This window comes from Apium graveolens, chromosome 5, assembly GCF_009905375.1.
Source record: "Apium graveolens cultivar Ventura chromosome 5, ASM990537v1, whole genome shotgun sequence".
Lineage (NCBI taxonomy): Eukaryota > Viridiplantae > Streptophyta > Magnoliopsida > Apiales > Apiaceae > Apium > Apium graveolens.
The window spans coordinates 244,586,098-244,658,186 of record NC_133651.1 but is presented as its reverse complement, the minus strand read 5'-3'; the positions used below and the strand labels follow the sequence as shown (position 1 = coordinate 244,658,186).

At 36.3% G+C, this 72,089-nt stretch overlaps 2 protein-coding genes across 2 annotated transcripts; both read right to left on the bottom strand.

Moving 5' to 3' along the window:
- Positions 1-35,546: 35,546 nt before the first annotated feature.
- LOC141725015 (uncharacterized) lies at positions 35,547-37,162 on the bottom strand. The gene is made up of 2 exons (XM_074527373.1): positions 36,728-37,162; positions 35,547-36,635 (listed from the first exon to the last, which is right to left on the bottom strand). Exons 1-2 carry the CDS (start codon positions 37,042-37,044, stop codon positions 35,765-35,767), a joined length of 1,188 nt encoding a protein of 395 aa, XP_074383474.1. The 5' UTR covers positions 37,045-37,162; the 3' UTR covers positions 35,547-35,764.
- Positions 37,163-38,789: 1,627 nt separating this feature from the next.
- On the bottom strand, positions 38,790-40,428 carry LOC141661679 (uncharacterized). The gene is made up of 2 exons (XM_074468687.1): positions 40,017-40,428; positions 38,790-39,907 (listed from the first exon to the last, which is right to left on the bottom strand). The coding sequence occupies exons 1-2, from the start codon at positions 40,337-40,339 to the stop codon at positions 39,028-39,030; spliced, it is 1,203 nt and encodes a 400-aa protein (XP_074324788.1). The 5' UTR covers positions 40,340-40,428; the 3' UTR covers positions 38,790-39,027.
- Positions 40,429-72,089: the final 31,661 nt, after the last annotated feature.

Below are 72,089 nucleotides of genomic sequence, written 5' to 3'. Positions count from 1 at the left end.
CCTTTGCAGTTTGGAAATTGATGACATTGTCAAACATATCTTGATCTAAGCCATTAAATAAATTGTTCATGGCTCTCTTATCCTTGCGGATTTCTTCCATGTCTTCAATAGTCCATTCTGCTCATGGCTTGGGAATAGACTGTCCAACAACAACTGTTGCAGTAGCAGCTGTGGCTACCTTGTGAGGGATGTGAGGACCATTTTCAATACAGTTGATATAGCTTTCATCTTGAGAAAGAAGATGTAAATGCATCTTCACTTTCCAGTGATGATAATTATCCTTTTCCAGGACTGGAATCTTTACACCAATATCCTTCCTATTCATGATGGTAACAGGAGAGTTCTTCTGTGCACTCATGATGTTAGCAGAATAGATCTTTAAAACTCTTTATATGTTAAGAGCTTGCTCTGATACCAATTGTTATTCCCAGTGGACTAACAATGAGATTTACAGAAGGGGGGTTGAATGTAAATCTCAAAACTTTTTCAAGTTTTGAGCAGTTTGTAAGGCTAAGTGTTTGAGTGATCAAATGTGTGTGAATTGCTTGGAGCTGATGCAGACAGATATATATTCAAACACAAATGTAATGAACACAAAGAACTTAAAAACTTTTCTGGTGGATTTGTTGTTCCACCAGAGATGTGTTATTTCAGAAAATCTGTGATTCAAAATTAAATCACAGCTGCTTCCTAGTGCAAACTAAGATGATTTTTCTCTCTTGATATTTCTAAACAGCTCAGGGAAAATTCACATCTAATTACTAGCTACTACTTGGTTTATATATCACCAAGTTAACAAGTGAAGACAAAGATAAAGTACAATAAGAAAATAGTTCTCCACTTGTTTCTATTCCATTTTTATCCAGTGTAATATGGAATTATCTATTGACTTTCCATTTTGAACCAGACTAAAAACGGCTGCTTTTTCTGCTGTTCCTGAAATAGGGCTACCACATCTCTGTCAATCCATGTGCCTCTGTCAGCTTTGTTAACTGTCACTATCAACTGCTATGAGACTGAGCATCCGTTGAAGCTTTCATCCGTTGATGGCTTTATCCGTTGATGCTCTAGCAGTTGAAGCTTTATCCGTTGAAGCACTTATCTGTTGATGGATATTATCCGTTGAAGCATTAGAGACATCCGTTGAAGCTTTGTTTCTTATCCATTGAAGGTCTTCAATATCCGTTGACACTTCTTCACTTATACAAAATTACAAGGCATGAAATATTTACAATTAGCCCTCCTATTTGTACATCCATTAGTAGTCAACATGACTGATTATTTCCTAACAACATCTAAGAATTACAGCTTGAAACCAGAGAGTGAAGTGTGCTACAATACCAAACTTATTGCTAAGTAAGGCTACTCCTTCAACGGATAGCCAAGATGGTCTTATCCATTGAGGCTACAAACACTAGATTTCTACTTAAGTGTTTTGCTTAACTTATCATCAAACTAAAACACATATTCCTAACAATATATTTCTTAATGAGCTATATTAGAAATATTGTTTAATTTGGTAATGTCTTGTTGTGCAAGACATGCCTGTATTCATAACAAGACTAAGTCAAATTGACAGCCCTAAGAATTAGTTGTATGATAATCTAAATTTGTATTTTGAACTGTATTACTTGAGTCTGTAAAAATGTCAAAGATTAGACTGTAGTATTTTTTCTGTCAACAGTCTCAAGCCTAAGAATAAACTCTGAAAGAAGATCAAGAAGATCATGTCTCAGAGAAATTGTAAAGAAGTTTGGAGTTGAATAAATCTGTTTTAGAAAAAATGTTCTAAGTTAATATATCTACAAGTCACAGATCAAGGCATATAGAGAAGTCATTCGAGAACTCCAGAATGACTTATTGAGAAGTCCAAAATGACTTATAGAGAAGTCTCAGAGATATCGACAAGTCAGAATGAAGATGTGAAGATTGAAGATATCGACAAGTCAATTCTCTCAATACAGATCTCAAAGATGTCGACAAGTCAGAATGAAGATGTGAAGATTGGAGATATCGACAAGTCAATTCTCTCATTAGAGATCTCAAAGATATCGACAAGCCAAACTGGCTTATAGAGAAGTCTCAAAGTTATCGACAAGTCATTTCTACATGCAGAAGTTTGGAGGCTGTTAGGTAATGAATTACACACAGGGGGTGAATGTGTTTTTATGTTTTTCGGCTTTTGTTAAAATATTTATGGTTGTGACCAAAGTAAATCAAATCTTGTAGTAAAATATGTAAAGACTGTAATTAAACATACAACAGTGAATAACACAGATTTTTCAAAACTCGCTTAATTTTATATTAAAATTAAGAATGTTTTGCTACAAAATTTCTAGGCTCTATGTTGATAAAGAGCTTAGCTTCTATCTTGAGAGAATACAAGAATTTCCTGATCTAAATAGTTACTTCTAATAAAGGACCAGTGTTAACTTTATATGATAGTTAACTACTGGTTTACAAAGTGTATAATAAGAGATGATATTCACTTTAGTAAACTGTCACTAATCATTCTATTTTAGGAAAAGTATATCTTCCATTTCTGGCTTAGCATATCTTTACATACTGTGTTAACTTTGATCTTCCTTTGTCAGTTAGTCTTCATCCTTGATCTTGCACACTCTTCAAGCTGCTTTTTGTAGACTTGTCAATCCAACTGGTGGATTGTTTGTTGATTGTTAATCTTGGATATTGAACTGGTCTGCAATTTATACTTTAAGATTTTACCTCGAGATCTCCAGTTAGGCATGTAGAGAACTTGACATCTCGATAAGTATATTGGCTTATCGAGATCTCTCATTGCTCTATAGTTGATTTGACTTGTAGAGGTCTCTGAGTTCTCTATAAGAGAATTTAGCTTGTCGAGATCTCTCCACTTCATGTCTTCACTTTGGCGTATAGACATCTCTGAGTTCTCTAGTGACTAATTGACTGTCGATAACTCAGAGTTCTCTAGTGATATTTGACTTGTCGATATCTCGGAGTTCTCTAGTGATAATTGGCTTATCGATATCTCAGAGTTCTCTACTGATATTTGACTTGTCGATAACTCAGAGTTCTCTAGTGATATTTGACTTGTCGATAACTCTGAGTTCTTTAGTGAAGAAATGACTTGTCGATATCTCCAATCTTCATGTCTTCAATTTGGCTTGTCGAATCTCTGAGTTCTCTAGTAGCTTTCCTGACTTCTCTATAAATCATTCTGGAGTTCTCGAATGACTTCTCTATAACACTAAATCTATGACTTGTAGAGATCTTGACTTAGAACATTTTTCTCAAAATAGATTTATTGAACTCCAAGCTTCTTCATAATTCTTCTGAGGCATGATCTTCTTGATATTCTTCCAGATAGAATTATTAGGCTTGATACTCTTTAAAGAAAAAAAAAGACTTCAGTCTGCTCTTTGACATTTTTACAGACTTTAAATGTTACAAAACAAAATGCAAACTAAGATTACAATACAACTTACTTAGGGTTGTCAATTTGACTTAGTCTTGTTAAGGTATAGGCATGTTTTCCACAACAATCTCCCCCAATTTGTGAGAAGATTACTTAACACAAATTCATGCTTGTTAACAAGACTAACCCCAAGTTATAATGGAAAATAAAATTAATACATAAAAAATTGACAAAATTACAACTTTTATATATTAGGAGATTTACTGAGTTTAAATAGTTACAAGCATCAGGTAAAGACTGTTTTTGCTTCAGCTTCTTTTCTAATGAGATCCTTTAGGTAATCAAGAATTTCAAGTTCCTCTATAATAGGTGTCCCACTTAGAGTTTCTACAAGTTTGAGTCTGTTTTCCTTTGGATAACCACTGTATAGTAAATCAATCCTAAATCTTGAGAATTTGCAATCTTTAATGTTTAAAAACTTTCCATCCTTAGAGATTCTGCTCATTCCTTTTACCTTGAGTTCTTCTGATCTTTTAATGAACATCTCAATCTCCTCATCATACTTCCTTATCCTTTCTTCATATTCAGCCTCATTTTTTTTTCTTCTTTCTTCCCTTTCAATCAACCACTCAGGCAAAATTGATTTCCATGCTCTTGTAGAAGTATCCTTATCTTTTAGCAAGCTTATCACTCTCTTGATTTCTGTGGGAGAGAGAGAGTCCATTAAAGTACAACCAAGAAATGTGAAGGACCCATCTTCATAGTAAATTCTGACTTCTCTTAGAGATATAAGCCAGACTCTAACTATTTCCTCAGCTAGTTGTTAAAAATAATCTTCATCTGAGATGCACCAATTTAAAGGTAGAAAGTCACTTTGCTTGAAACAGTTCCAGATGGCCCTTTCAGTAACTTGTACTTTTTCAGCATCCTTAGCCTTCTTATATTTTCTCCCAACATTTTTGTAGTGTATATTGAGTGAAGGCTTGTCTAAAGGTAAGTTTGTGATTTTCTTGAGAGATGTTTGGTTTGAGGTGATTGGTTTTTTTAGGAAGGTGTTTTCAGTTTGTTTGTATAGAAACTTTGGCTTAGAGGTTAGAGGTGGTTTGATGAATGAGGTTGTTGGCTTTGAAGGTTGAGCTAGATTTGTTTGGATTTTTTAGGGTTTGTTGTGGTTCTGAGCCATCATGTCTTTGTTTGCTCCTCCTTTCTCCTCTCCTTTTACTTTCACCATCCTCCTTCTTCTCTCCTTGACTCTTGTCCTTGCTGCCAGTTGCTTTAGAAGCTTGACTTGGATTTGAGCTAGAAGGCTTTTGTTGGTCATCCTTCTTCTCATCATCATCCTTGTCTTTTCTTAAATTGTATTGAGTGTTTGGAAACATGGTATCAGCATTTACAAGATATCTGTCCAAAATCTTTATCATCTCAACATCCTCATGCTTCTTATTCCTTTTGTACTTTAAATCAGACTACAAGGTCATGATCAACCTCATGTTTGATCTGACACAATGTTTAGGAACAAGGAGATGTCTAGCTTGTTTGGTTGTTGGACAGATATAAACAACTCCTTGATTTGGATATAGACAGGTTTCTGGAAAAGCTGTTATCTGTGCCTTTTTGAGCTCTTGGAGAAGTTGAGTGTCTTCTGGAATAATTAGATTCATTCTGTCAATCATTACATCCAGTTCAGATGCTATTAGAGTTTGAAGAATTGTGAGAGTCACCTGAAGACACCTCTCCACACCACCATCATTGATGTTCATGACGATCCTTTTCTCCAAAAAGTTATCATTTTTCACCACCACTGCCCTTATGAAGTTAATGTTCTTGGCCAAAGCTTTCTTGCAGGTCACATAGTTGTTTTGAAGAGACACTTTTAGTGCTGCAAGAAGGTCATCGAATTCCTGATCTTGATTGGGTCCTTCTGCAACCCTTTGAAGTCTTTCTTTTCCAACATCAATTTGAGCACTTGAGCTTTGACCAACCTGAATAGGCTCTTTAGATTTTGCCTTAGCATCTCTAGATTGTTGAATCCTAGCCTCAATCTCCCCATTAGTCTTCGTGACAAGTATGAGTAGGGGAGTTGGAATTTCTGGCCTTATTTGTTCGGGTAGTGAGGGCAGTGGTATGTTTAGTTTCCCCATAATGGCTCCCAAAGCAACATAATTTTGCATTTGAAGATGCTTGTGAGAGTCCACCTGAGTTTTGATGTCTGATTGTTGACTCTTGACTAGAGAAGTCAAATCCTGAACTTGAGATGCATTTGAGGTCTGCAAGTCTGAGACTTGCTGTTGAAGAGATTGGATTTAAAGATTTGTAGATGTTACGCCAGGCTGATGAGAGCTTGTAGATGTTGAGGAGCCAAAAGTTGCTTCCACAGCCTGTTTGATGCCATCCATAAGAAAGGCGGAAGGCTCATATCTTGATTTGTGAAGCTGGTCAAGCTGAATCTTGGCATCATTTTAATTAGTGATTTGTTGTTGGACCACTTGATGAAGAGCAATGAAGGATTGTTCGAGATTTCTGACCTCCTTTTCAATAGTAGTCAGAATTCATTCATGTCATTTGATCAGCAAAATGTTAAAATTTAGAAGTGATCTTGACTTGGGAGGGTATGATCTCATCCATCTTTTCCTTCACCAGTTTTCTGATTTTGTCTACATGACCAACCATCTTGAGTTCTAGTGCTTTTCTAAAAAGATGGAAAGCTTTAAGTTGAGCCTTGGAAACCTCATTAATGGCATCATAAACTTCACCAGGAGTCAGTGCTATATCATTGCTGCCCAAAATTGTCAGATAATCTTCCCTGAACTTAGCTAAAACACCCTCCATCTCCAGATTGTAGTCCTTGTTCAGCCAAATATCACAGTTTCCATCATGTTCAGCTTAATAAACAATTTTATCTTATTGTTCTTGGACATCTATTTGATAGGAGAACATAATGGCTTGATAGTCCTGGTTAGACATATCAGATATCAACAACTGTTGAGAAATTTGAGCAAGTCCTGCAAGTTGATCCACCCCGAACTCTTCAAGATTTGATTTAGATGCAACTTTTGGAGCCAGTTGGAGACAAGATGTGGTTATTGAGGTTGTGAGGTTGATGGTTGTAGTGAAGGATCAGAACCACCTGTGACAGAAGTCACAGTTTGACTCACAGTAAGTACTGTGATTATGACAAGTTGTTGTTCCACACTAGTTGTGGGAACCTCTAATTGAATTGGAGGGGATTTGACTGGGTTACTGTCATGTGCACCAGCCTCAAACCCTTGTGCTTCTTGCAAAGCACTGTCACATGAATGTAAAAAACTTGCGTCTCCCATAGCAGGGTCATTGGCAATTGTACTCCTAGCATCAACAGCTAATGCAATTTTTTCTAGGGTTTTGAGGGGAGTTGTTCCTTGTACAGGAACCTCCAATTGAGTTGGAGAGGATTTAGATAGCCCCCCTCAGGAGTACTACCCTCAAACCTAACAGTTTGTGAAGACTGATTTACATATGAAGGTGCATTTGTAACATCCATGGGGTCTTTAGTAAAAACTGATGAATCCCCTATAGTTTTGATGGTGTCATCAAGGTCTACCCCAGCAAGTAGCCTCTCACCATCTCATTGTAGTGTCTGGGTGGTGAGCAAGGTTTCTTGAACCAAGTCACTTGATTTAGCTTACACTTTAGAAATAGATTCAAGTGCTGTAGGAGAGGAAGAAATTTGTGAGATTAAGATTTGTTGCTCAGAATTGAGTGTTGGCAGCTCCCCCTGAATGGATGAGGGAGCTTCAGTAGATGTGCTCTCACAGTGTTTGCCATCCTTATTTCTCCTACCATACACTTGAATTTCTTCAAATGTTGGCTGTGCAGACTCTATACAGGGTGCATTGGGGTGAATGCTCTTTTCAATAGACACATCCTATTGAGAATGTATCTAGAGTCTGTTTAGTCCCCAGTTTTACAACTGCATCCTTTTGGGAGGATATAGAGGTGGTTTGAGTGGTCAGCCCAGATTTCTTACTCTTCTTCGTTCTCTTGACCTAGGGTGACTCAGCTTATGCTTGGTCCTCACCACTCTCATGCATAACATTCAAGGTTATCTCCTTTCTCTTATTTTAAGTCACTTCACCCTTTTGAGAGGATGAAGTGGTTGGTTTCCTAGGTGCTATTGGTTGTGAAGGAATAGGCTCAACATGGGTAGGTTCCTGTGGGTGTGCCTGTGTTTGTGCTTCCACAGGCTCAGGAACCATTGTTGCACTAGGTTGACTTGCACTGGTTCTCATGTCTGGCATAGAATAAGGGTAGGTCTTAAATCTTTCAATCATGAAAGGTGTTAACTTAAGACCCACCGAAACCTTATTCTTAGTAAGAAGTGATCCAGATAGAATTTTGGATACCTGCTTATAGTTGCCAATTAATGACCTATTTACTCCTTCAAACATATGTATGTAATTGACTTTATGGTTTAAAGCTGACATAATGAATCTAGGTAGAAAAATTTCCTTATCTCTTGACTCCAATGGCATTGTTAGCCTGGTGCTCAATTCCTCCAGTATGTATTGTCCTGCATTTATCTGTTTGCTGTGGGCCATTGAGTAGACCATCTTCTGGACAATACTTGATATGTTGTCAAATCCTGACTTCCTGCAGGTGAATGCCCTTATCACTGAATCAAACAGAAAGGACCATTCCCTCCTTAGATGCTTCTTGTTTATATTGGCCAGGTTGATCTTCTCAGAGTAATTGATGAAGTCCATGAATTCATACAGCTCATCCTGAGTTGGAGCCTCCACCAGCTTGTCAGTAGGGATTCCCAATGCCATATTTATATCATTCTCAGATATCTCCACCTGTTGGCCCTTAATTGTACAGTTTATCACAATTGTTGTAGCTTGGTTCTCATGCACAATTGTCCTTGTTGTACTTATGTTCCAAAAGTCCCATAACACATCCAAGTACAACACATGATTAGTAGTAAGAGCCCCTACAAAGTAGGTGTTGGTGAGACTGCGTAGCTGTATGAACAGTTACGTGATAACTCAACACGAGAACAACACTAGAACATGACAGGTTAATAATACGAAGATAACGCAAATACAAAGAATCATAAGATTAGAAGAATGCTTGAAGTCTGTTTACATGTCACTGAAAGAAGCTCATTAATATGATCATGCCTCAGTGAAGACTAAAGGTTAAAGACTTTCAGGGTTTCAGAAATGATGAAGATTCAGTGTATAAGTGCTACGAGAAGATTTTAGTGTATTGGCATTGATTGAAGATAGACAGTGTTTGAAGCATAGAAATCTGAAGAATTGGAGACATGAGAGGTTAAAGAAGACAGCTGCAGTCTTGAAACTATACTCACTAATAGGAATCTGGGTATTATTTTTAGAAGAATTGTTAAGTTGAGGAACATACTTGGATTGAACGTTTATCTGTTAAAGTACGAGAAGAGGTGCGCGGGGTATACAGCTGAACTGCTTGAGGGATTGGCGAAGCTCAAAGTTTAATTGTTAAATTAAATAAATTTATTTAATCAACTTTAATATAATTTATTTAATAAACTTAAAATAATTTATTATATAAACTTTAAATAAGTTTGTTAGGTCACACTTTCACTGTAGAGGGGGTGAATACAGTGTTTATTACAATCAAATCAAACTTCAAGAACTTATGTAACAGAAAACAAACTTTATTGAAACAATAAACTCTGTTACAATCTGGAACTGTTATCTCTCAGTGATGAACAAAATATCACGAGAGCTGCTAGGGTTACAGTAAATAATATTCTCGATAATGATAACACTTATAGTGTAAACCCTATGTCTGTGTTTATATATTACACAGTTACAAGATAATCGCTAATTGATATGGAATATAATTCTGCTTCCTAATATATATCAATCAGATATCTTTTCTTCCAAGTATTCCATTCTTTACGGAATTCCTTCTTCATGCATATCTCTTCTTATGTTTATCTTGATCTTCTTAACTTTAATCAGCTACTGTCCTTATCTGATCGTCCTTCAGCACTTAAGTTCTGATATCTATCTCCTGATGCTTATCTCCTGATAACATAAGTACTGATATCCCTTAAGTTCTGACGTCCAGTATAAGTACTGATCAGTTAAGTACTGATTTGTTCTGTTCAAATAAGATCTGAAATCTAAACATAAAACATATTAGCCATGACATTATCAAATATATCTAACAATCTCCCCCAACTTGTAAATTAGCAAAATATACAAGTTTAACAGATATTTGATGATGTCAAAAACATTAAGTACAAATGCATGAGAAATAGACAAGATAACTACAACTTACAGTCCTTAAAGCTTTTACCAATTCAACTTCTGATAACAACTTTAGTCTGTATACACATCAGAATTTAAGTAGTTGTAGATCTTTGACTTGGCTTCATCATTTTCTGATCTCTCTGATGTCAGGAGTTGTTCTGAGATAATTCTTCAACAAACATTTCTCAGCATATCTGAGTTCATCAATCATTCTCCGTTTGACATCTTTAAGCTCTGCAGTATCTTCACCAGTTTGAAATATTGCAGCTCTGAGATCATTAATCTTTGCTTTTCTCAACTCCCGATCTAGTCTTATGACATAAGCTTTGTTAGACTCTAGATTGAATTCAATCCCCTTAATACCAAGATATGTTCTGATCTGTGCAGTATTAGGCTTCATATCAACAATATCACCATTGTGATTTCTGTACTTTGGAACATATATGCTGTTAGACTTAACAGAATAAAGTCTTTTCTGTCTCTGAATCTGTTCTTTCAAATAATTTGCAGCAGTCCCTGTCAATCTGTCATCCACTTGAAGTAAGAATAATACATGCTCCAATTCTTCAAAATACTTCAATGGAATGGCATTTTGTCTTATATGATAAACCCTACCATCTGTCATGAAATACAACAAGATGTGTTTCTTCAAGTAGGTATGGTAAACCATTTGTACAGATTCCAATTGATTCAATCTTTCAGGAGTTGCTCCAATTCCTGGTTCACACAATGAAGTTGGATCATTGGTAGTGTTGTGTACTCTTCTTTCATCAGCACTTCCCAATCCAGTTTTATCTCTTGCTTCCTTTCCAGTAACTACTCTAGCTTCAAAACGACTTGCAGTAGTCTTCAAAGGTTGAGTTTGTTTTGCTTTAGTGAATCCTGGTAGGAGTGTTTTTGATCTTCCTTCTGATATCAAGTTAACTTGAGCTGTGTCAGAGGTTACTTGCTTCTTTTGAATATCAGAACTTTTAATTTCTTGACTCTGAACAACTTGAGCTGTGTCAGAGGTTGTTTTAAGAACTTTTCTTGAAGTCAGAGCAAGATTATCTTTGTCATCAGTAATTTCTTCATCTTCAGGAGGTACATAAACTTTAACAGGTTCACCAACCTTTTCTTTACCCTTGGATCTTGGATCTATCTTTGGTTGTGATTTAGCAAATGTTGCTTCAGTTTGTGCCTTTTCTTTAATCACAATACCTTTCAGTTTTGGAAGTGACTTTTTACCAGAAGCTTCGGATTTAGATGTGACTTTCTCTGATTTAAGTCTAGCTTCTTCTTCCTTTAAACTTTCCAAGTCCATTCCTGGATTTTCTTGAAGAAATAACTGTCTTGACATTTCTTCATCAAGATCTAGAAGTTCATCAGAATTTATTCTTTTACCAGTATCAGAACTTAATCTCTTCCCAGTATCAGAACTTATCCCGTGACTTGCAATTTCAGCATTTCTTGATGAGAATCTTTTACTTTGACTATGACCTCCACCCATTCCAGAGTTTCCTTGGTCATCTTTTTCATCATCCTTTCCTTGCAGTGTCTTGTCATCCTTGCATTTGGACTTAATCACTTTCTCCCCCTTTTTGGCATCAGCAGGAAGTAGAAGAGAGATAAGCAATTCCACTGAAGATTGGATTTCTGTCAGTTGTGATTGCTGAGAAGCTTGATTTTGCAGAATTTTATCAATCTGTGCTTGTTGGCGATCTTGAGTCTTCTCAATATAAGCAATCCTGTCCATAGATGGTTGAAAGAACTTTTTCTTATCAACTTTCCAAACTTGTTCTTGTTTGGTAAAGTTCTCCTGAATCTTGTGTATTTCGGCATGAGTAGTTGAATGAAGACCTTGTAGATTTTTAGTACTCAATGCAGTGACACGAAGCTGAGCTTTGAAATCATCAGAATTTAACATTTCATCAGCTTTAGTAAAGTGCTCAGTAAGATGTAACGCAGATGGAATACATGAGACTGAGTTCCATTCCTTAGTCCACTCCTGTCCTGCAGGAGTTTCACTCCAAGGCACTGGTGGTTCCTCTGTAACATACTTCTTTACTAGTTCAGACTTAGAAAGAGGAATGTGTCCTGAAGGACCTGCTGCATCAGTATTTGCAGTTGGAGCAGCATCACCAGTATCTCCAGCATGTGCAGCATCAGAACTTATAGAATCAGCATCATCTGATATAATAGCAGTGTGAGAAGCAATGGAGGCGTCAGCATCCTCTAATTGCTGATCTGATGCTAAGTTCTGATCAACAGCCAAATCCTGATGCTCACCTAAAGTCTGATCATCAGTGTCTAGATGCAGAGAAGGTGACTTAGATAATTCCGGAGTTTTAATAGCATCAGTAACAGTTGTTGGCAAAAGATTTGTTGTTGTTGGAGCTTCTAAGAAAATTACTCCAGGCACAACTAAGTGTTGATCAGCATTATCAGCACTTGTGAGTTGATGACCAAGAGACACAGATGGGAAATTAGCCTTGTTAGATACAGTTTCCTGAGATGGAGTGGATGGAGAAGAAGCAACATTTCGAAATTAAACTGAGACTGTTACCAAATTTTACTCACAGATAAGTCAAGTAAAGGGTTAGACTGAAAAATCAGAACTTAGACCTATACCAGAACTTAACAGTCATCAGAACATAATGTCTTAACTCGAACAAGGAATATCTATCTTAGTAAGTTTTCATACAAGTTCTGAGTTATAGTCTTCAGGACTTAATCATCAGAGCATATAACTAGAACGTGTCCTCAGAATTTGTGCAAAAGGGACACAGTGACTGTTTATCTAAAAGAACATAGACCACCACAGAAATTTCATCATTCATATGGAGTGATGTGTGTGTGCATTAAGCTAAATAACTAATAAAGAGTAAAGTCTGATCTACTTCAGTACATCTTAGAAATAAGTCATAATTAAAATTTTGCTAAAGAGCTGTCATTATCCTGAAACCTACTGATAAATGAGTTCATGCATGAGTCCACCTCAACTGTTTTTGTGCTAATTTTATGCATCTTTGAAATTCTATTTTACAGTGGCTTCTCAGTGTAAGTGAGTCACGACTGCTTTATCAAAATTTATGCTATTATCAGAGTATTTCTCCAGTAATCATAGAGTGTGAACAGTCACCAAGAAAAAATATTTTGCTTTTCTAATGCATATTTACTTAATACCAGCTATGCACTTGGGTCGTCCCATTCACATTTTTACTCTAGATCTCAAAGGAGTACCTGATATTATTCTTTGATTTTTTGATTTTTTTTTTTTTGATAAGTGAGGTTTATCAGCATTTAGTACATTCATCAGTTTTACTAGAAACAGAACTTAAACAGATGAGTAGCATTATTCTAATTTGGGACTTAGTAGTAAGATGAATAAAGTAAACTAAACTAAGCTCAAGTATCAGAATTTGCTTGTGTCATAAGATTTCCACAGAAATAATTACTTCTTTCATGAGATCATTTGTTTATTGAAGACTAGTAGGTCAGTATCTAGCACAATTATCCTCATAGGATAGAATGATTACTTAAACAGATATATCACTTATGAGAGTTAAGAGATATGTATCAGACAACAGTCAGTACTTAAAAACATTTATCAATTAATGCACAGAATATACAAAGAGATTAATTCTGTAAATACTGATCATAAAGTCTGATAACATAGAACAAGTTTAAGCAGATTTAGAGAAAGAACCTGAAATCATTCCAAGTTCATTTACCAATTTTGTAAAGGTAGCTTCACATAGTGGTTTTGTGAAGATATCTGCTACTTGTTGATCTGTGGGAACAAAATGCAATTCCACTGTACCTTCATCCACATGTTCCCTGATGAAATGGTACCTGATGCTGATGTGCTTTGTCATAGAGTGTTGAACTGGATTACCTGTCATAGCAATAGCACTTTGATTATCACAGTAAATAGGGATTTTGAAATATGTTAACCCATAATCCAGTAACTGATTCTTCATCCAGAGAATCTGTGCACAGCAGCTTCCTGCAGCAATATACTCTGCTTCTGCAGTTGATGTGGAAATTGACTTTTGTTTCTTGTTATACCAAGAAACCAACCTGCCTCCAAGAAATTGGTAGCTACCACTTGTGCTTTTCCTGTCAATTTTGCAACCTGCAAAATCTGCATCTGAGTAACCTATTAATTTAAAATCTGATTCTCTAGGATACCATAATCCTAGATCAGCTGTTCCTTTAAGATACTTAAAGATTCTTTTTACAGCTGTTAAGTGAGGTTCTCTTGGATCTGCTTGAAATCTTGCACAAAGATAGGTAGCAAACATGATATCTGGTCTACTAGCAGTTAGATAGAGAAGTGAGCCAATCATACCTCTGTAATCAGTAATATCTACTGAATTACCAGTATCCTTATCCAGTTTTGTTGCAGTGGCCATGGGAGTGGATGCACTTGAACAGTCTTGCATTCCAAATTTCTTCAGCAAGTTTCTGGTGTACTTAGATTGACAAATAAAAGTTCCTTCTTCACTCTGCTTGACTTGAAGGCCCAGAAAATAACTGAGTTCTCCCATCATACTCATCTGATATCTTGACTGCATTAGTTTGGCAAACTTTTTGCAAAGTTTGTCATTTGGAGACCCAAAAATAATATCATCAACATAAATCTGGATCAAAAGTAAGTCTTTGCCATGGTTGAGATAGAACAGTGTTTTGTCAATAGTTCCTCTGTTGAATCCACTTTCCAGAAGAAACTGAGCTAAAGTCTCATACCATGCTCTAGGAGCTTGCTTAAGTCCATAAAGTGCTTTATCAAGCCTGTAGACATAATCTGGATGTTTGGAATCTACAAAGCCTGGAGGTTGTTCAACATATACTTCCTCTTCCAATTCTCCATTGAGAAAAGCACTTTTCACATCCATTTGAAAGACAGTAAACTTTTTGTGAGCAGCATAAGCCATGAATATCCTTATGGCTTCTAACCTAGCAACTGGCGCAAATGTTTCATCATAGTCAATTCCCTCCTGTTGAGAATATCCTTTTGCAACCAGCCTTGCCTTGTTCCTTACAATTATGCCATCACTGTCAGTTTTGTTTCTGAATACCCACTTTGTACCAACAACCGATCTATTCTTAGGTCTTGGCACTAAGGTCCAGACTTTGTTTCTTTCAAATTCATTCAACTCTTCCTGCATTGCTTGCACCCAATCAGCATCTTGAAGAGCTTCTTCCATTTTCTTTGGCTCAGACTGAGAGAGAAAAGAATTGTAAAGACATTCATTCGAAGTACCTGTTCTAGTTCTGACACCTGCCTCAGGATTTCCAATTATCAAATCAGGTGTATGTGATTTTGTCCACTTCCTTGCAGATGGAAGATTTTCTCTAGAACTGGATGCTCCCCCATGATTCATGATGTCTTCGGTTTCATTTTCTGATGCTCCCCCTGAAACTATGCTCTCTGAGTTGGATCCTTCAGTATTTAGATTTTCAGTACTGTCAGTACTTGGCTTATCAGAACTTGACGAATCAGAATTTGAAGAGCCAGATGTATGTTCTGATGCTTCTTGAGATGTGATAATATCTTGAGTATGCTCCCCCTGCATTGGTGCATCTTCCTTTGACGTAGTCACCACAGTTTCAATAACATCAGAGTTTAATCCATCAGAATTTACAGTATCAGGACTTAGACTGTCAGGACTTGAGGTATCAGAATATGAATCTTCATTTTCAAATCTCAGCTGATCATGATCAATGCAATCTTCAAGTCCAGTGATCTTCTTGTCATCAAAAGAGACATTGATAGATTCCATGACCACTTTTGTTCTCAAATTATAGACTCTGAAGGCTTTTATAGAAAGTGGATATCCAACAAAGATTCCTTCATCAGCTTTTAGATCAAACTTGGATAGCTGTTCAGGATGAGTCTTGAGAACAAAACACTTACATCCAAATACATGAAAGTATTTGAGATTTGGCTTCTTGTTCTTCACCATCTCATATGGTGTTTTTCCATGCTTGTTAATGAGTGTTGCATTTTGAGTAAAACAAGCAGTCTGCACAGCTTCAGCCCAGAAATAGGTTGGAAGCTTTGCTTCTTCAAGCATTGTTCGTGCAGCTTCAATGAGAGTTCTATTCTTCCTTTCAACAACTCCATTTTGCTGTGGAGTTCCAGGAGCAGAAAATTCCTGCTTTATTCCATGATTTTTGCAGAACTCTTCCATTATCAGATTCTTGAATTCAGTGCCATTATCACTACTCAAAATTTTCACAGAATCTTTGATCAATTTATCCAGATGTTTGACATGATCAATCAGGATAGATGCAGTTTCACTTTTTGTGTGCAAGAAATACACCCATGTGTATCTGGTGAACTCATCTACTATGACCAACGCATATTTCTTCTTTGCAATAGACATGACATTCACTGGACCAAATAGATCAACATGAAGCAGATAATAAGGCTCAAGAATTGATGATTCAGTCTTGCTCTTGAACGAAGATTTTCTTTGTTTAGCCTTCTGACATGAGTCACAAAGACCATCAGGAACAAACACTGATTTTGGCAGTCCTCTCACAAGATCTTTCTTGATCAGTTCATTTATCTTGTTGAAGTTTAAATGAGAGAGTTTCTTGTGCCAATTCCAGCTTTCTTCAGTTGAAGCTCTACTTACTAAACAGATTGCAGAACCATCAGAACTTGTTGAAAGCTTAGCTTCATAAATGTTACCACGCCTGAATCCCTTCAGAACAATTTTTCCTTTAGATTTACTAACTATTTCACAATGTTCTGCAAAGAAATCAACATGATAACCTCTGTCACAGATTTGACTTATACTCAGTAAGTTGTGTTTAAGTCCTGAGACCAGAGCTACATCTTTAATGATGACATTCCCAAGATTGATATTGCCATATCCCAAAGTTTTTCCAATGTTGCCATCTCCATAAGAAACACTTGGGCCAGCTTTCTCCACAAAGTCTGATAGCAGGGCCTTATTTCCAGTCATATGTCCTGAACATCCACTGTCCAGAACTAAAATATTTTTCCTGTTGCCCTGCAATCAAAAAGACCACTAATTATTAGTTTTAAGGACCCAGACTTGCTTGGATCCTTTGGCCTTTTTAGGTTTGTTAACATTTGCAGCGGATTTAGCATCAGATTTTATGTTAACAGTTTTCTTATCAGAACTTATACTACCAGACTTTGAATCAGAACTTACACTAGAAGGAACAACAGAAACTTTCTTTAAAGAAGGTTTTATTTGATAATAATCATAGTACAAACTATGATATTCCTTACAAGTATAAATGGAATGCCATAAACTACCACAATGAAAATAAGGATTTTGTGGTTTGTATCTAACAGACTGACTCTTAACTCCTGATTTTGAAGATAAGGAGTTAATATTCTTATTCTTCCTGCAAAAAGAAGCCAGATGGTTAGAACTTCCACAGTTATGACATGCTTTCCTAGGAGCATCAGGAACAGATTTATAGTTATTGCTTTTATTCACACCTTCCTTTCCATTCCTGTTTTTCCTAGGTGATTTTACCTTGTTTGCATTCTTAACATCTTTCAGCTTATGCTTAAGCTGCTTCTTTGTCATTAAGCCTATGTTAACTTCAGCTGTCTTTTCCTATTTTAGTTTGTCAGAAGCTAATTCCTTTTTAACTTCTGATTTCTCATTTTCAGATTTTTCAGTTACAAACTTAACAGGTTTTAACTTCGGCTTTTGCTTATCAACAGGCTTAATTTCTACAGTTCCTTTTTCATTTTTATTTTCTCCATAGCCTAAGCCCTCTTTCCAGTTTCCACTGCTTAGCAAATTTTGAGTTGTTTTGCCAGAGTTAGTCCAAGTTCTGATAATCTCTCTCTCCTTTTCTAACTCAGTTTTTAGAGATTCATTCATTTTTAGCACTTCATCCCTAACATAAAAAGCATCATCTCTATCCTGCTGAGTTTGATGGAACATGACTAACTCTTTTTCTAAGAAATCATTTCTTTTCCTAAAAGCAAGATTTTCAGAAGTTAATCTTTCACATGTTAAAGTTTGATCTCTATAACTAACAAACATGGTTTTAAGATATCTTCTCAACTCATTAATATCATCAGTATGAAAAGCATAAGTAGTCTGAGGTACCTTTGTTTCAGCAGCTTCAGAACTGCTCTCAGAACTTGATTTATCAGCATTTGCCATCAATGCATAGTTCTCCTCACTTTCAGAGTCTGAGGTGTCTGTCCAGCTTTTCTGCTTTGTGACAAGAGCTTTGCCTTTGTCACTCTTGGTCTTCTTGCAATCAGGAGATATGTGGCCTTTCTCACCACAATTATAACATTTAACATTAGCGTAATCTCCTCTGTCAGACTTTCCTCCTCTTCCTTCAGATCTTCTGAAATTCTTCTTATCAGAACTTATGCCTTTTCTGGAAAACTTCTTTCCCTTCCTGAACTTCCTGTATGCAATCTTTGTGATTCCTTTCACCATAAGAGCACACAGCTTCATCATCTCCTCATCAGCATCAGTTTCAGGCAAGCTTTCAGAATCTGAGTCATCATCACTCTCAGAACTTGATGACTCAGTATCAGACTTTATGATAAGAGCTTTACCCTTGTCTTTCTTTGAGGAAGGTGGTTTGGGGGATTCCTCTTCAGCCTTGAGAGCAACTGTCCTTGACTTTCCTCCTTTCCTCTTGCTTCTTTGTTCCATCTCAAGTTCATGAGTCTTGAGCATTCCATAGATTTCATCAAAAGTTGTTTCATCAAGATTGTAGTTGTCTCTTATTGTTGTTGCCTTCAAATCCCAACATTCAGGAAGAGCTAACAGGAATTTAAGGTTTGTATCTTCAAGATCATACTCCTTATTTACTAATGACAAGTCATTCAGGAGTTTGACAAATCTATCATATACATCAGTCAATGACTCATTAGTCCTAGAGTCAAAGTGTTCATACTCTTGAGTGAGTATTGTCTTCCTGTTCTTCTTAACTATTTCAGTTCCTTGACACCTTGTCTCCAGTGCATCCCATATCTCCTTAGCAGTCTTGCAGTTGATTACCCTGTTTGACATTACATTATCAATGGCACTATGCAATAAGTGTCGTACCTTGGCATCCTTAGCAATAGATGCTATATCTTCAGCAGTGTAATCACTCTTTTCCTTTGGTACGGTCATTGCTGCTTCACCTGCAACTACAACAGCGAGCTTGGTAGGTTTGTGAGGCCCTTCCTTGATTCTATCAAGGTATTCTGGATCTGTTGCTTCCAGAAACATGGTCATCCTTACCTTCCATATGGGATATTCAGATGGTCTCAATATGGGAACTCTGATAGTCTCATATCGACTCTGAGTTGATGTCTTTGATGATTCCTCAGTTTTGGTAGGCTTAGTTGGAGTTTCTGTGTCAGACATGATTGTGTTTGGATCTTTAACTGTATGTGTGTTAACAGAAGGCTCTGATACCACTTGTTAGGTCACACTTTCACTGTAGAGGGGGTGAATACAGTGTTTATTACAATCAAATCAAACTTCAAGAACTTATGTAACAGAAAACAAACTTTATTGAAATAATAAACTCTGTTACAATCTGGAACTGTTATCTCTCAGTGATGAACAAAATATCACGAGAGCTGCTAGGGTTACAGTAAATAATATTCTCGATAATGATAACACTTATAGTGTAAACCCTATGTCTGTGTTTATATACTACACAGTTACAAGATAATCGCTAATTGATATGGAATATAATTCTGCTTCCTAAAATATATCAATCAGATATCTTTTCTTCCAAGTATTCCATTCTTCACGGAATTCCTTCTTCATGCATATCTCTTCTTATGTTTATCTTGATCTTCTTAACTTTAATCAGCTACTGTCCTTATCTGATCGTCCTTCAGCACTTAAGTTCTGATATCTATCTCCTGATGCTTATCTCCTGATAACATAAGTACTGATATCCCTTAAGTTCTGCCGTCCAGTATAAGTACTGATCAATTAAGTACTGGTTTGTTCTGTTCAAATAAGATCTGAAATCTAAACATAAAACATATTAGCCATGACATTATCAAATATATCTAACAGACTGGGTTAAAATTTCAGGTCTATTTTCAATTCCAATGTCTGGGGCTGTGAATTTTGGAATCATTTGTCAGAGGTCATGAACTTGGGGTATTTCATTTGTGAAAGCATCTTCATCTGAGTCATGATGTATGACATTTAGTTGTTTAGATGAAACACTGTCAGCAGCTATTTGGGTTGTGGAAGAGGAGGCTTCAAGTCTGCTAAGATGGTCTTTGATGGCTTTAACGAATTCTGGTCTATTTGTTTGAATTTGTTGTTGGCTTTGTCTAGAAACTTGGTATGGATTAAAGATGGGTTCTTGGTTATTAATACTTTTGGGGAAATCTATGTTTTTTGAATTCGGTCTTCTATTCGGTTTAGTTGACTTCCTATGCTATTTAGGTGGGGTTTGTGTAATTAACAGCAAGGATTGTATTCCTAGTATTTTTTAGTATGTCATCATCTGGTCTCTTGATGGGGTGTGCCTCAATTTTTTCACTATGAATTGTTAGTGTGACATTTCTAAAAGGTGGGTGGTGTGATTCTATAGTTCCACTACTTGTTTCCCATTGTTTCTGTTTTTGGCTCATGCTTCGAGTGATGGGGTTTAGGTAATTTGTGAATGGGAAGAATAAGTTTTGGTCAGAGGAGTAAATTTCCAACCAATCAAAGAATAATATTTGGATTTTGTTTTGGTTGAGAAATTCATAATAAATTTCTTGAAGTTGTGTCTTTTGTTCTTTGAAGTTGGTAAAAAACCAATTTCTTTTTTCAGTATTTTGGGGAGAGTAGAACTCTTCACGAAGACAAGTTTTATTGATTTGAAATTTTAGCAAAAAATTTTGGACGGTGGAGTTCTTGGCCCCATTGACTTGGGTGGATGACCTTTTGTATTTGACATGTTGTGTATGAAGGCGATATGAACTGTGTGAAGAGTGGTGAAGTCTGACGTACTAGTGGAAGAGTTTGAAAGAGATGTAGTCCTTTTATATTAACCGATATATATATCCGGTGGATACATTCAAATCCACCAGAAAGTTTTAAAGACTTGTGTTTTTATAACTTTGTGTTTGATTTACTTAATTCCTTATTCTGCACTTTGCAAATCAAAACACTCATATATATATATATATATTGAGTTAGAACATTTTTATAAATCTCGAAAAGAAGCCAGAATTACATTCAACCCCCTTGGTAATTCTTGTTGTATTGTTAGGGAATAACATATCCATATGTATCTATTCTCTAAATATGACTTCTCGATAAGCAAATTCCAAACGTCCATTTTTAGTTCTCGATAAGTCATTTACCTTTTACTATAAATACCCAGACATCTCGACATACACCTCTTTACGCTTTCGAGATCTCTAAGTGACCTAATTTTTCCAATTCTCAACCGCTCTATGTCATTTCAAACTCTTTCTCTCTACTTTTTCTTACCTACTAAAATTCAGACTATTTCAATGGCATCAAACACAGTTACACCTTTCATCCTAAAGGAGGGCACCAATTACCTTGCTTTTACTGATGCAAATCAGGCTCCTGAATCTTTCAAGAGTTTTGTGAAGTTTCTTTCTGAAACTTAATTTGCAGGTGCTTTGACAACAAATCCAGTTTTGTACTTGGATGTTGTGGGGGATTTTTGGAACACGGTTGTGGTAAGAACTATGGTGCATAAAAACCAGGATATATCTATTGTGGTCAGTTGCTCCATTAGAAGCCAGCAAGTGTAATTTTCTGAAGATGATGTCAATGTAGCTTTGGGCATCCCAACTGAAAATTTGGTGGAGGTTCCAACCCAGGATGAGCTAGCTGAGTTTATGGACTTCATCAATTATAATGAAAAAATCAACCTGGCTAGCCTGAACAAAAGGTTTCTCAGGAGAGAATGGTCTTTCTTGTTTGAATCTATTGTGAGGGCCTTCACATGCAGAATGACAGGGTATGACAACATCTCTAGTATTTTCCAGAAGCTGGTGTTCTCAATGGCCCACAACAGACGCCTCAATGTAGGTCATCTTATCATGGAGGAGCTAAGCACCAGGCTCATAATGCCTTTGACAGCAAGAGGTAAATAAATTTTTCTGCCTAGATTCATAATGTCTGCTTTAAATCATAAAGTGCATGACATTCATATGCTTAATGGTATAGATAGGACTAAAATAGGCAATTATAAGCAAGTGTCCAAAGTTCTGTTTGGTTCAGTTACTACTAAAAATAAGGTACCTATAAGTCTTAAACTCACTCCATTTATGATTGAGAGATTTAAGACTTACCCTTACCCTATGCCTGACATGAGGTCTAATATTGAATCTAGTACAGTAATGGTCCCTGTACCCGTGGAAGCACAAACACAGGACAACCAACAGGGGTCTTCCCAAGCTGAGACCATTCCTTCTGTAGCAATAGAAGCTAGGAAGCCAACCATTTCATCCTCTCAAAAGGGTGAAGTGAGTAAAAAGAAGAGAAAGCAGGCCTCTTTAACAATAATAAATGAGAGTGGTGAGGACCAAACTGAACAAGAGTTACCCTTGGTCAAGAAAACAAAGAAGGTGAAATAAACTGAGCTGACCACTCAAGCCACCTCTGCATCCTCCCAAAAGAATGTAGTTGTAAAACAGGGACTTAAACAGACTCTAGAGACATCCTCTCAACAGGGTGTCTCTATTGAACAAAACATCCACCCTAATGCATCTTGTACAGAGTCTGCACCATCACTTGAACAAATTCAAGTGTATGAAAGGAGAAATAAGGAAGGCACACACAAAGAGAGCACATCTCTTGAAGCTCCCTCATTCATTCAGGGGGAGCTGCCAAAACTCAACTCTGAAATTCAAACTCTAATTTCCCAAATTTCTTCTTCATTTAATCAAACTCTTGAATATGATTCTCAAGAGTTGCCCACATCAAGTGACATAGTTCAAGAAACGGTGCTCACCACCCAGGACCCAAATTTAGTTGGTGAGAGGCTACATGCTGGGGTAGACCTTGATGACACCAACACAAACATAAGGGTTTCATCAATTTTCACTGAAGACCCTATGGTGGTTACTAATGCACCTTCATGTGCAAATCAACCTTCACAGGTTATAAGGTTTGAGGGTAGTACTCCTGAGGGGGAGCTATCTAAATTCTCCCCAATTCAATTGGAGGTTCCTCTTGTGCGAACAACTCCCCTCAAAACCCTAGCTGAGATTGCACTCACAATTGAAGCTAGGAGTTCAATTGCCAATGATCTTGCTATGGGGGAGGAAAGTACATCACTTTCAAGTGACAGTGTTTTGAAAGAAACACAAGGGTTTGAGACTAGAGTACATGACAGTAACCTAGTTAACTCCCCTCCAATTCCAATGGAGTTTCCCACCACAAGTGGAGAACAACAAACTGTCATAACCACAGCTCAGCCTATAAATCAAACTGTGACATCTACCACAAGTGGTTCTGTTGCAGATCTTCCCTCTAGCTCAAATCCAAATGACCAACCATCAACATTCAATCCCACACAACAACTTTCTCACCCAACCCAACAGTGGTTATAAAATACTCAAACCCAACCAAACACTATTGATGATCTTCTGGTTGATCAACTTTCAGGCCTTGCAAATATCACTCAACATCTACTCACTTCAGATATGTCAAATCAAGACTATCAGGAAATTCTGCTTATCTACAATGAAGAAGTTAAAAAACAGAAGCAGCAGATAGTCAATGTAGCTGAGCAAGATTGAAATGTAGATGCTTGGCTCTCTAAATACTTCACATTGGAGATGGATCAGGTCTTGGAAAGATTCAGGGAGAAATATGTCACAATTTTGGGGAGTAATTCCAAGGTCCTGACTCCACAAGAAGTGTATGATGCAGTCAATAAAATCTACAAGGCTCGAATCAAAGCTTTTCACCTATTTGGTAAAGCACTAGAAATGACTTTGACTGGTCATCAAGACAAGATCATAAAGATTGTAAGGGAGAAGATGGATGAAATTATACCTTCACAAGTCAAGATCCAATCAAAATTCCAACAGTTTGCTGACCAGATGGCAAGATTTGATCTGACTTCAGTAGATACGAATGTCAAAAATCTAAGGCAATCCTTTGTGACTTTGCATGAGGTGGTTCAACAACACATTGCAAATTCAAATGATACCAAACTCAAGTTGAATCAACTTCATCAAAGCAGATATGAGGCATCAAGGAAGTTGTGTAAGCCACATTTGGTACCTCAGTTTCTTGAAGCTCTCAACAACCCATCTCTACATCAACAAACTTGCAGATCTAAGATCTCCAACATCAAGTATCCACTCTGCAATCAGTAAATGAGTCTCTAACATCTCAAGTCTCCCAACTCACAGCCATGGTTTAAAGTCAGCAGGCTGATATTCAAACCTTGGTGGACTCCCATAAGCATCTATAAATGTAAAGTTATGTGTTTTTGGGGGCCATCATAATTGCACTCAACATTCAACTACCCGCACTTTCAGAAGTTGTGAGGCATGAAATCCCTACACCTCTTATCATTCCTGCCAACAAGACTAAGGGGAGATGGAGGCTAGAGATTCCACAGTGGAAATGGGAAGAGATCCCGACGGAGTTTGTAGTGGGATTACCAAGGACAAAATTGGATCATGATGATGTTTGGGTAATTATTGATAGGTTAACTAAGTCTGTACATTTTCCTCCCGATCAGCGAAAAATAATCTTTGGGTAAACTAGTCAAACGGTATTTGAATGAAATTGTGACCAAGCATGGAGTCCCTGTTTCAATTATGTCTGATCAAGATCTGAGGGTTAACTCGAGGTTTTGGGTGAAATTCCAGGAATGTTTAGGAACTAAGTTGAAGATAAGTATCGCCTATCATCCTCAAACGGATGGTCAAAGTGGAAGAATAATTTAAACAATGGTAGATATGTTGAGAGTATGTGCTTTGGATTTTAAAGGAAATTGGGATGATCCCCTACCGTTGATTGAGTTTTTCTATAATAATAGTTATCATGTCAGTATAGGAATGCCATCCTACGAGGCCTTGTATGGACGTAAATGTATATCCCTACTTTATTGGAATGAAGTGGGAGAAAAACAGTTGTTAGGTCCTGAATTAGAAGCAACTCAGGATGGACAGAGAAAGAACGAACTTATATCGAAAGTATATAGATATAGAATTAGGATCGTTGGTATTGTTGAAAGTCTCATCTTAGAAAGGATTGGTTCGGTTTGAGCAGAAGGGCAAGCTGAGTCCTAGTTATATCAGACCATTCGAGGTATTGAGAAAGGCGGGTAAAGTTTCCTATGAGTTGGCGCTGCCGCCGCAGCTGCAGCATATCCGTTGAAGCGCTATATCCCTGATTCGAACTAAGTTATTGAGTATAAGCCAATCGAGCTTCAACCAGATTTGTCCTACGTCGAACGACCAATCCAGATCCTAGATCGTAAAGAGCGAGTCCTTAGGAATAAGTCTATTTCTATGGTTAAAGTACTTTAGAGGAGTCCTCGAGTAGAAGAGTCTACTTGGGAGTTAGAGTCAAATATGCTTGACAAATATCCTCACTGGTTTAATTAGCTAAGATTCTGAGGGCAAAATCTTTTTAAAGGGGAAGGATATAACGACTCGTATTTTCGTATTTTTAAAAGAGTGATTATCGAATAATTAAATAAATAAAGTATGTTATGGTTCCATCAGCAGTGTGTGATATTTATTATTAATTGTGTGTGACTTATTTGTGTTCGAGAATTATTTATATGGTTAATTGTTGAGCTGCATGGTTTTGTTTTCACTTTTAAAAGTGATTTTATTGAAGGTTTATTTTCATAAATATTAGGACTGTCTCTAAAATTATTTTTATGGTTTTATAATTTCAATAATTATTTTTGGAAATTTATAAAATTTAGAGAGTAATATTTCGTCAATTATATATCCCTAAATGATTTTCTCATTATATTTAAGTGTAAATTCCGTATTAAATTCCAGTATATTTCAAAATTTGTGAAACTTATATTTTATTAAGTTTGAAATATTTCGAGAATTTTAAAATTATTTCGAAAAAATTTCGGATTAAATTCACCCGCACGTTTGTTCGTTAAATCATTAAATGCGGGTATGTCGTGCATTTCAGAAATGCTTTAAAAATTGTGAAAATTTTATTTTACTAGTTTTCAAATATTCTGGGAATTTTAAATTATTTTGGAATCTATCCAACTTATTTTCATCTGCAAATTTTAGCGTTATTTGTGTAATTGTGAGTTAAATTCAGGATTTCAGTCAGAGAGGGAGAATACGTGTCCATTTATTGGACACGTGTTAAGCCGAATTGTATTACACGAGTCATGGTTTTTAATAAAGAAAAGGAAATGGAGAATAACAGCTCAATCTCTCTCTCACTCTCAATCTCTTTCTCGGTCTCCTTCTCAATTTCTCTCCCTCGATTTCTCTCATCTCCCTTTTCCCTCTTCTCTTCACTCTCACTTTCACTCTCTCTTTTCTCCCTGTTCTTTCTCGTGTTGATTCTCTGGTTCGAGTTCTCCGCCGGTGGGTTCTTTTTTTCCGGTTGGTTGCTCTGTGTCCGGTTGCCTAGCTTTGGGTCAGCCGTAGTCTTTGAAATATATATACACATGCATACGCGTGTGTATATTTCAGTCGAGCTTGCTATTGTGCATGGTTGCTGTGTTCATTTTTAAACCCATCTCGAATTTAGCCTGAACCATGAATTTTGTTTATTTTTGATTATTTACTGATGGGGGTGCTATTTGGTAATCAATTGCGATCCTGTAATTGCAATTATCGGTGGTTTACGGTCGGAAACCCCGAACTGGGGCACCACCGTGTAACTGCCATAGCCGACAATGAATTTTAATGAGTCGGTGGTGGACAATGATGTTCGACTGAGTCCTACAAAAATTTTAAATATTATTTTGCTAATTATTTTTGGAAAAAGATTGATTTTTTTTGAAAATTTAGTTCTTAAGTTTTACTCGAGTTTTGGCGTGTAAAATCGTATAGTAATTGTTCTGGACATAATTGTTTGGATTGAAGTTGCGAATTGTGGTTTGGTTGATTGAGATTATGACGTCGATTATGTTTTGACGGGTAGGCCGATAAACAGAGGAGACGCTGCTTGATTTTTAGGAAATTAAATTCGAAAATACGGGGACATATCATGTGATTATCGGGATTACTAGTCGAACGTATATACCTATATAATTATAAATATTTTACGGAAAGTACTTGCGTGTTGTGATAAAATATTTTGTAAAATAGCTGACAACCCTATTTTCCGAAGCGACGGTATATGTGTTTTTTGAAAACAGATATCAAACCAAGTTTTGAGTACGTGAACCCTGATTGCTATGTGTATTACAATAATACGTATAGTTACAAGTTGGGTTATGATATCATTCGGGTAGAATTGATAGCGAGGATATGTCAAGCATAACTGGTCATCTAACATAAGGTATTTCGACTCTGTAGGTTCTAGTAAGAGGACCCGAGAGTTGGCGTTGGACTATAAATAGCCTAGCGGTCATTCGGCAAGCTCATCAAGGTTCCAATCGAAGGACCTAAGTGTTGAATTCGGATCCAGGATAGTCAAATAGTTGGACGATAAAGCCCGAGTGTTCAAGTCGGTCCAAAGTCAGCCAGTAATAGTTGTAAAGCTCTGCGAGGCAAGTACCCCTGACCATACTCTTATGGTTCAGTATATAGGAATAAATTGTTGTTTTATTCTCGAACAGGATTATAAATGTTATAAGTTACGTATCCCCTGTAGCTATAAATTATTTGTTTAAAATCTATTTTGGGGAAAAGTAACTTTTAAAATGTACTTATCTCCGAATAAAAATAATGTTGTGAACAAATTTTTTGTGTGCTATTAAATGAATTGTTTTTAAACTGAGATAGGTACAAGTGATTTGAAAATTGGATAAAAACGATCGGATATTGGATACATAGGGGCCAGAGAGGCCTGTTGAGGTTGCGTAAGCGGCTAACTCGGTTCCGCGCACTACTTAACCGATTAGTCCAGCAGGTCAGAGACCTAACTAGTCTCTAAGTTCCGGAATAGGTTTATGGGATGGAAGATGGAGCCGTCTGGTGTTGATAGCCTGATCAGTTGTCTTCACATATCCACTACATATCTGATTTGGTTTTGTGATTCCCGTATCGGAACAAATGGTTTTGTGGATCCTGTAATGGAACAGTGGATTTGGAAATGAAAATAGCATGCTAAAATTGGACTATGGTATTTACTCATAGCACACGACTGATGTTATTATTTTACAGAGCATGCTAGTTGATATCCAGTTTATACCTGTTTTACTTGTGAACGAGTTATAATTTCTGTTCCTATAACTATTTTATCATAAATTGTTCTACTTGTTATTCATATAGTGGCACTGTTGAGCAATTGATTGCTCACTCTTGCAGAACGTTTTGTAAATATTTTTCAGATACTAGGAGACTCTTCCGTCATAGTCAGGTCAGAGTTTCAGTTCCTCCCGTGCCAGGCTCCTCTGGGGTAGTTTTGTCAGACCAAATGTGATCTGTTGAGTTGTTGTGTTAAGTTAGTTGTGTCAGGATTGTTTGAAATAAGTTGGTTTGTAATAGTTGTGTAACTTAAATCATACTTAAACCTGGAAAATATTTTGGGAACAGAGGGGTCGTGTTTATGAGTTTGATTGTATTATATTGTGGTTGTTGTTCGTGACGTCAACTCCTGACCCCTGGGTTGAGGCCGTCACAAAAGGGATTGAGCAGACTTTCAAAGGATGGACATTTTTTGAATATAAGGGTTGGCAAATTTTCAAGATTTAGAGTTGGTTACCTGAATGGTTATTCATTAGATGAGTGGCTCAATCTTGTGGAATCTCTAAGAGGTACTGAAATCATAGATGAACTTCAAGTGTTAGTAAATCTTAAAGACCTCATTAGAAAGGAACCAGGCTATGAGGATTTCATGTAATGAATGTACCTGTCAAACTCATGTAATCAATTTATGTATAAAAATCTATATTTGTATTTCTGTCAATTTTTATGTAATATATATATATATATATATATTATTTCATTGTAACTTGGGGTTAGTCTTGCTACCAGGCATAAATTTGTGATAAGCAATCTTCTCACAAATTGGGAGAGATTGTTGTGTAAGACATGCCTGTATCATGAAAAGACCAAGTCAAATTGAGTCAAATTGACAACCCTAAGAATTAGTTGTATGATAATCTAAATTTGTATATTGTATTGTATCGAGCATCTCCAACCATGATAGCTAAAATGGTTATCCAAATCATGATTATCTAAAATTTTATTGAACCTGTAAAACCATGCACTCCAGTGGTATTAGCTATAATCATTAGCTATATTCAAAAATATTATTTTATTCCTATTTTTCATTTTTATATATGTATATATATAGACTTTAAGTAATAAAATAAATTTAGTTAATACTTAATTCAATACATGAAAAAATATATAATTGTAATTTAATAATTATTACAACTGAAAATATAATAACATATAAATATAACAAAAATATATTTAATAAAAAGTTACTAATATATATTGTATTATATATATATATATATTGTTTGTTAAAAATAATTAATAAATTTTGTTAATAAGATAACAATATTTTCACGCTTTATATTTTATAAATTAAAAATATTATATATAAAATAATAATTTTAATATTTATGTATTAAATATTATATAAATATATGTATGTATTAATGTGTATGTGTATGTATTAATGTGTAGATTTAGGTTTCAACATGAACTAAATATGACGTGGAAGATATAGCTAACGTCTACAGATTCAACAAATATAGAAGATCAGATGAATGATATCTAAATTTTTTGCTAACAGGTGATGTGGTTGGAGTGCTGTTTCTTTTACCTAATATCTATATTTGAGTGCCACATAGGATTTTTAGCTAACAGGAGGTCATGGTTGGAGATGCTCTTACTTGAGTCTACAAAAATGTCAAAGATTAGACTGGAGTATTTTTCTGTAAACAGCCTCAAGCCTAAGAATAAACTCTGAAAGAAGATCAAGAAGATCATGCCTCAAAGAAAGTGTGAAGCTTGAAGTTGAATAAATCTGTTTAGTAAGTTAGAGATATCTACAAGTCACAGATCAAGTCATATAGAGAAGTCATTCGAGAACTCCAGAATGACTTATCGAGAAGTCCAAATTGGCCTATCGAGAAGTCCCAGAGATATCGACAAGTCAAATGAATATATGAAGATTGAAGATATCGACAAGTCACCATGCATATAGAGATCTCAGAGATATCGATAAGTCAATATGCCTATAGAGATCTCAGAAATATCGATAAGTTATTTCTACATGCAGAGTTTTGGAGACCTCGACAAGTCAAAGTTACCTCGAGAACTTAGAGACCTCGACAAGTCAAAGTTACCTCGAGAACTCAGAGACCTCGACAAGTTAAAACACTTATGGAGAACTAAGAGATCTCGATAAGCCATTATACTTATCGAGATGTCAATTCTATAGATCAAACTGGAGATCTCGATATGAAGCTCAAGTGTAGAATGCAGACAAGTTAAATATTCAAGATTATCAATCAATAAACGATCTAATCACTTAGATTGAAAAGTCTACAAAAGCAGCTTCAAGAGTTCAAGATCAAAGATTAAGATTAACTGACAAAGAAAAGTCACAGATTCACAGGATTTGCAAAGATACACTAAGCCAAAAATGGAAAGCTTTAGAGATAATTTAAAGTAGGGTTTGGTACATTCTATTGCATGTTGTGTAAACCTGTGTTTACTAATCTATAAAGTAAACACTGGTCCTTTGCTTTTAATTGTATCAAACAGATCTAAAATTTCTTGTAACTCTCTCAAGTAAGAAGCTAAGTTCTTTACTTAAAAAGAACTCAGGATTTGTAGCAAAACATTAGCTTGATTTTAATACAAAATTAAGTGAGTTTTGAAATATTGTGTGCACTGTTTATTTTCAGTTAACATGTTGTTAACGAAGTAATTAACATTCAAAAAGCCTTAAAAATATCCAAAATACATTCACTCCTTGTGTTGTATTCATTATCTAACAGAAAAGGTGCACTGATTTAGTGAGTTCGTAAATTATTTTCAATCTTGATGATATCATAGCTAAAAGTGTTTTGTTCTTGAAAACTACTCGAAAAATATGGACTGATTTCAATGAACGTTTTGGATATACTTCAATGACTCAGGTGTATTCTTTGGAACAACAACTCTCTGAATTGAAGCAAGGATCTGACAATATATCTGAGTTTTTTACTAAGATCAAAACTCATTGGGAAGCTATTTCTGATGCATATCCCTTATCACAGTGTAATTTCTTGAAATGTACTTGCAATCTGGAGAAAAGAGTGTTCCAGATGCAACAGGATCAAAGAATGCTTCATTTTATGATGAAAATTAATGAAGAATTCTCTAATATCAGGGGACATGTTCTTATGTAGCATCCAATGCCTAATATTTCTAATGCTTTTAGACTGTTTGCACAAGAAGAAAATCATAAGGAGGTTTCAAAGATGACAACCCAAGTTGAGTCATTGGCTTTCTTTTCTCATACAAAAAATTATTCTGACAACAAGTCTAAGATGAACTTTCAATCTTACAATGGAAATTCCAAGTTTCAGAATACTGGAAATGCTGGCCAAGGTTCAGGTAATTTCAGACCTGGAAATCAAACTGAAAGGCCTCAGTATTTCTGCACACATTGCAAAATACCATGTCACAGTCTAGAGAGATACTTCAAAATACATAATTATCTAGCTGGTTTCAAACGGTTCAAAGACAAAAAGGTGGTTGTTGTTTCTTTTTAATCAGAAAATTCCAGTGCAGAAGACAAAGCTTATATCTCTGTCACTCAATACAATCAAGTGATGGATATGTTAAACAAGCATCGGGCTCTTGCAAGTTCAAATGGTTCAGATTCTAACAATAGCAATTCTGGTCTTAATACAAGCTGGATATTAGATAGTGGTGCCACTGGCCATATCCATTCTAACCTAGATTGGTTCACTAATTACAAGACAATTGAAGGATATGATAAGTTTATAACAGTTCCTGATGGTAGGAAAAGCAAAATCTTACATATTGGGAATGTTGCTTTAAGTGCAGTTATTGTACTTCAAGATGTTTTACACATACCAGAGTTTCACTTTAATCTGAATTCTGTTCAGAAATTATGTAAGGACCTTTAGTGTAAATTGATCTTTACTCATGAGAAATGCTTTGTTCAAGACCTTTCTTTGAAGACCTCTCCAATGCTTCTTGGTGATAAAAAAGGTGGTTTGTATAATATCCATTCACAAAGTCTATTGGCATCAGATATTTCAACAAAATTGTGACTTTTTGCTGCATTGGAGGAAGCTAAATTGTGGCATTTAAGACTTGGGCATATTCATTTTTCTCAGTTGAAGATTCTAAAACCAAATTGTGATGTTAAGTCTTGTATTATTGATGTAATTTGTCAGATTTTTCCAGCAGATAGACAAGCTAGGAAATCTTTTCCTCGTAGTACTATTAAATCCGTTTCTAGCTTTGAACTATTATACATAGATATTTGGGGTCCATATCAGACTTTAACTACTTCCCATTGTAATCAGTTTTTGACCATTGTTGATGATTTCAGCAGATTTACCTGGGTGCATTTACTAAAGAAGAAATCTGATGTTGTGAATGTGTTAATCAAGTTCTCTGCTTATGTTTTTCCTCAGTAAAAGACTACGATCAAAAGTTTTAGATCAGATAATACAAAGGAATTCTGTGAAGGTCCATTGCAGAAATTCTTTCAACATCAAGGTATTGTTCACCAAAGGAGCCGTGTATACACTCCACAACAAAATGGTGTAGTTGAATGAAAGCACAGGCACCTCCTTGAGACAGCTAAGGCTCTATCTTTCTAATCTAAGGTACCTTTAAAATTTTGGGGTGATTGTATTTTGTGTGCTACTTATATAATCAATAGAATGCCTCTAAAGGTCCTTGATGATCAGTCTCCTTATTTCAAATTGTACAAATAGACACCTAATCTAGATCATCTGAAAACCTTTGATTGTCTATGTTATATAGCTACTAACAAGGTTCATAGAACCAAATTTGATGAAAGAGCTAAGCCTGGTGTCTTCTTGGGATACGATATTCACCATAAAGGGTATAAAGTGCTAGATATAGCCACACAGGTTATCACCATGTCAAGGGATGTTGTGTTTCATGAAAAAAACTTCCCTCATCTTTTTAATTCTCATTCTTACTTAGATACCTTTCCATCAGCCATTTATTTGCCACATGTTACCCCTTTACCAGCACAGGTTTTCTCTGATAGTCTTTCATATGATAGTAATGATTCTGTTCTAATTCCTGACTTTATTTCTTCCTCAAATCATAGTGACATATCTGATTCTAATTCTCCTCCAAATGTTCACACTGCAAATTCTGATACTTCAACTTTAGTTGAAGATATTAATGACATCATACCTTATGCGCCTTTTAGAAAATCTTCCAGAAACAGTAAAACTCCATCATATTTAAATGATTACTATTGTCATACAACTCAGTTTTCTGATCAGTCATCATTTAGTACTACTAATTCTTTTTCCGACTCTCCTCATACTGGTCACTGGTGTAATTTAGTCAAATTTGAGTCTTTACATGCACCACACGAATGTTTTATTTCTCAAATGTGTGATATTCAAGAACCACACTCTTACGAGGAGGCATCTCAAAATTTCTTATGGACCGAGGCCATAAATAAAGAAATCCAGGCCCTTCATAATAATGACACTTGGGATTTAGTTGATTTACCTAAGAGCAAGAAATCTATTGATTCTAAATGGGTCTACAAGGGTAAACTTAAGTCAGATGGTTCTTTAGAGCGGTGTAAGGCACGCCTAGTTGCTAAAGGATATAATCAAAAGTTTGAAGTCGATTATGAAGAAACTTTCTCCCCTGTGATTAAAATGTCTACAATTAGATGTATTCTAGCTGTTGTTGCTAACAACAAGTGGCCATGGCATCAACAAGATGTCAATAATGCCTTCTTACACGAGGATTTAACTGAGGAGGTTTACATGCAAGTACCACAAGGTATTAATAATCCTGGTAATAGTAAACTCAAGAAATCCATTTATGAATTGAAAGACGCTAGTCGCCAATGGTTTGCTAAATTGGTCTCTGCTTTATTAGCTCAGGGGTTTGTACAATCTAAAAATGATTACATCATGTTTATTAAAAGATCAGATGGAGGTTATTTTGACGATGCTATTTTGACTGGTACCGATTTTTTAGCTATTGATCACCTTAAACACTTTCTTCATCAAGAGTTTAGTATCAAGGATTTGGGCAAACTTAATTTTTTCTTAGGAATTGAAGTTTGTCATCTTCCTGATGGGTTATTTCTCAGTTAGAGAAAATTCACCTATGAGTTACTTCATGATTGTCCTTTTCCTTTGACAAAGAAGGCTACAACTCCTTTACCATTGAATATAAAATTGCAGGTTGGTGAAGGTGATCTCTTATCTGATCCTGAAACTTATAGGTCATTGGTTGGTAAATTGATTTTTTTAACCAACACAAGGCCTGATTTGGCGTTTGCAGTTCAATCACTCAGTCAATTTATGCAACAACATAGATCTTCGTATTTGCATGCTTTATTACATACTTTACCGTATGTTGCACATTCTGCTGAGCAGGGTATTCTACTCAATGTTGCTTCTGATATTAAGTTGTAAGCATTTACTGATTCTGATTGGACCTCTTGTCCTGACACTAGGAAGTCTGTCACTGGTTACATACTGTTGCTTGGTCAATCTCCCATTACTTGGAAGTCTAAAAAATAGTCCACGATTTCTCGATCTTCCTCTGAAGCTGAATATAGGTCTATGGCCTCTGCTGCAGCAGAAGTCACTTGGTTGGTTCGTTGGCTGAATAGGGCTTTTTCTCCTTAACTCATGTTACTTTACATTATGACAATCAATCAGCCATTTACATTGCGAAAAATCTTATTTTTCACGAACTTACCAAATATATCGAGATCGATTGTCATTTCACTCGAAATAAGGTTCTTGAAATCCTTATTCAACTTACATACTTGCCTACTCAGTCCTAACTTGTTGACTTGTTTACGAAATGTCTTCTTTCTCCACAATTTCAGCTGTTATTGTCCAAGTTAGGCTTCCATGCTCTTCCTCCGTCACATGCTAAGCCTAACTTGAGGGGGATGTTGGTGTCATGGATTCCAGCGTGTCATGACACATCAGCATATTTGCTGGCTCACTAGTTTATTATAACAGAACTGTAGGAGTAGTCTTGTATATAAGGGTTTACAATCTGTAATCTTTACTAGTTAATTAGTTGGTCAATTTCTCTCCACATTGCAATAATCTGAGAGTTAGTAATGTAAAGATGAATGATGGTTAAACAGCTTGATCTCCCATTAATGGTGATTACTTAACTTCTTTTACATTAAATCTTTACTGCAAATTATGAATGTTAACAATGGGATCCCAATGGTCCACCTATCCACTGAAATAAGATAACTCGCCAGTCACCTACCATTCATTCTACCAAGTAGGGATGTATACCAAACAAGACTTGTATCTTTAAATGAATTAAAGGAAGCCACCTTAAAAAAAATTTAGTTTGGCTTATAAATCAAACGTTTAAACTCACAGTTATATGTTGCGGCCTGCTAAGTTTGTAATATTCTAGTTTATTAAATCAAGTGGAGCCGAATGCAGGTCTGAGATCGCTTTCCAACTCAAAATAGTTGGACCATGCATTCAGCAGCATCATTCGAGGCTCAACACTGTTTGCAAATAACTCGATTACCATTGTCTGGATATCGTCAGATTTTTACCCTATCTAGCATTTTTGAACTCAATAAGTTCTTGTAGTGAAAATGATTCATATCAAAGAATCAATTATTAAGAAAATTACAACAACAATAACAAACAATTATCTGGTCAACTGGATCTATAACAAGCATAATCTAATGCCTAAACAAGAACAGATCAAACTTTAACTCTTGATGTATTATAAAGGAAATCAAGAAACTGACATAATTCACTCCCACTTGCACTTGAGTTGATGAGTATGCTTGTAATCATAAGTCATTACCACACTTTCATCCATTCTTTTCAATACAAACCTCTCCACTAAAACATAGCATCCAAACTTGCTCCATCCTTGGGCACCTCCTCCAAACTCCTCCACTCTATGAACCCTCACTTCCCTTCCATCACCACCAATCCAACCAGCTCTTTCTTCCTCCCATTTCATTCTTTTCACAATCTCCACACTCAATCCTACACTTACTTCTTCTCCTTTACTCCGGAAACTCTTAATCCATATCGTGTTATTCACCATATTTTTCTCATCCCACACAGCCTCCCTTCCTCCAACCAATACAACTTCTCGTTGAACAATTGCATCAACATTTACAACATTTTGATGATCAATATTGGCATGTTCGAAGATCTGCTCCCATCTTTGCTCAAGTGTCATCTCATAAAACATTGAATTCTTCATCTGATCCCTTGACGTCAACATTCCATCTTTAATAAACATGAAAGGGCTATACCATTTCCCTACCACAACAGCTTGTGAACTCTTGTGTGACATAGGAAAGTTCAAGCCAGGAAGGCGTGCACGAAGAGTAGAGTCAATCCCTAGTGCCTCACCTAGTGCGTAGTTTCTTGGAGTTTTGGTTTTAATTTGCCATCCTTTTCTCCTTAAAAAGTGAGGAGGGAAAGCATCATGAGCTACTGATTTCGCATAGAAACTACCCCTTTGATTGCATGCAGTTTCATAATTAGCAATCTCAAATTGCTGATGTGTGTCATGAGGGTCGAATGGTCTTGGCTTTACATCTTTAACACATCTGCAGAAACAGCAAGTAGTCATATCTTCTTCCTTTGAACAAGCATGTGCCATCCTGAAAATCGAAGCAAATGGACTAATACATGAGAAAATATTTGATCTCCAACTAAATAAATAGAGAACAATTTATCTCACTTGAACACTTACCCTTTATGTTTTCCATGTGGCTCAATCACGTAGTACTGGTTACTGGACAAAGGCTTATTAAGAACTGGAAAAAAGGTAACGTCATGGTAAGAAGTATGTTGGTGTTCTTGAGAGCCTGATGAGTATCTTGTAGTGAGGTTCTTGTTCTGAGGAAAAGGCAGATCAATAAGGTCCCGGTTTTTGCACAATCCGAAGCAACAATAAATCTCAGATTCCTCATCTTGGATAACCAGATAACCTGAATTTGGACCCTCAGGAGGTAATGACAGAGATTCTGGATTATTTATGTAATGGGAGAGAGGCCTCGTCACGTACATGCTTTCTCTATTCTTGTAATATTAATAAGTTGAGTTGAGTTATACCTGATATAACACATATCTCTATATATAGTCTGTACAGGAAGATTATTCAATTCAAATTGCTTGGACAAGTAGAACAAGTTAATCATTTTTTATGTTGAATTGCTGACTTCCTGATTAGTTTTGACTAATCTGATATGCATAAGGCTATCATTCTGACCAAAGTATGTCCCAAATTGGATCCAAACACGATAGCACAAATATACAAAACATTTGGGCGCATTTACACGCAAGTAAAAATAATAACAAGAGAGACTTAAAAAATTTCCTCAGACTTTTTAAAGAGTGTTAAAATATAATAAAATTTCAAGATATTGTTTGATAGTACTTAAGCTAGAAGCTTTCTTGGAAATTTCCATCAGGCTGACTAATCTAAAATGCTCAAATGAATGTCACATCAGTTTATCACACAACAGACCGATGATGATGTCAATTTTGGCCCAAGATCTTGGAAAGGGTCTTACTTGAGGTTTTAGAGCGACTGGTTCCTCACTGACAGATGATCATTACATTGTTGTTGTCAGTGTGATCACATTCGCACATAAATATCTGCTCCCATCTTTGCTCGAGTGTCATCTCAAAATAGATTGAGTTTTCCATTTCATACATCAATGTTCCGTCCTTGATGACCATGAAAGGGCAGTACCACACCAACCCTGCAAAAATTAAATGAGTAGAGCTCAAAAGCTTCGAAATAAGTTACCTAAGGGTTGAGAATAGATGCTAAAAGAGAGATTCTTGAGTGCACACCAATCCTAAAAAGTTGTAATAAAAAACAAAACAGAGTTGCCAGTAGATTTTAGAAAAGCAAAATAGAGATAAAATTACTTGCATTCTCTAGAACTTGTAGAAGCACGTTAAGAATTAAGAAAGTAGTATTATTAACATAAAGTGAAGGATTCTTCTAGTTTTTCCCCCTTTCTCTAGATAATGGCTGGTTTGCCAACCTTAACCAATGATCTCATACCCTTCTAATGCTCGAGTTTCTTAATATTAAAAAAAAATATGGCTTGATTCGTTAAATTATCCGAGTTAAGCAGAATGATATGATATGTACAATATGACAAAGTTATCAGAGCGAAAATGATCACTTATCGCCACTTGTGTTAATTCCTTAACGAAAACTTTATCATAATATATAAGAAGTAAGAGGACCTGTGGTTTGTGCAGCTTACTGAATCTACCTCGAACAGTAATAGCCTCTTATCAAGGAACAAGAAGAATAAAAACAGGATCTGTAACCACAAAACAAGTGCTGTGATCAACAAAGGGAACACAAAATTTCTGTTTTCTGCAGTATGCAAAGTCATTCCCAAATCTGTCCAAAGTAGAGGTGCTCGAGATCATAGATCATGACTAATGACAGAGCTTCTTAACATCCTGTTCGATACAAAATTCTCTAAGTAAAAATAGCACCCCAAACTCCTCCATCCTTCAGCTATATACATCGTTGTTTTGTTTTCTCGCACATTAGGAGCAATCTGAAGTTTTCCTATCTAAACATATGTCTATCAGATTAATATCCTTAAAAAAATTAGAAAATTACGACTTCTCAGATCTTTGATCACGAAAGTGATGTACTTTTAGGAAATTGTCATCACATTACAAATGTATACACTAGGAAAAAGGACAGATATCTAAAGAGAAGAAATTTCTAAACAAGATAGCATCGCATTACTCTATACACATATACACAGATGACCAATGTAAATTTTAAGTATATATATAACTTTAGGGTTCTACAACATTATCAGGACACTGAATTTTTCAAATCAAGGAGCAAGACAAAAAAACCGAAGGCCTTGATCAGCCAATGAGTACAATAATCACAAGGCAAACTCACGAGAAATTATTAACTAACCAACAAACCATATTAACAGATGACCAATGTCTTGTAAGAAGCACGCACGATATCTGATTCTTTGTGGAGCGCATGCAGTCTCATTCCCATATGCACCTAACCTTATGAGTGTGCTTGAAATCATAAGTCATGACCAAGCTTCCATCCATTCTTTTCAACGCAAATCTCTCCACCAAAATATAGCATCCAAACTTGCTCCATCCTTGAGCACCTCCTCCAAAATCCTCCACTCTATTGAACGTCACTGATTGTTTTCCTCCAACATATCCAACTCTCTCTTCCTCCCATTTCATCCTTTCAACAATCTCTAAGCTCAATCCTACGCTTACTTCTTTTCCTTTTGTCTCAATGCCCTTAAACCATATTGCCCTATCAACCACATCCTTCTCGTCCCAAATAGCTACCCTACCAGCAACCATTACAACTTCTGTCTCAACAGGTGCATTAATCCTCACAACATTGTTGTTAGTGTGTTCATTTTTGCACTCGAATATCTGCTCCCATCGTTGCTCAAGCGTCATCTCATAATACATAGTGTTTTTCATCTGATAACCCAATGTTCGGTCCTTGATGAACATGAAAGGACAGTACCACTTCCCCACCTTGACAGCCTCGGAACTCGTTTCAGAAATTTGAATTTTTATGTCTACGATGCGTGCTCGGAGGGATGAATTGAGACCTAATGCCTCAGCTAACTTGTAGTTTGTAGGCCTTTTCGTACGAATGTCCCAACATATCTTCCTCAAATAATCTGGAGGATACCCATCATGTGCCACTGATTCAGCAAAAAAGTAAATGTGGGCACCATTTTGAGTTCCATTACGAACTATCTTAAACTGTTGATAGATGTCTTGTGGGTCTATTGGTTTTGTTTCCAAATCTTTAATTATGTTTTCGGGTTTTCTGGTTTTGCAGTGGAGGCACATTACTTGTTCATCCTTTAAACAAGTAAATCCTTCCCTGAAAAGATAGATTATAGAATTTAGACAAAATCAAGACTCTTAAACTTCGATACAATGAGTAAAGCAATCTAGTTTATCTTTGTAATTGTAACACACTTCACATTTACCCTTTACTTTTTGCTAGACCTCCACCTGCCGCAACTGCATAGTACCTGTTACAAGATAATGGTTGGTTTATAACAGGAATAAAAACAACATCCCGTGTATAAGGGCCGAGATTGTATGAATAGTGAGTACAAATAGTCGAAATATTGTTATAAGGAAAAGGCAAGCTTTTAAGGTAGCGGTTCTTGGATGATCGAAACCAACTAGATGTCTCAGCTTCTTCTTCATCTTGGATTACCAAGTAACCGGAATTTGGACCTTCGGGTGGTACTGAAAGAGATTCAGGATTGTTTTGATAATGAGAGAGTAACCTGGTCACATACATGGTTCAGCTTGCTTTTTCAGAGTTGTTATGTGGACTATTTGATGTATATATGAAAGACATCTGCAACTAGTTAAAGATTATCCTGTTATATTCAGGTAAATTCACAAATTGAGGATAATTTTAACTGACTTTCTTTCATTAGGAGAGCAACATTAAAAAAAGAAGTCGTATATTAAAATTAGGTTGACATTTAGAGGCTATCTTTCTGGGATGATTCATCAGCATTGACATCGAAACAGTGACTGCTTGTTTTTATTCACAAGTACAGAATATTAACAAAACAATTACTTTGAAACTTCACTGGCGACTACATACATTGTAAATTTTATCCCTTGGCATTCTAAAAGGAAAATACATAAGACATCAATATAACCAGGTAGCTTTCAAATAATTCGTTTTATATATCTAGAATTAAGAAATAGTCGAAATATTGTTATAAGGAAAAGGCAGGCTTCTTTGACCAAGTAACCGGAATTTGGACCTTTCGGAGGTACTGAAATAGATTCAGGATTTTCTTTTCATAGTGAGAGAGGAACCTCATCACATACATAATTCAGCTTTCTACTTTAGAGTTGTTGTTTGTACTGTAAAAATGTGTATATGAAAGACATATGCTGATTTGGTATTTCTCAGACATTTCTTACAAGTAATTCTTACAGTATCTTATACTTCTTGACTGGTTCAGGAATACTTAACAAACTACCTTCACAAATTGATCAACTACTTAATAATTTGCTTCTAGTTGAAGATTATCCAGTTATGTAATGGCAAGTTCTGTCGTTGAGGATTATCTCAACTTCAGACTTTCTTTCATTCATTATCGGGTTGACATTTATAAGCTATCTTTCTGGGATGATTCATCAGCATTAACACCAAAACGGCTAATTGCATGTTTTTATATAATAAATTGCAGAATATGACAGAGCAATTACTTGGAAGCTTCACTGCCAACTACATGCCTTGGCGTCTTTAAAAGAAAAAAAAAACATCTGGCAATGTCAGAGTCTTTATCAAGATCAAGTAGATAATACCAAAAAAATTATTAAACTTCTAATTAATGAAGTGATTCTTGAGTTCCTTGTTCATCAGTTTGATACCAGCTCAAACTTATATTGTTTGAGCAGCTTCTTATATCCACCTCGAACAGTAACAGCCTCTTATTAAGGAACGAGAAGACAAAAAAAACTGAATCCTTAACGAGAAAACAAGTGCAGTAATCAACAAAGGGAAAACAAAATTTTTGTTTTCTGCAGTATTCAAACTCATTCCCAAGTCCGTCCTAACTAGAGGTACGCAAGATCATAGATCATGACAGCTTCCATCCATCTTTTTCAACACAAAATTCTCTACCAGAACATAGCATCACAATTCCTCCATCCTTCAGTTATTTACATCTTAAGCAAGTTATTTTCTAAAATTTGACATTTTCACTCGGCATTTACATCAAAAAGTACTTTTTATATTGATCAATGTAAGTGTTATAAGTATTAGCAACAAATTATTTATTTGATATTTCTTGCTTCACGTTGTTTTCTGGCACTTTAGGAGCAATGTTTTCCTATTTAAAACAATAATTTTTTTTAAAAAAATAATTACAACTCAAGGCAACTTCTCAGATCTTTGATTATGAAAGTGTTGTACGTCTAGGAAATTCTTATCAGATTACGAATGTATTCACTAGGAAAAAAACAGATATCTAAACAAAAGAAATTTCTAAACAAGATAGCATCACATAACTCTATACAGAAAAGACAGATGACCATTGTAAATTTTAAGTATACACACAACTTTAGGGTGCTACAACATTATCAGGACAGTGAATTTTTCAAAATGAGGAACAAGATGAAAGAAACCAAAGGCCTTATTCAGCCAATGAGTACAATAATCACAAGGAAAAACTTATGTGAAACCAGTAAATATTTGAACACAATATTTGATTCTTTGTTAAGAGCAAAGCAATCTCATTCCCATATACACCTAACCAGATGAATGTGCTTGACATCATAAGTCATAACCAAACTTCCATCCATTCTTTTCAACACAAATCTCTCCACCAAAACATTCTTTTCCAAAGTTCCTCCATCCTTGAGCACCTCCTCCAAACTCCTCCACTCTATTCAAAGTCACTAATCTTTTTCCTCCAACATATCCAACTCTCTATTCCTCCCATTGTATCCTCTCAACAATCTCTAAGCTCAATCCTACTGTTGCCTCTTCTCCTTTGGTCTCTATGTCTGTCAACCACATTCTTTTCATCCCAAACAGCTACCCTGCCTGCAATGAATACAACTTCTTGCTGAACAGGTGCATTGATCCTTACAGCATTGCAGCTCATGTACTCATTTTTGCATTCAAATATCTGCTCCCATTTTTGCATTTTGAGTGTCAGCTCTTAATACATCGAGTTATTCATCTGGTAACCTAATGTTCGGTCCTTGATGAACATGCACATCCCCACTTTGACAGCCACCGAACTCTAACTAGAAATTTGAATGTTTGTGTCTGTGCTGCACGTAGGTCTGAGTCAAGACCTAGAGCCTCGGCTAACTTGTACTTTCTAGGCCTTGTCGTTCTAATGCATCAACGACTTGTCCTGAAGAAATCTGGAGGGAGCCCATCATGTGTAAATTATATTGTTGCACTTGCCATTCTCTGCAGTTCCAACAAGATATATCTGAAATTGTTGGTAGATGTCTTGTGGGTCTACTTTTTTTTTTTTGTCAAATCTTCAACTTTTTTCCAGGGTGTTGTCGTTTTTGGGGCACGTTACATGTTCTTCCTTCAAACAAGTAAAACTTTCCCCGAAAAGACAGCAAGATAAACAAGTCTCGAGCATCAGATTTCTGACAAAATCAAGACATTTAAACTTCAGTAGTTCAGCAAAAGAAGTAAAACAAGCAAAATTTTCTTTGTAATTGCACATTTTACATATACCCTTTACGTCTTCCTAAATAATCGCCTGCCTTAATTGCATTTGCATAGTTCCTGTTATTTATAACAGAAATAAAAAGAACTTTGTGTGGTCGAGTGTTAAAGATTATAAGACCATTTTCGGACGTTTCTCTAGCATGTTAAGATTTTAGAGTGATTTGTTACTTAACATATATCAGAACTCGGTTCAGTGAGTACTCGGGTTCGAGTACTCCCACCCCATTTATTTAATTTAATATTTATTGTTTAAACTGATATTGGTATTGGTTATATTTGTTGTAGTCAATTGATATAAAAGTATAGTACGATAAGTATTGTATGATTGTGCTCGGTTTGATGAGGGAATCGGATTCGAGTCCTCCCACCCCCATTTATTTAATTTAATTAAATATTTGTTGTTTAAATTGATATTGGTATTGATTATATTTGTTGTGGTCAATCGGTACGAAAAGTATTGTACGATTGAGGGGGAGTGTTGAAGAGGTTTTAGACCGATTGGTTACTTAACATGAGAAAAGTTTTAAAGTTTGATGGTAAGTACCCAAGTACAAAAAATTATTACTCCCTTCATCCCTCCCAATTGTTATCGTTTGGTTACTTGACATAAAAAAATTATTACTGCCTCCGTCCCTCCCAGTTGTTATCGTTTCTGAGGGAGTGTCCGACACGTATTTTAAGATAAATCGAAAGTATAGTTTTATGACTTTTTTAATAAAAAAATTCTGAATAAAAATAAAATGTTTAAACTTTTATTCAGAAAAAGAAAATTATAAAAAAAAGTGATGTGTTATTTTATATCTAACCGCAAGCGCACGGTGTCTATTGCTAGTACAAGATGGCAAATGGGTCGTATCTACAAGGAGACAGGCTCAATCAATTTTGATTCAGTTACCATCAATTGTTTCAAAGATAAATTGATTATAAAGATTTTAACTAACTAATAACTATGACTAAATTAACACTAATTAATTAGACGTCAAACAAGGAATTAAAAATATAGGCCAATCAGGTCCACCATGCTAACAAATAACTGGCTAAGCTGCAGCAATAAATGTAATCATATAATTAAAGTATGTTAATCTCTCCCGAGCACTAACACTCTCAAAATCTTACACAATTTATCACTTCTAGTAATTTAATTAGTTAGGTAACTAGAGCAATTGTTAATCTCTCCCGAGCATTATGTGACGACTGAGATTTTTGCGACGTAATTAAGTGAATAAAGTGAGTTTTATGTGAAGTGATTATAATTACGTGATTAAGTGTTGATTAATTGTCTTTACTGTATATTAGAATCTAGGAGCGTAAGTAGAAGCGTTCCAATTTAAAGAGTCAGCTTAGGAGTTAAACTGTGTTGTTGGGCCGTCAGGTAGAACATAACCCGTCCTAAAAAGGGGTTAAGATATTTAAAATGTGAACTATGTGTTATTAAGTGAAATGAAATATTTAAGTAAAATATTGCGTCCTAGTGACGTGTCGGTCGATAATGAGAAGCGTAATTGAAACGCTAAGCGTCGGGCCGTCAGGATGAATGTGACCCGGTACGCATAGAAAAGAATAAAGATTAAAGGATAAATTTTATGATCAGACATGAGTTGTGATGTGTTCGTATGTGTGTGATTGCTTGTCTATGTGCATGACTACGTGATCTGTTGACATTTATATGAATTTAAGGGAATTATTTGATTTAAATAAGGTTTATTTAACCTTCGCGCATTTTTATAAAATTGTCCGAGTAAGATAAAGGCATGAGATTTGTTCTGTTGTCGTCATAATAGTCCTAGAGATTTTCTAAAAATGATAGACCGATTTATTTCATGATCGTTGTTTTTAAAATGATTTTTATGCGATAAAATGCTATTATTAGCACAAACTTGTAAAAATCGTATAAAATCAACCGTACACTCAAAAGTCTATTGTGAGTAATGGTTGGAAAGCTAATTTCGAGATCTACGTTTTAAAATTGTCAATCGCTATAATTTTCAATTTTCTGAGAGAGATATATTTATTATTCCACCAATATTCCATGGGAGTAAAAAGAGAAAGGAAAAACAATTTAAAAAGAGAATTAGTAAATTACTAAATTGCCATTGTCCTTATCATTTATAAACTCATTTCTTCCCCCTTCCTTTTCTTTCTTTCTCCCGTGAACACTTTTCTCTCTTTCTCTCTTTCTTTCTCAGTCTCTCTCGGTTACTCTCTCTCTCGGCTCTCTTCACTCTCTCGGTATACCTCTTGTTCATTTGATAAATCTCACCAATTCTTCCCAAAATCTCTTGATAAACATATATATGTAGGTAGAAGAGTGTGCATGTGTGTATATCCACTTGCATGTAGATGTGTATGCTCGATGTGTGTGTGTTTACCCGAGAGCTACTTGGTTCTTGTTGTTCTTGTTGATATCATCTTGTTTAAGCATGATTCTTTACAAATGAATGGTATATGAGATGTGCATGTTAGTTGTTTTGAGGAATTAATGGAAAAACGGGGGTTTCGTGGTTGGACACCCTCGAATGAGGGCACCACCATGAAGCCACCGCCACCGGTGATGAACTCCGGTGAACCGGTAGTGAGTGATGATGCTATAACTAAGCTCTAGCATTCATAAATCTTATCTTTGGTAATTGCATGTAGTGATTTATTTAAAACCCGAATGGGTTTTTTATTTCTAAAAGTTAATGAGTTGATTATTGTTGATTTAAATGCTTGTGGATGTTTATTCTAGGATGACGATGATGGATTACAATGATTAATGATTTAAGAATTGAGAAAAACGTTTGCATGTGTTATTTCTTGAAAAACCCGAATGGAATCTTGATTTTTAGAAGATCAAAATGATTTTTAGTAATGGAAATGACTTGTTGATGTTTATCCTTGGAAATTATTGGATAATTAGAGTGTTTGGTAGATAAATACTTAAATGGTTGCATGCATGTCTTGATTGTTGGAAATTTCGAATAAGGGGTTGTGTTTCTTTTGAGATTTAAGTATGTTGATTGATAAAAATAATTTTTATGATTGTTTTAAAGGTATTTGGACTTGTATAGTTGATTGGATGCTTGAGAAATCAAAATTGAGGATTGCATGTTGAAGATTTTGGTTCGACATTGTACTAATAAAAGGGAAAATTGATTTTATGACTTGATCTTGGTATAATCTAAGTTTAACTAGGAAGAAATGAGATTGCATGTTGATTTAAAAGATGAATTGATGATGCATGTCATTGTTTGGTTATCGAATTGTGATTTGTGGTTAAGGCCGAATGGATTATAGCATTTAAAAGGTCAAATTCTAATTTAAGTGCTTGAATGGATCATGAAGATTAATTTGGGATTGTATGTGAGATTTTTGCCTAATTTGCTATGTTTGGTTCGAATTAAAGTATAAAAGAAAGGGAATGATTGATTTGTGTTATCAATGGTTGTCGTATTGGTTTAAAGATAACTTTAGGGTCGTTATTATAAGTTTTGTCGTTTGTTTATTCGTATAAGGATTTCAAGTATAAAGAGCTATGTGTACTAATATAAAGTATGATTTGACTTCGAGTTAAGATAAGGATGTTTATAAGTCGATTGTCGAGTTTATATAAAGGTGTAAATGTAAGAATAACGTATATGATGTGCTATGTGCTTATGTGTATAAGCTATACTCGTATATTTGAGTCAAGGGTATAATCGAGCCATCGTAATGACTGATTGTTCCAGGAACGAGAGTTGAGAAACTGATTAAGGTTTTGGTTTTTGTTGTAGATTCGGAACGTGAGGGCATTCAGGCTAGTAAAGGAAAGGGAATACTAGGTGGCAGTAGTTCAACCTTCAGGAAAGCGAATTCATGCAAGTAACTCTCATTACTTGTGAAAATAGTTATAGAGAGGTTATTGTTCATACCATGTAGAGTATGTATAACGATTCGTATATTTTTATTTTAATTCTAATATTTGGAAGTGTAATAAAAGTTTAAATAAATAAATAAAAGATGTGTATTGATTTTGGCAGTGGTTATTGATTGTTATTTAATTAATTGTGATTTGTTGATATATGTGGGATTGGAATTATGTGATTTATTGGTGAGTTATATGATTTTATTTCGCTTGTAAAAGTAATTTTATTTTAATTTTAATTCAGAAATATTTGGGTTGCCTTTAAAATTGGTTTTCTAATTTTATAATTTCAATAATTATTTTTAGAACTTTATAAAATTTAGAAATCAATATTTTGTTAAATATTCATTTTTAAATGATTTTCTGAGTGTGTTAAATGCTAAAATCCATATTTAATTATGGGAATCTTTAAAAATTATGAAACTTATATTTTATTAAGTTCGTATTATTCTGAGAATTTTAAAATTATTTTGGGAATTTTTAGGATTAATTTTAACCGCGCGTTGAATCGTTTAATTGCTAAAAGCGGGTATAAATTGCGTTTCAAAAATGGTTTAAAAATTTTGAAAAATTTATTTTATAAATTTTTGAATATTTCGAGAATTTTGGTATATAATTCGTAATTTTTGGTGCATTTTGATGTGCAGCTTGTTCGTTATTTTAAAAGAAAACGAACCAGAATTTAAAAAGAACGAGACAGGTATACGTGTAATTCTTGCGGATGGTTAAATTGCTGAGTGTCCATTTTTTTGATACGTGGCTTGCTATCAGAAAATCAAAAGAAAAAAATAAGTAAAAGGGGGGCTTCCCCTTCCACTTTGTTACCCGGCCTGTCTCTCTCTTGATATCTCTAATCTCTCTTCCCTCATCTCTCATCTCTCGTTATCTCTCATCTCTCCACTCTTCCTCTTCCTCTTCCTCTTTCTTTTTTGTTTTCTTGTTCTCTCCTTCCGGCCAAGTCGCCGCTGTCCCTGTAATTTCCGGTAATATTCCCGGCTTGCTTCAGTCTTGTTATGGTTTGATTGCTTGTATATATATACGTTTTTGTATATATGTTTGTGTGTGTGCTTCTGTGTTCTATGGTGTGTGAGTAAGCAACGTGTGTGTGTGTGTGGCGCGTGTGGTGGCGCGTGTGGTGGCACGTGCGGTAGCTGTGCAGTGTTGTGCGACTGTGTTTTTTTGGTCTTGGTTTGAGTTCTGTTGGGCTTTCTGTGTTGTTGGGCTTGCTGTTGGGCCTTATATTGGGCCTCTACTGTTGGGCCGAACTCTGCAGTTGGGCTTGATTGTTATAACTTTTAATTTTTATTTCCTATTTTCTGCAGGGCTTTTGATTAATATTGATGATATTAATTATTTATGCGGAGTAATTTTAAGAATTAATCAGTGAAATTTTACGCTGGAAACCCGAGAATTTATCGGGTACCCGCGAAATTTTGCCGCCGTTTGCGATGACTTTTTACGAGCGAACGGTGGACCGTGATAATTTATTCTGAGTCCTAAATTTGATAAATAAATAAAAAAATGATTTGCGTAAAATATTTTCGGACTTAAATAATTAATTGTATTACGAATTGTGTTGTGGTGCAAGTTGTATGGAACTGGTGAATTTGATAAATATAAATTGTTGAGATTGTTGACGTCGATTGTAATCGACGGGTAGTATTATAAATAAATAAGATGCTGTCAAAATTTCCTAAAAATATATATTCGAAAATGTACATAATTACATTCTACATATTACCCCTAACAATATTTCCGACTACGTGACTATATGGTTACGGATTTTGTATATAGGAATAATACGAGTCGGGTTATCGGATTGAACTGTTAGAATTTGAGGATATCAAGCATGTCGGTGTAACTGATTAGGGTATTCCGTATTTGTAGATTCCGAGCGAGTTTTGTAAAGTGTTGCAAGGCAAGTACCCCTGACCATTCTTTTATGGTTCAGTGCATATGAATAGCTAATTGCTTTATTCTCGTAATGGAACAGAAACATTTTAAGTTACGTATCCCTAGTAATTGAAAATGTTGTTTAAAATTATGTTTTGGGGAAAAGTAACTTTTGAAAACACCTATCTCTAAATGTGATTTAATTAGAAAGAGAATTTAAATAGTGTGCTGTGACAGAATTGATTTTAGAAAAGAGATAGTAAAAGTGATGATTTTGAAAACTGGATTTAAACGATCAGATATGGGATACGTTGAGGCCAGAGTAGGCCTATTGAGTTGGCGTAAGAGGCTAATTCGGTTGCGCGCACTGTATAACCGATTAGTCCAGCAGGTCAGAGACCTAGCTAGTCTCTGAGTTCCGGAACAGGTAATTAAAATGGCAGTTGGAGCCAAAATGAGATGGCGGTTGGAGCCGTCTGGTATTGATAGCCTGATCAGCTGTCTTCACATATCCATTACGTATCTGATTGGGTTTTGGTGCTTTCCGTAAGGGTACGGGTAATTGATACAGTGATTTTATAAGAGTAACTAGTATGCTAAAATTGGACTCTGATGTTTTACAGTACACTGCTACGTTGTTTTAATGAAGCATGCTAGTTAGTGATATCCAGTTTTTCTCTAATTTTGTTGTGTAATGTTAATATCATGATTACAGCTCTGTTCCTATTGTTGTTGCATTACTGTTTTATTCTGTTATTCATATTTTGGTACTGCTGAGCGATTATGCTCACCCTTGCAAACTGTTATGTATATTTCGCAGATGCCTAGAAGATCAGTCAGACCGACCTATGTTCCCGCCCCTACTGGACCCGGCTCCTCTGAGGTAGTTTGTATCAGGCCATGAGGTCTGAGGAGTTGTTGAATAAAGTTAGTGTGTCTTAGATGTTGAATAAAGAGTTGTATTAGTGAGAACCTGAATTATACTTGAACATGGATCGGATCTTGGTTCGGGGTCAAGTTAGTATAATTTAATAATAATTCCGTTGTTTATATTTTTGGTAATTGTATTTAGTGACGTCAACTCCTGACCCCGGGGTTGAGGCCGTCACAGTTGGTATCAGAGCTACAGGTTCAAGTCCCTGATTCAGGTTAGGGATTGTGTCAAGTAGGTGATAACGTGAGTCTTTAAGTGTGAGTCAGCAACTCATATAGAGGAGCAAACTTTTAGAGTCAGTCGAGGGTTCAGACGGCGTTACCCTGGCATCTATTAAATGTTTTGATAGAATTTTCTTGACCTGGTTGTGTCTTGCATGTATATCCATTATGTTGACAGTGGCCTATTGCGATTTCGAGTTCTCCATCTCGGGAGAATCCTTCTGATTCGGATAGCTCAGATTCTGAGAAGACCCCTATGCCTCCTCCCCCAGTTCCTTCTTTTGTGCCTCGAGACATCCCTGGATCTGGTCCTCGTCCCCGTTGGGTACGTAGGTCTGTGTCTGCTGTCAGGGATTTCCCTCCCGGCTGCGGTCCCAGTTCTTCTATGATGAGACCTCCGGTACCTCCTGTGGCCCCTAGTGGTACTTTTTCACTGATCCCTTATCATGTCCATAGGGCGGTGAATACTTCCTTTATCAGAGATCAGAGTCCAGAGTTTGCTGCCCAGTTGGACCAGGTACCTATTGCACCATTTCAGGGTATTTCTGCCCCTTCCCCTGAGGTGCGAGCCCGTGTGCGAGCATTCACCCAGATGGCTGTAGAGAGGGCTAGATCTGTTGACCATTTCATTAGCTCAAAGTTCAGAGCGGTGCAGTATCAGGACCTAGTGAACTGGCTAGTGTTTGAGCTAGGTTCCATTGGTGGCAGTGGTAGTGGTTAGACAGAGTTGCAGCAGAGAGATGCAGAGCTCAGAGTGACTTCTAGGAGTTCTGTAGTTGTTTACTTTGTATATGTACATTATGCTGTGATAGTTTGTAGGAGGCGAGGCTGTTATGACAGCCAATTTTGGTGTGTATTCGGATGGTTCTTTTTTTTAGTTGGATTTTCAGTTGTACTAGTTGGATTCTGTTGGTTATTGTATTCCAGCTGCTATATCTTTTTGTTCAGTTTGTATATTGTGTGTTGCTATTATTGTTCTTATTATTATTGTTGTTTATGTTGCTGGCATTTTTAGACTATAATCATTCACTCAGGACGGATCCAATTATAATGGGGGATGAGAATATTATCTTAGTGGCAACGCTCTCCTGATGCATAAATATAAACTGCTGGAGCAATCCATTTTCTTATATATGACTGTTATGTTTCAGGAGAAGCCACCAAAGAGAAATTCTCAGCCCAATAACGGATCTGCTGGGGATCCTTCCATGAGTGATTTGATGAACTTGTTGCGTCAGCAGACTGTACAGCTGGCCCAACAGCAACAACAATTTCAGCAACAGCAACAACAATTGCAACAGCAACAACAGCAACAGCAGCTCATACAGCAACAGCAACAACAAATCCAACAGCAGCAACTACAAATCCAACATCAGCATGAGGTGAGAGGGGCAAATCAGGATGTTAGTTTCAAGTCTTTTCAAGCAGTGAAGCCCCCAGAGTTTAAGGGAGAGGTAGATCCTGTTGCTGCCAGGATATGGTTAAAAGGGATGGAAAAGGCGTTTGCGCTCACCAAGATGAGTGAGAATTTAAAGACGGATTATGCTAGTTATTTTCTAAGGAATGATTCGAATTATTGGTGGGAGTCTACGCGAGCCCTAGAAGGAGAAGGTCCAGTTCCATGGACCAGATTTACAGAGTTGTTTTTGGAGAAATACTTTCCAGATTGTCTCCATAGTCAAATGGAAGTGGAATTTTTGGAACTAAAACAAAGGGATAAAAGTGTCACGGAATATGAAGCAAAGTTTACGGAGTTGGCCCATATAGCACCAGAATATGTGAGTTCAGAAGCTCAACGAGCGAAGCGGTTTCAGCAAGGGTTGAAGCCAGAAATAAGGAGTGGAGTTGTAGCCTTACAATTCAAGACATATACTTCGGTAGTTCAGGCTGCCCTTGTGATAGAAAGTGATCAGAAATTAGCTGCAAAGGAGCAGGGTGAGAAGAAAAGAAAATTTGAAAGTGGGCCCGCTAGATCAGAAGCAGGAATAGCGAGTCGGAAGTTTCAGCGTTGGTTTGGAAGGAATAAGAATAAGAGGTTCAAGAGGCAGGATGTTCCTCAGGCGAAACCCGGTACTACTTCAGTTAACTCTGCCCCGACGAGAATGAGTAAGCCAGTGACTGATTGTAAGATGTGTGGGAAAAAGCACAGTGAACAGTGCCGAGAGAATGTTAACTGTTTTAAGTGTGGACAGAAAGGTCACTATTCCACGGAGTGTAAGTCTGAGATTCAAGGAATTACCTGTTTTAATTGCGGCAAAGTGGGACACCTAGCTAGGAATTGCAAGTCAGTGACCCAATGTAATGCGGGAGGGAGTGTATCTCAAGGACCAGCAACCAGCACTGCGAGAGCTAGGACTTTTAAGATGACCCAGAAGTCTCCAGTTCATGACTCTGATGTGGTTGCAGGTACGCTTATTCTTAATTCCGTACCTGTTAACGTTTTGTTTGATTCGGGAGCGTCCAAATCTTTTATATCTGTGAATTGTGTGAATAAAATGCAATTGATGTTAGAAGACCTAGACGAACCTCTAACTATAGAAGTGGCTAATAAAGATAAAGTACCTGTAAATCAATTTTGTCCTAGTTGTTCCCTAGAGATTTCGGGGTATATGTTCCCTGTTGACTTAATACCCTTTGAGTTGGGAGACTTTGATGTTATTTTAGGTATGGATTGGTTGTCTCGATATAGGGCAAATATTGATTGTAAGAAAAAGAGAGTTGTTATGTACACCCCAGATAATAAAATGATCAGTTACCACGGGCAGAGGCAAGATAGGAAATTCCTCTCAGTGATACAAGCAAAAAGATTGCTGGGACAAGGATGTGAAGCGTACTTGGCTCATGTAGTGGATACGAAGAAAGAGACCCCTATTTTGGATGAAATCCCTATAGTAAGAGAATTCCCTGATGTTTTTCCAGAAGAATTACCAGGATTGCCACCTGATCGAGAAATAGAGTTTTTTATTGATTTGATACCTAGAGCTGAACCAGTTTCTAAGGCTCCATACAGAATGGCCCCGATAGAAATGAAAGAATTGGCTAAGAAACTTCAAGAACTATTGAATAAAGGAGTTATTCGACCCGCTGTTTCCCCGTGGGGTGCTCCGGTGTTATTTGTGAAGAAAAAGGATGGAAGTATGAGATTGTGTATTGATTACAGAGAGCTGAACAAGTTGACGATAAAGAATAAGTATCCTTTGCCGCGAATCGATGATTTGTTTGATCAGCTTAAGGGAGCATGTTACTTTTCAAAGATTGACTTAAGGTCGGCTACCACCAATTGAAGATAAAGTCCGAGGATATCCCCAAGACTGCATTCAGAACAAGGTATGGCCATTACGAGTTTCTAGTAATGTCGTTTGGATTGACGAATGCGCCAGCGGCTTTCATGGATTTGATGAATAGGGTATACAAGGAGTATCTGGATAAATTTATTATTGTATTTATTGATGACATCCTCATATATTCGAAGAATCCAGAAGATCACGCGGTGCATCTGCAGATTGCCCTTCAAAAGTTAAGAGAAAAGCAATTATATGCTAAGTTTTCTAAGTGTGAGTTTTGGCTGACGGAAGTACAGTTTCTTGGACATGTGGTGAGTAAGGAAGGTATCAAAGTAGACCCGGTAAAAATCGAAGCTGTATCAAAGTGGGAGCAACTGAAGACACCCACGGAAATAAGGAGTTTCCTTGGATCAGCAGGATATTATCGAAGGTTTGTGAAAGATTTCTCGAAGATTGCATCACCACTAACTAAGTTGACCAGGAAGAATGAAAAGTTCGTTTGGACGGAAAGGTGTGAAGAGAGTTTCCAGGAGTTAAAACGAAGACTAGTAACGGCTCCAGTGTTAGCATTGCCAGATGAGACGGGAAAATTTATAATCTACAGTGATGCTTCTTTGAAAGGATTGGGTTGTGTGTTAATGCAGCATGATAAAGTGATTGCTTATACCTCCAGACAGCTAAAGCCTCACGAGCAGAAATATCCAGTTCATGACCTTGAATTGGCGGCTATAGTATTTGCTTTAAAGTTATGGCGTCACTACTTGTATGGCGAGAAATGCGATATTCATACAGACCATAAGAGCCTAAAGTATATATTCACGCAGAAAGATCTGAACATGAGGCAGAGAAGGTAGTTAGAGTTGATTATGGACTATGATTGTTCGATTAATTATCACCCAGGTAAAGCCAATGTAGTGGCTGATGCCTTGAGTAGAAAGGAAAGGCTGAATATGATTAAGATTGCGGAAGAGTTGGCACGAGACTTGGGAAGAATGGAAATTGAAGTGCGAGTACCTAATGAAAGTCAGGAGCAACTATATGAAGTTACTTTCCAACCAGTATTGATGGAAAAGATCAAAAGCTGTCAAGAAGGAGTTATGGAACAAGGGTTGGTGTAATAACCCCAATTTTTGGGAAATTTTTGAAACCCTTATGAATAGTGTTTTTGCTGAATGAGAAAACTTTTCATGCCACACTATGTAGGGGTTCTGATATGGATATTCTGAGATTTTATTAGTACTTTATATGGGATATAAGTGTATGTAAAGATCGTCAGAATCCAAATCCGAACACTTTGATTTTTCCCGGAAATACACAAGATACGGAGAGATTTGAGTATAAGGTAACAGGACAAAAAGGATTTAAATTAAAGGATTATAATAGACGATCAAAAAAGGAATATAATGTATTGAGAAAGGTTAAGGGAACCTAAGTAATAAGATCCCGGGTATGATCCTTCAAACGAGAAACGAGAACGAAAGTTAAGCGAACCGTATAACAGATCAGCGGTCATTAGGCAAACAATTAGAAGCTAATCAAAGGGATTAGTGGGGGATGATGTCATCCAACCAATAGAAAGAGGACAAGGAAGGGAGGATGACATCATGAGGATGACATAAGCATGACATGGGAAGGAAGGAGGTGTGGTGGCTTTGTAACCACACAAATCCAAGGGCAAGAAGGTAATTGACTAAAGCAAGCACAAAAACCAATCAACCAAGCCAAGTAAAATCATTTTCATCAAAAATCAAAAGCAACCAAGGCTTTGTTCTTCATTGCTCACGGCTTTTCACTATTCAAAAGGCAAGAGAAATTCAAAATCCAAGATCCAAGCTTCCTAAATTGGTAAGATAATTCCCTAATCATCTTCATGCTTAGTTAGGACTATATCATGAGTTTAAGCCATTAATTCCTTCTCAATCTTCTTCATTTAATCAAAGAAGAAGACAATGAATAGTGTTTTCAAGTTTTTAACTTGAACTTTTTCTTGTTTTTCTTGAAGATCCAAGCATTCTTAAGACTTCTCAAAGCTTCTTAAGGCTTCCTAGCTCCTCCCACCACTTCAAGGAAGGTATACCATCTCCAAACCCTAGATTCCTATGTATTATAAGATGATTTTGATTAGTAGGATGATATTGTAGCTTGTTGTTGTGATTTAGAGTTTGGGATTTGGAGTGGTAGTGAAATGGAATGGTAAATGTTGTGGTTTTGATTAAAAGAACTTAAGTATGATTAAAGTTAAGTTTAGGCATAAGTATGAATGATTAAATTGAATTGGTTGGGGTTGTTATGATGTGATAAGGATGGATGTTGGTTGTATGTTGGATTTGAGGTTGGTTTGTGGTTGGTTTTGTATGGTTTAAAATTGGGAAATCGCGTAAACATAGCCGTCGTAACGTCCGATTTTCTTTGGACTGTTTTTGTGCATAGCATTAGGACCCGAGAACCCCCTGCTAGATTATTACCACTGCCATGTTTAGATAGCTCATGTTACGAGCTTCGTTTTGATATGTAGTTCGTTCGAATCCGATGCACGGTTTAGGAGAAACGACCGTTTCAAGTAACGGCGTTTCGCGAACGAAACTTTTTCCCTCGCCTTACTTTGAAACATAGGTTAAAGACCAAAAAGGGTTAATTAATGTATGAAACATTTATGGTAAGTGTGTTAGGCAGTTGGTAAGACACTCGCGAAGGAATCGCTTTAAAACTCGTAAAGGTTAAATTATTAAAAATGGTGGAGCCGAGGGTACCCGAGTGACTTAAGCAAATCAGTGAGCGCAAAACAAGCGTTAGAGTCTAAGTTAGTTAAAGTATAGATTTACAAGTGATTTTGGTTTAATTCCAACTTACTTGTTGTTTATAGGTTATCAGACTCGTCCCGAGCCTTTCTCACCCCCAAGTCGCTCAGGCAAGTATTCTATCCGTTATACTGTTGTTGTGATGTATACATTTGTATATGCATGATCTTGCGATAAATGCATATTGGTTAATTAGCAAATGTTGCGATATATTGAAGCATGCTGATATGGTATATATATATGCATGCCTGTCTCATATTCTTGAGTTATATATCTGTTGGTTCAGTTGATAATACCTATGCTAGAGGATAGCGGTAAGTTGCATATACCCTTAGTATAGGGACCCAAAGGTGAAAATATTTTCTAAAACCGGGAGTCGAGGATCCCGAGTAGAATTTGTATATATGGATATGGATATATATATATATATATATTTATATATATATATATGGTTATAGTTTTCCAAACTATTAATCGAATAAGGTTTATTCGATAACTTTAACTTGATTTTATTATTGAATATTATTTCGAATATTATTCGAGGGCTTATGACTCTTTTATATTATTATTGAATATTACTTGGATATTCATTTGAGGATGTATGACTCCTTTATTTTATGAATATTATTTATAGTATTCATTCGAGGGCTTATGACTCAGTTTATATTATTTATTGAATATTTTTGAATATTCATTTGAGGATCCATGACTCCAATTATTTGCCGAGATATATTCTTTATCTTATTAAAGAATAAGGTGTCGATAATCAAACTTATTTTTGATTATTCAAATAAAGATATTACTTTCGTATAAGTATATCTTTGATTATTTGCTATTCATTTCAAGTATAAGTTTTAATAATTCTACTTCAATTATTTTATAAAGATTATTTTTTTTATGGGAATATTATTTAAATAATAATATTCAGACATTTTCTAAATATTCTGGGGACTGATTTACTTCATTAAATCAGTTTTACTCCAAACACTCTTTAAAGTGTTTCCGAGTCTTTAAAATGATTTTCAAAAGTTAGAGCGGATCCCAAAACTATTTTTATATTTAAGATCTTCCTTTTAAAAAGGGGATTTAAATACTCGCTCAAAACCTGGGGGATCCGGCTCGGTGGTGTGTTTTATATTCGCAACAAGGTTGCTGTCTTGGTAAAAGAGTTTTTGATTACTTACCCAATATTCGGGAAGTAAAATTCTTGGAACAAGTTAATCCATTAACAGGCATCGCCTGGGAAATATCGGTGAGTTTTCCTTTCCAACTAGGAACGACTTCTTGGTGGAGCCGTATCAACAAGTTTCTACTTGGGGAAAGGGGGAAACGAGCTTTACGTTTCAGAGTCATGGATTTCATCTGAACTAGGAGTGGCGTAAGTGGCCGAGTAGCGCCGGCCCAGCCTTATTATATTGGCCCAAATGGCCTGGAAGTTCCGCTCAGGCGGTCCATTCCTTAGGAGTTCAGTGTTCGGTTGACAAGTAAATCCGACAGGTTCTCCTCTACATGTAAAAAATGGTGGGGTTGCACTACTACGACTGATCATCGTAAGTGGTCTTCCTGGCGCGGCAAACTCCCGTAATGAGTTCATCATCCAATTGGATATTTCTGCAACACTACCCAGAGCATTTCGATAGAAAGGCTACGGTTGGGCGATTGTTGAGTGTTGGCAGGGTCAAGTTTTCAAAATGATGTTTGCATCAAATGAAGTATCTCGTAACTTCATTTTATTTTGATGATATTTTAAAGATTTAATCTATTCAAATCTTGTCTTGTAGTCTCATCTATGTGATGAACTGTTGAAAGCTCATTATACTTTGAACAATGGTAGTTCAAGTAGCTTTTTAAATGATATAAGTATAGTGAAGTATTTGGTAACCTCATCCCTTGTTTTTACTTATATCCAGTAAGTAATTACCTTACTCACGATAAAGATTCTAGTAAGTATCCATTTAGATACTTATATTATTGTTATCACTATGTATTATCTTGCGAGCTGTAAGGCTCACTCTTGCTTTATTTCTTCATCACACAACAACAGTTAGGAGAGATGGCCAGACTCCAGCAGACCCAGCGCAAGCGCGTGGGAAGCGTCCCGCGTCTTCCCGATGATGTTGTGGCTGCTATAGCTGCAGAGGTAGATCTATTGGTAGATCAGGCATTCTATTTTTGAGAATCAATTATGTATAATTATAACTTGTGGCAGATAATGGCAATTAACTGTAAATTTATCAAGTAATCGTTTTGGGTTGTAATAACTTTTAAATTGTGGATTCAAAGACTTGTACTTATTTGAATTTCATCTCTGAGACTATAACGGGTTGTGGTGTGTGTTAGTGTGGGGTCACAGCATAAGGTTGTTTATTATTAATTAAGTGAAGTGTTATTGTGGAAAGAAAGACCGTGACGACCCGGATCCCCGACCCCGGATCTGGGGGTGTTACAGAAGTGGTATCAGAGCTAAGCGTTATAAACCTCAGAGATGATGGGACGTTAAGATAATAAGTTCACAAAGATAATAAGAACTCTTGCCAAGTTCATAGTCGGGCTACCTAACGTAGTACTGACAGTTAAAACCCTTATGGGAACCCTTATAAATATCGTGATAGGAGCGTAGTTCGTTATCGTATATGGTAGCGGGACTCCGAACCCTGAGGTTGAGGAGCAACAGCGCGATGATGTTTTATTACTAATTGGAGATCGGATTGTAGATCCGATAGAGTGTCCTAATGCAGGACCGGATGATGTTGATATTGAGGATGTAGCGGTTGAGGATGTTGTCCTAGAAGGGATAGTTGTTGAGGAGGATCCCATGGAGGATCCTGACAAGATTGGATAAAGGACCACTGATGAATTGATGACCATGGTTAGGTCGACTACCAGAGGTAGGATTGGTCGGTCACTACCAGAGGTTCGTTCAAGTTTGTAAAGATAGTAGCCCCTTTAACGCGGCTTACTCATAAGACTGAGAAGTTCGAATAGGCAGAGAAATGCGAGAGCAACTTTTAAGAACTGAAGCAAAGGTTGGTGACGGCCCCTATGTTGGCGTTGCCGGAGGGAAAAAGGAGATTTTGTGATTTGTAAGTGACGCTTCGCATAAGGAATTAGGGTGCTTCTTATATAGCACAGCAAGATAATCGCGTCTGCGTCAAGACAAATTAAGGGAATTTAAAATTCGATATCCCCACCCATGAGCTTGGGCTCGTGGCAATAGTTTTGCCCTAAAGATTGGAGGCACTACTTGTATGGAGAGAAGTGCGAGATTTACCTAAGCCATAAGTACTCTAGTACATTTTCCCGTAGAGAGAGCTCAACATACGCCCGAGGAGGCGGTTAGAGCTAATCAAGAATTATGATTGGGAGATTCTGTATCATTCGGGGAAAGCCAATGTGGTGGCTGATGCCCTTAGTAAAAAAGGAGAGACTCAAGATGATAATGAATTTGGGAGGGTTGATAAGAGATTTTGAAAAAAAAAAAAAAAATGGAAATAGATATGAAGGTAACCGGAGCCGGTACCGAAAAGTTGTTTGAGATTGCAATACAGCCCGAATTATTGGAAAGGAATATATTGTGCCAGAAAAAGTGATGAATGAAGGCAGAGAGCCAACAAATAGATATGAGATTAATACCGAGAGAGATGATAAGGGAATAATGAGGTATTCCTATAGAATTTGGGTTCCAAATGTTCAAGAGCGTAAGGATGAGAACTTAGATGAGAGCCATAGTTTGAGGAATAAGATTTAGAGCAAACCCTGAACGTGATAGTCAGGGAGGTCGCCATCAAGATAGAAGGAACCCATGACATAATGGAGTGGAAAATGAGGATTTTAAATTAAAAGATGACCCCAATTATGGGGAGTAGGATGAAACATTTCATACTAAGGAAACAGAAAGTCGAGTAAGGAAAGGAGACCCGAGACGGTACTCCTATACGGCAATTCATGGACCTGTATAAAAAGAACTTAGACTATTATCCCCAACCACCACCCTGAGGAGACAGTACGGTGAGAAATTCTTTCATGACCTTTAAGTCGCTAAGCTCTCAGAGTTCCAAGGAACAAGCTGACCCAGTCGAGGCAAGAGCCTGGCTAAAGGAAATAGATGAATCATTTGAGATTCTAAATGATTGACGAACCACAAAAGACTGTTTTGTCACTTACCCTCCTAAGAGAGAGACCACCCGCTGGTGAAAGGCCAAGGAAGGCACGGAGCAAGAGATTATAATAAACTGATTTAAGTTCAGTCAATTGTTTTCAGGAAAGTACTTCCCAAGGTTATGGAGATAGTGTAAAAGCTTAAGAGCCAGAACAAAGGCAGACGAGTATGATGAATTATGAATCTAAGATGTAAAAGTTGTCAAGATTCGTTCTGAGGACACAAATCCAGAATGACGGGATGTTTGAAATCAATGCTTATGTTGTGTTGGTTCATGAAATAATGATAAGAGAAAGGAAAATAAAAAGAAACTGAAATGGAAAGGAATATAAAGGCAATAGAGAATTGAGGAATGATAAGGGAGTTGGGTATGAGGAAACCCTAAAGACTCGTAGAAATAGAAATAGAAAAGTATGTAATCGTCCGGATGAGAGTGATTCACCATGAGTTAAATTGATGGTTGAAGGTATAAGAGATACATATATTTTATCCCCTGTAAGTTGGGAAGATTCGAGGAAACCTTGAGATAATTCGAAGGATAAATAATAAGACGCGGATAGACTGAGGAGGCAAGGAAGTAAGAAATTAGGAAAATTGGATGAAGGAAGTGACCTTCAAGAATGTGAAGTGTAAGACCGGTGGCTCGATACCCAGAAAGGGAGACGCCAGGTATGAAAGATATCCCAACATTGAGGTGACTGTTGAGATAAACAACAGAAGTAAATAAGGAATTATTAAGAAGAAGTTCACATTGAACACGACCAATATCTTCCAGAACATCCTTGCTATCGTTACCAAATTAGGCAAGACAAGCGGATAACCGTTGTTATCTTTTGGAGGCCATATGGATTGACCTCAATTTGAATAAGGATGCTATTATGAAGTTAGGTATAGACTATCGAGGTGGGAATGATGAATATGATAATCTATCAAGGAAATATGACTTGATTTATTCGTGGAAGGATGCAGGTACCTTTTAAAGGTGGAATTAAGGATAGAACATTGGTAACTTAAAATGAATCCTAGGGGACTGCATAAAGGTTGGCATGTCACCCTTAATAGGGACAGTATGAGTTTTGACAGTATGATTGGGAAAGGGTTAAGGTAACAACAACCTTTAAGAATCAGTGGAGAAATTTTTCAGAAGTATATAGACAATGGTTCTAGTAATAGTAAATGGTATTTTAATATGCCCTGTATCTAGGGAATACAGGAGGAACGATTGAAGGATAACCTTAGAGGTTTTACAAGGAGAAAGGTAATATTCAAAATTTTCAAGAATAGAAATGTTGATAAAGGAAATATGACGTAATTATAATGTTGCCAAGTGGGGCACGTGTTAAACCACGAGAAAGTATGGATCGAACCAGTAATGGTCGAAATTATTCAGGGCAATTAGGACTTAAGATAAAAGATGTTCTAATTATGATTGAGAGTCAGTCATGACAGTGATTAACCTCTAAAAGACTGAGGCAATAACTTATGGAAAAATGGTGATTTTTTTTTTACTCATCAGATTTTAAGGAAAGCATTTTCACATAAGCTGTGATTGAAATAAGGTAGAAATTTATTTGGAGGTGGTTAATGTGACATTGACTGTAAGGAAATTTTACTATGAGGAAAGGCCAAAGAGGTGGCCGACACTTTAAAGGTAAGTGGATAATTATAGGCGCGTGTGCCAAAAGAATACAGTGATGATGGTTAAAAAATGTGAAGGTTGAATTATGGTTTGGAAGATTGACATTCCTTCTGATGACTGTGCAATACCCAACCGTAATAGTAGTTGGTAAAGGTTTAATTCGTGTAATCGCCAGGAACGGGCTATCTATCTTAGAAGATCCTATCTTGAGATAAGCCAGGACCATGTTTCAAAAAGGACTAGATGAACCCTTGAGTTAATTCTTCTATTTAGGGCGTATGATTAAGAATAGTATTAACCTGCTATCGTTGCTTTGATTGAAACTCTTCTGCAATTTTATATGCTTCATGTCATGTATGTATGTCAGGATCAGGAGTGTACTCCATGAATCATGAATGGTGATTATGTTACCTCCTTAGAAGGAATTGATACGACATGTATGGACTCCGTATGGTTAGCTATTAAGACTTCATGGAAAATGAATGACTACAGTGGGTCAGTGGTGGACCATAGTAAGGCAGCAATGATTCTGCGAGTAGTGAGCTGATTACAACCATGAGAGTTGTATTGGAATGGGTGTTGAGATTGAGTACCCCTAATCGGGTCGTGGTAGTGTATAAGTTATCATTGATAGACTAATTAAGTAGAGTATCTACCTAGTGAATAATTATTCTTTCTTATCAATAGAGAGTCGTATTATTATACGAGGAAGGTTGCGGTGCGAGCATAGAATCCTAGTAACGGTGATGTATAGAATGAGATCCCAGATTCGATTTTCGATGTCGAGGGAGTTTCAAAGGTGATTATGTATAAGCTCGAGGAAGAGCATGGGTCCATAGAATGATGGACGGAATGGAAAAAATATTTAGGCATGTGAAATACGATGCTATAACACTTGATGTTGATATAAATATATATGTTTCGTTCTCCTATGACAGACCTCTATAGTTCAGAGGTAGGTTCCAAGCCAGATATTTTGTGACAGTATATATTTTTTCATATATACAATTCTCTTCAATTTGTTCTTTTCTCTTCTTTTCATTTCATGTAATCTGAGAAGAACAACCCTTCCAGAAGGGGAGGTATTGCCGAATGACTATCTATCTGTGTGATAGAAGCCTAGTAGGATACCATCTATTGTTTAATTGCTTGTCAAGTACTAAAGGCTGGCCACCTTCTGTACTAACTATGCAATATAACAAGTGTTCATGATCATGGTGATCTCTCAACAAATTCCTTTACTTCTATATGATTGATCAAGCTTCCAAAGATAGAAGCAGCTGAAAAAGGAGTAATAAAGTGGTGGTAGTATGCGGAATGGGAACACATTCGTGATACTAAGGTTGACGTGGTTATTAAAAGGTTATAGAACGCTAACGAGCAAAAGTATAACCGGTATAATATTAGGAACGGAAGGTAGTAGCGATTACGAACTGGAAAAGAAAGGGTATTAAGAAGCAAAAGCTATAATGTTAGAAGCTATAATAAGAGTCTGTGCAATAGACTTGAAAGAAATTGGAATGATCACTTAACACGGATTGAGTTTTCTTACGACAATAGATCATATGTCATTATCGAGGTGTCACCTTATGAGATCCTTGAGGGAAGATAATGTCGATCTCCCTTATGTTAGGATGAAGTCGTAGAGCGCAAGATGCTCGGACCCGCAGTAGTCCAAAGGACCAGGGATATAATAGATCTAATCAGAGGACGGCTGGTAGTAACCCAAGATGGACATAAGAGGTATGCTGATTTGACTCAAAAAAGGACAAAGAGTATGAAATAGGGGGCCTAGTAATGTTATAGGTATCCCCTTGGAAACCCTTGAAAAGGATTGATGAGGTTCGGAAAGAAAGGAAAGCTAAGTCTACAATTTGTTGGACCCTTGGATATATTAAGACGTTTGGGAAGTTAGCATAAGAGCTAGCCCTACCCCCGAACCTGTAGCAAGTTCATAACGTGTTCCACGTATCAATGTTAAGGAAGTGTAATTCGGATGCCAGACAAATAGGGGCATATGAGCGCATAGACATGCAACCAGACGTAACCTATATGGAGCAACCAGGAAGGGTATAGAGTAAAAAGGAACGAGTACTTAGGAGAAGGGTTATCAAACTAGTAAGAGTTTGATGGTAGAACCACAATGTGGGAAAATTTACTCGAGAGTTAGAAAGTGCAATGCTAAGAGAGTATCCCTATTCACTTTCTATCTGATTCCGGGACGGAATCCTTTTAAGGAGGGGAGACTGTAATAACCCCAATTTTTGGGAAATTTTTGAAACCCTTATGAATAGTGTTTTTGCTGAATGAGAAAACTTTTCATGCCACACTATGTAGGGGTTCTGATATGGATATTCTGAGATTTTATTAGTACTTTATATGGGATATAAGTGTATGTAAAGATCGTCAGAATCCAAATCCGAACACTTTGATTTTTCCCGGAAATACACAAGATACGGAGAGATTTGAGTATAAGGTAACAGGACAAAAAGGATTTAAATTAAAGGATTATAATAGAGGATCAAAAAAGGAATATAATGTATTGAGAAAGGTTAAGGGAACCTAAGTAATAAGATCCCGGGTATGATCCTTCAAACGAGAAACGAGAACGAAATTTAAGCGAACCGTATAACAGATCAGCGGTCATTAGGCAAACAATTAGAAGCTAATCAAAGGGATTAGTGGGGGATGATGTCATCCAACCAATAGAAAGAGGACAAGGAAGGGAGGATGACATCATGAGGATGACATAAGCATGACATGGGAAGGAAGGAGGTGTGGTGGCTTTGTAACCACACAAATCCAAGGGCAAGAAGGTAATTGACTAAAGCAAGCACAAAAACCAATCAACCAAGCCAAGTAAAATCATTTTCATCAAAAATCAAAAGCAACCAAGGCTTTGTTCTTCATTGCTCACGGCTTTTCACTATTCAAAAGGCAAGAGAAATTCAAAATCCAAGATCCAAGCTTCCTAAATTGGTAAGATAATTCCCTAATCATCTTCATGCTTAGTTAGGACTATATCATGAGTTTAAGCCATTAATTCCTTCTCAATCTTCTTCATTTAATCAAAGAAGAAGACAATGAATAGTGTTTTCAAGTTTTTAACTTGAACTTTTTCTTGTTTTTCTTGAAGATCCAAGCATTCTTAAGACTTCTCAAAGCTTCTTAAGGCTTCCTAGCTCCTCCCACCACTTCAAGGAAGGTATACCATCTCCAAACCCTAGATTCCTATGTATTATAAGATGATTTTGATTAGTAGGATGATATTGTAGCTTGTTGTTGTGATTTAGAGTTTGGGATTTGGAGTGGTAGTGAAATGGAATGGTAAATGTTGTGGTTTTGATTAAAAGAACTTAAGTATGATTAAAGTTAAGTTTAGGCATAAGTATGAATGATTAAATTGAATTGGTTGGGGTTGTTATGATGTGATAAGGATGGATGTTGGTTGTATGTTGGATTTGAGGTTGGTTTGTGGTTGGTTTTGTATGGTTTAAAATTGGGAAATCGCGTAAACATAGCCGTCGTAACGTCCGATTTTCTTTGGACTGTTTTTGTGCATAGCATTAGGACCCGAGAACCCCCTGCTAGATTATTACCACTGCCATGTTTAGATAGCTCATGTTACGAGCTTCGTTTTGATATGTAGTTCGTTCGAATCCGATGCACGGTTTAGGAGAAACGACCGTTTCAAGTAACGGCGTTTCGCGAACGAAACTTTTTCCCTCGCCTTACTTTGAAACATAGGTTAAAGACCAAAAAGGGTTAATTAATGTATGAAACATTTATGGTAAGTGTGTTAGGCAGTTGGTAAGACACTCGCGAAGGAATCGCTTTAAAACTCGTAAAGGTTAAATTATTAAAAATGGTGGAGCCGAGGGTACCCGAGTGACTTAAGCAAATCAGTGAGCGCAAAACAAGCGTTAGAGTCTAAGTTAGTTAAAGTATAGATTTACAAGTGATTTTAGTTTAATTCCAACTTACTTGTTGTTTATAGGTTATCAGACTCGTCCCGAGCCTTTCTCACCCCCAAGTCGCTCAGGCAAGTATTCTATCCGTTATACTGTTGTTGTGATGTATACATTTGTATATGCATGATCTTGCGATAAATGCATATTGGTTAATTAGCAAATGTTGCGATATATTGAAGCATGCTGATATGGTATATATATATATGCATGCCTGTCTCATATTCTTGAGTTATATATCTGTTGGTTCAGTTGATAATACCTATGCTAGAGGATAGCGGTAAGTTGCATATACCCTTAGTATAGGGACCCAAAGGTGAAAATATTTTCTAAAACCGGGAGTCGAGGATCCCGAGTAGAATTTGTATATATGGATATGGATATATATATATATATTTATATATATATATGGTTATAGTTTTCCAAACTATTAATCGAATAAGGTTTATTCGATAACTTTAACTTGATTTTATTATTGAATATTATTTCGAATATTATTCGAGGGCTTATGACTCTTTTATATTATTATTGAATATTACTTGGATATTCATTTGAGGATGTATGACTCCTTTATTTTATGAATATTATTTATAGTATTCATTCGAGGGCTTATGACTCAGTTTATATTATTTATTGAATATTTTTGAATATTCATTTGAGGATCCATGACTCCAATTATTTGCCGAGATATATTCTTTATCTTATTAAAGAATAAGGTGTCGATAATCAAACTTATTTTTGATTATTCAAATAAAGATATTACTTTCGTATAAGTATATCTTTGATTATTTGCTATTCATTTCAAGTATAAGTTTTAATACTTCTACTTCAATTATTTTATAAAGATTATTTTTTTATGGGAATATTATTTAAATAATAATATTCAGACATTTTCTAAATATTCTGGGGACTGATTTACTTCATTAAATCAGTTTTACTCCAAACACTCTTTAAAGTGTTTCCGAGTCTTTAAAATGATTTTCAAAAGTTAGAGCGGATCCCAAAACTATTTTTATATTTAAGATCTTCCTTTTAAAAAGGGGATTTAAATACTCGCTCAAAACCTGGGGGATCCGGCTCGGTGGTGTGTTTTATATTCGCAACAAGGTTGCTGTCTTGGTAAAAGAGTTTTTGATTACTTACCCAATATTCGGGAAGTAAAATTCTTGGAACAAGTTAATCCATTAACAGGCATCGCCTGGGAAATATCGGTGAGTTTTCCTTTCCAACTAGGAACGACTTCTTGGTGGAGCCGTATCAACAAGTTTCTACTTGGGGAAAGGGGGAAACGAGCTTTACGTTTCAGAGTCATGGATTTCATCTGAACTAGGAGTGGCGTAAGTGGCCGAGTAGCGCCGGCCCAGCCTTATTATATTGGCCCAAATGGCCTGGAAGTTCCGCTAAGGCGGTCCATTCCTTAGGAGTTCAGTGTTCGGTTGACAAGTAAATCTGACAGGTTCTCCTCTACATGTAGAAAATGGTGGGGTTGCACTACTACGACTGATCATCGTAAGTGGTCTTCCTGGCGCGGCAAACTCCCGTAATGAGTTCATCATCCAATTGGATATTTCTGCAACACTACCCAGAGCATTTCGATAGAAAGGCTACGGTTGGGCGATTGTTGAGTGTTGGCAGGGTCAAGTTTTCAAAATGATGTTTGCATCAAATGAAGTATCTCGTAACTTCATTTTATTTTGATGATATTTTAAAGATTTAATCTATTCAAATCTTGTCTTGTAGTCTCATCTATGTGATGAACTGTTGAAAGCTCATTATACTTTGAACAGTGGTAGTTCAAGTAGCTTTTTAAATGATATAAGTATAGTGAAGTATTTGGTAACCTCATCCCTTGTTTTTACTTATATCCAGTAAGTAATTACCTTACTCACGATAAAGATTCTAGTAAGTATCCATTTAGATACTTATATTATTGTTATCACTATGTATTATCTTGCGAGCTGTAAGGCTCACTCTTGCTTTATTTCTTCATCACACAACAACAGTTAGGAGAGATGGCCAGACTCCAGCAGACCCAGCGCAAGCGCGTGGGAAGCGTCCCGCGTCTTCCCGATGATGTTGTGGCTGCTATAGCTGCAGAGGTAGATCTATTGGTAGATCAGGCATTCTATTTTTGAGAATCAATTATGTATAATTATAACTTGTGGCAGATAATGGCAATTAACTGTAAATTTATCAAGTAATCATTTTGGGTTGTAATAACTTTTAAATTGTGGATTCAAAGACTTGTACTTATTTGAATTTCATCTCTGAGACTATAACGGGTTGTGGTGTGTGTTAGTGTGGGGTCACAGCATAAGGTTGTTTATTATTAATTAAGTGAAGTGTTATTGTGGAAAGAAAGACCGTGACGACCCGGATCCCCGACCCCGGATCTGGGGGTGTTACAGTTGGATACTTTGACAGGAGAAGAGTTGTGTACTCAAAAAGATGGTCAGGGTTTGTATAGATTTTCATCTAGAGTTTGGATTCCTAATATAACAGAGTTGAAGAACGAAGTATTACAGGAAGCACATAACTCTAGGTTTTTTATCCACCCTGGTAGCACCAAGATGTACCAGGATTTGAAGAGAAATTTTTGGTGGCCAAGAATGAAGAAGGATATTGCCAATTGGGTAAGTAAGTGTCACGTGTGTCAGACGGTGAAAGCAGAGCATCAACGGCCGAGTGGATTGTTACAACCTTTGGAGATTCCCCAGTGGAAATGGGAAGAGATTGCTATGGATTTTGTAGTGGGATTGCCAAAGACGAGAGCGAATCACGATGCTATTTGGGTAATCATTGATAGGTTGACAAAGTCGGCGCATTTTCTTCCGATTAATGAAAGGTATTCATTGGAAAGGTTAGTTAAATTATACTTGGATGAGATAGTTACCAAACATGGGGTTCCTGTTTCTATAGTGTCGGATCGAGACCCGAGATTTAATTCCAGGTTCTGGACTAAATTCCAAGAGTGCCTAGGAACGAAATTGAATATGAGCACCGCTTATCATCCTCAGACGGATGACCAAAGTGAGAGAACGATTCAGACCATAGAGGATATGTTGAGAGTCTGTGTTCTAGATTTTAAGGGTAATTGGGATGAGCACGTACCTTTGATTGAGTTCTCGTATAATAACAGCTACCATGCCAGTATAGGGATGCCACCTTATGAAGCTTTGTATGGACGAAAGTGTAGATCACCATTGTACTGGGATGAGGTAGGAGAAAAGAAAGTGTTAGGCCCTGAGTTGGTTCAGCAGACTAGAGATGCCATAGTGTTGATTCGGAAAAGATTGGAAGCAGCTCAAGATAGACAAAGAAAATACGCAGATTTGCATAGGAAAGACATGGACTTTGAGATAGGAGCTTTGGTGTTACTAAAAGTATCGCCTTGGGAAGGGTTAGTACGATTTGGTCAGAAGGGTAAACTTAGCCCTAGATTCATAGGACCCTTTGAGGTTTTAAAGAAAGTGGGAACGGTCGCTTATGAGATAGCTTTACCACCGCGGTGGCAGCACATTCATAATGTGTTCCACGTGTCTATGTTGAAGCCCTACGTTCCTAATTCGAATCAAGTCATAGAATACGAACCGATTGAGCTTCAACCAGATTTGTCTTATGTGGAACAACCGGTTCAAATCCTAGATCGTAAGGAACGAGTCTTTAGGAATAAGTCAATTCCTATAGTAAAAGTTTTGTGGAGAAATCCTCGAGTAGAAGAGTCTACTTGGGATTAGAGTCAGACATGCTTGATAAATATCCTCACCTGTTTAATTAAGTCAGATTCTGGGGACAAAATCTTTTTAAGGGGGAAAGGATATAACGATTCGTGTATTTTTATTTTATTTCTAATATTTGGAAGTGTAATAAGAGTTTAAGTAAATAAATAAAAGATGTGTATTGATTTTGGCAGTGGTTATTGATTGTTATTTAATTAATTGTGATTTGTTGATATATGTGGGATTGAAATTATGTGATTTATTGGTGAGTTATATGATTTTATTTCGCTTGTAAAAATAATTTTATTGTAATTTTAATTCCATAAATATTTGCGTTGCCTTTAAAATTGGTTTTCTAATTTATAATTTCAGTAATTATTTTTAGAACTTTATAAAATTTAGAAATCAATATTTTGTTAAATATTCATTTTTAAATGATTTTCTGAGTGTGTTAAATGCTAAAATCCATATTTAATTATGGGAATCTTTAAAAATTATGAAACTTATATTTTATTAAGTTCGTATTATTCTGAGAATTTTAAAATTATTTTGGAAATTTTTAGGATTAATTTTAACCGCGCGTTGAATCATTTAATTGCTAAAAGCGGGTATAAATTGCATTTCAAAAATGGTTTAAAAATTTTGAAAAATTTATTTTATTAATTTTTGAATATTTCGAGAATTTTCGTATATAATTCGTAATTTTTGGTGCATTTTGATGTGCAGCTTGTTCGTTATTTTAAAAGAAAACGAACCAGAATTTAAAAAGAACGAGATAGGTATACGTGTAATTCTTGCGGATGGTTAAATTGCTGAGTGTCCATTTTTTTGATACGTGGCTTGCTATCAGAAAATCAAAAGAAAAAAAAATTAAGTAAAAGGGGGGCTTCCCCTTCCAATTTGTTACCCGGCCAGTCTGTCTCTCTCTTGATATCTCTAATCTCTCTTCTCTCATCTCTCGTTATCTCTCATCTCTCCACTCTTCCTCTTCCTCTTTCTTTTTCATTTTCTTGTTCTCTCCTTCCGGCCAAGTCGCCGCTGTCCCTGTAATTTCCGGTAATATTCCCGGCTTGCTTCAGTCCTGTTATGGTTTGATTGCTTGTATATATATACGTTTTTGTATATATGTTTGTGTGTGTGCTTATGTGTTCTATGGTGTGTGAGTAAGCAACGTGTGTGTGTGTGTGGCGCGTGTGGTGGCACGTGCGGTAGCTTTGCAGTGTTGTGCGGCTGTGTTTTTTGGTCTTGGTTTGGGTTCTGTTGGGCTTTCTGTGTTGTTAGGCTTGCTGTTGGGCCTTATATTGGGCCTCTACTGTTGGGCCAAACTCTGCAGTTGGGCTTGATTGTTATAACTTTTAATTTTTATTTCCTATTTTCTGCAGGGCTTTTGATTAATATTGATGATATTAATTATTTATGCGGAGTAATTTTAAGGATTAATCGGTGAAATTTTGCGCTGGAAACCCGAGAATTTATCGGGTACCCGCGAAATTTTGCCGCCGTTTGCGATGACTTTTTACGAGCGAACGGTGGACCGTGATGATTTATTCTGAGTCCTAAATTTTATAAATAAATAAAAAAATGATTTGCGTAAAATATTTTCGGACTTAAATAATTAATTGTATTACGAATCGTGTTGTGGTGCAAGTTGTATGGAACTGGTGAATTTGATAAATATAAATTGTTGAGATTGTTGACGTCGATTGTAATCGACGGGTAGTCTTATAAATAAATAAGTTGCTGTCAAAATTTCCTAAAAATATATATTCGAAAATGTACATAATTACATTCTACATATTACCCCTAACAATATTTCCGACTACGTGACTATATGGTTACGGATTTTGTATATAGTAATAATACGAGTCGGGTTATCGGATTGAATTGTTAGAATTTGAGGATATCAAGCATGTCGGTGTAACTGATTAGGGTATTCCGTATTTGTAGATTCTGAGCGAGTTTTCCCAGGATTAAAGTCTGCGTGAAAGCTACTTAGGGTTTTGTAAAGCGTTGCAAGGCAAGTACCCCTGACCATTCTTTTATGGTTTAGTGCATATGAATAGCTAATTGCTTTATTCTCGTAATGGAACAGAAACATTTTAAGTTACGTATCCCCTGTATTTGAAAATGTTGTTTAAAATTATGTTTTGGGGAAAAGTAACTTCTGAAAACACCTATCTCTAAATGTGATTTAATTGGAAAGAGAATTTAAATAGTGTGTTGTGACAGAATTGATTTTTGAAAAGAGATAGGTAAAAGTGATGATTTTGAAAACTGGATTTAAACGATCAGATATGGGATACATTGAGGCCAGAGTAGGCCTA

What these genes read in the sequence shown, in the direction of transcription:
- LOC141661679 (XM_074468687.1), bottom strand. Translation starts at nt 40,339, where the DNA reads ATGTATGTGACCAGGTTACTCTCTCATTATCAAAACAATCCTGAATCT. An exon ending in GGTCTAGCAAAAAGTAAAGG is followed by an intron (nt 39,908 to 40,016) that starts GTAAATGTGAAG and finishes CTATCTTTTCAG; the next exon opens with GGAAGGATTTACTTGTTTAA.
- LOC141725015 (XM_074527373.1), bottom strand. Translation starts at nt 37,044, where the DNA reads ATGTACGTGACGAGGCCTCTCTCCCATTACATAAATAATCCAGAATCT. An exon ending in CCACATGGAAAACATAAAGG is followed by an intron (nt 36,636 to 36,727) that starts GTAAGTGTTCAA and finishes TTCGATTTTCAG; the next exon opens with GATGGCACATGCTTGTTCAA.